This window comes from Sceloporus occidentalis, unplaced genomic scaffold, assembly GCF_023333645.1.
Source record: "Sceloporus occidentalis isolate IW3139 unplaced genomic scaffold, rSceOcc1.0.p SCAF_363, whole genome shotgun sequence".
NCBI lineage: Eukaryota > Metazoa > Chordata > Lepidosauria > Squamata > Phrynosomatidae > Sceloporus > Sceloporus occidentalis.
In genome coordinates, this window is record NW_028317343.1 from 179 (window position 1) to 60,099 (window position 59,921).

Genomic DNA, 59,921 nt, shown 5'->3' on the forward strand with positions numbered 1-59,921 from the left:
CTAGCTATATGAATGTAATAAAAAGACAAAATTAAGACCAATTAAGAACACAATTACGAAATCAATTAATTAAATTAGAGTATAGCTGAGGGGGGACGGAAATAAAACAAAATGTCAAAGTTACCAAAAGGCAGAATTTCAAAACATATTTCACGTCCAGCCCCGAGCACCTGCTGCAATTATGCCAAACTTGCCACAATATATCAGTTTGTAATGACAAGATTAAAGTTACGCAATGAATATAAATATATCATTATACACTTCATTAAAAAAATCTTAATAAAGCTGGTAAATATCTAACATGATATACATTAATTATTAATACAGACCAGAGAAGAAACGTATCGAAATAAATATTATATTAGTCAGATACATCATGCACTGAGTTAACCCCTAAGGTGCACGGGGTAGATAAATGAAAGATCCTATATAAGTCATGCCGATTACCACGTTCTATAATGCTGCCTCCCCTTAATTATCTGCAAATTCTCGCAATACCAAAGAAGGAAAAGTAACACAAATCACCCCCATTGCAGTGAAAAAAAAATGTCTACCAATGCGGGGGGGGAGTAACAGCCTTATCCCCAAGACTAGTAATAGCTTCCAAAATCCGTGAATCTAATTTGCCAGGTGGAGCAACCCACATGCTGGAGATTACATTCTCGACAAGTCATTAAATATCATCCAAAATAAACAATATACGGCTTAAAAGGGTTCTTGTTCCTGGAATATGAAACAACCTCGGCAATAAATTATAGAGATTAGCATACAAGGGCGCAAACCGCACCCCCGCTGTCGTACTGAGGGACTGCAAATATCCCCCTCAAAAAGAAAATAATTATGAGTTACCAAAAATTCAATATCTACAACAAAAAAATAAATCACTCGCTGAATCCTTATAAATTGGCTGCGCAGGATTCTCGCTGTAAATGAACTCTCCAGATTAAATGAACTCTCCAGATTAACCCCCTAAATCCAGAATAACTGAAAGTCCCCGTAAAGAGGCTTTAGCGGGTTAAACGAGAGCTTCTTATATATTGAGGGATCTGGAAGTTGCCTCAAGGCCTCCTTAATGTCATTTTGTCTGCTCATAACCAGCATGGCTCCCTTCTTGTCGGTACCCCGTATCACCAACTCCGTGTTACTCCTTAACCCCTCGACAGCCTCCAGCTCCTCGTTACTGAGGTTATCGGGTGTCCTAGTAATGTTTCCGGCCAATGAAACAAAATCATCCTCTACTAACTCTACAAAAGTATCCATGACCCGACTCAACTATTAACCGGGTAAAATAAGGAGTGATTGTTGTGACCTCCAACACACAAAGGTCTACAGCATTGTTAATGAGAGGGGGGAGTCACCCTGGCCCCACTCACGGATTCCAAGCAAATCATTAATTCCTGAGCTTCCTGATTGGGGAGGAATCACAGATCCACACAAACATTAGTGAGTTCTCAGAAGATCCTCCGTCTCCTTCTCAGCTAATATACTGCAGGCTTTGCCTATTATGACACACCCACGCTGGATGATGTAAAGTGGGTGTGGCTCTAACATGCCTTATATGGGAAACCTGCTTCTCTAACTCTGTTCCGGTTGTATGAGGCAAAGTGGGTGTGGCTTGGTGCAGTTCTAACAAGCCTTATATGGGAACAAAACAGCTTAGGGGCCCCCACCATAAGTCTTCTGTGACACAGCCGCCCAGGAGCCCTCACCATCGGGAAAAAAAATAAAAAGGGGGAGTAAAAGATCTGAAGTGTCTGTATTTTACGCCGGGATCCTCAGCCAGACTGTGGCAAACGTCCCACGTGTCCCAGTGTGTGAGATACAATGTCCCATCCAGGCGTGGACCGGCTACCCGGTTGATGGTGGCCGCTACGCCCTCAGTCTGCCACTGCAGCAGAACATCGGACCCTGCAAAAAACTTGTAAATTGTATGAAGCGCTGCGTAAATTGCTGGCGCCATATAAACAGAAGATAATAATAATATAAGAGCGTAATAATACCTTCTCTCGGGGTAGGAGGCATCTTCCCTCCCATCAGCACCTCCTCACACAGCTCGAGGCAATGAGGTCCCACAGAGTTAAGTATAGCTTTATGGGGAGAGAAGAATCTCTCGACAGCTCCTCCATCGTAATGCGGTTTGTCACATTTATGTCTTTAGCTGTAGGGTCTGATGACTTAGACAACTAAGCTTTTTTTTTTTTATTGGCAAATGGTAAAAAAAAACTATTTTATTAGCATATTTTCATCAGGCTATATATGCAGTGTATTCGGTTTATGTGATTATATTATATATGTTTTTTCTCACATGTTGTCCATGAGATAAAAAAAACAAATACTTCTTAGAATCTTTTGGGCCGTATTAAGAGCGTCATGGACCCGGTGCTGAGGATTTTTGGGCTATTTTATGGAAATAAATAAAATAGACAGAATCTTGGCTGCTTGGCATCCAGGGCTGCCGGGGCGTTGGGTTCCCTCCTGGCTGCACTGTATTCTGAGGGGGGGTAGAACGTGCACACCGTATATCCTCTAGATTGTAAGCTCCCGTGCACAGGGCCCTCATCCCCTGTTGTTTCTGTACGCCATCTTGTTCTGTCCTGTCTACCCCCTTTGTACAGAGCTATGGAATCTGATGGCGCTATATAACTAATAATCGCCAAAAATAAAAAGTGGAAAAGTAACAAAATTGTCATTCAAAGATGCCAAAGAACACAATAAGGGGGGGGGCTATGAAAACCTTTCATATTCCCTGTAATACCTCACACTCCTCATGGTATGTGTGACAGGGAATGCGCTCGGCACTGTCACCCCGTACCTCACACTCCTCATGGTATGTGTGACAGGGAATGCGCTCGGCACTGTCACCCCGTACCTCACACTCCTCATGGTATGTGTGACAGGGAATGCGCTCGGCACTGTCACCCCGTACCTCACACTCCTCATGGTATGTGTGACAGGGAATGCGCTCGGCACTGTCACGGTCACCCCGTACCTCACATTCCTCATGGCACATGATACATGTAACCGGGAATGTGCTCTGCGCTGGTGCCCTGTACCTCACACCCCTCTTGGTACGTGTGTGCAGGAATGCGCTCAGCTTCTCTGATACGAGAATACCCATGAGGAGCGAAAGCAAGAGTCCTGCGATAAGCGCATTTCAAGCATCATGTATAAACTACAAGTCCCGGTGATCTTTGCGCGTGGTGGGCGGGGCTCCTGTCACTGTGCCCAGGATGATTTGACAGTGTCATTTAGAGGGCGTCTGTGCTCCGCGCGCGGTGGGAGAGACCATCTCGTCACGTGAATAGGGGGTTGACTTGGTGGCCTTGAATGGGCGGAGCTAGCTGTCAGTGTGCCGGCTTGTAATTGTCCAGTTGGTTGGTTGGTTGGTTGTCTGGCTGAGTGGCTGGCTGGCTGCGCTTGGAGAGAAGCATGGCGCTGGCTCTGCTCACCGATCTCTATCAGTTCACTATGGCATACGGGTACTGGAGGAGCGGGCGGCACCGGGACACGGCGCAGTTCGAGCTCTTCTTCCGGGAGGCTCCATTTCGCGGGGGCTTCGCGTTGTTTTTCGGACTGGAAGAGAGTGTGAGGTTCCTGCGAGAATTCAAGTTCTCTCAAGATGGTGAGTAGGGGAAGTGGGTGAGTGTGAGTATGGGTGAGTGTGAGTAGGGGGAGGGTTGAGTGTGAGGAAAGGTGAGTAGGGGAGGGGTGGATGTGATCAGGGGAGAGTCAGAATATGGAGTAAGAAGTGGTGAGTGTGAGTAGGGGGAGGGGTGAGTGAGCAGTGAAGTTCCCCAGATAGTTGCAGGGATCTCCCCTGCGGGATGCATCATTCATTGGGGTCCCTGTTAATCCAGAAGCTTCTCCCCTCGGTGGGGCATCTGGGAGCAGAAATCTCACTGTCTCCAGATGGGACATTAAATTCATGCTGTTTCGGGGGCGCCCAGAGCTGAAGGTCTCGCTTACAAATTTCTGAGCTTCCACTCAGGGCTGTATGTGTTTGAAAAGCAGACACTTGAGGCTATTTATTAACGATCTCCCTGACGCTTGTCATGCATTCAGTTCCCAACCGACCTCTTCTAAAGAGACAGCGTGATGCGTAAGCCTGCGGGGTTTGCGCTCTTTAGTCCTGCCGTATTTTAGAGCGTCGGGGAGCTCTCCCAGCCGCTCCGCGGAGATCTGATCGCAGTCCCCTCCCCCCTCCCATCGAGGAGAGCCCGCAGGGGACAGGTGGTTGGATGTGGTGGCATTTTGCCCCTGTGCGCTGTGTGGACCATAACGCTGATCTGGGGCACGGCCGCGCAGCGAGCGTTTAACTCCCCGCTGTGTGCGTCTCTCGGCAGATATTACATACCTGGAGTCCGTCCTTCCCAGCACGGTGGAGAAGGACTTCCTGGATTTTTTGCAGACGGTGGACGCTTCGGAAGTCACGGTGTCCTCTCTCCCGGAGGGTTCGGTGGTGTTTGCCAGGGTACGTGTACTGAATCAACTTATAGGTATCTATACAAACCTTAGATCGGGGGTCTGGGGTGATCGCTATGGGGGGGCTCTGAAGGCCGTGCAGGACTAGTGAGTGATCTCTGGACGCATAGTAAAAGAATTACGTTTACTTCGGGGATATTGCCCCAGTTCGGGCTCTTTTTGTCCTGCTGGAGGCAAGTTGTCGGCTTGTCCGCCCCGTCTCGTAGCGTTTAGTTTTACCCCAAAGAGGTTACAATTTCCTTTCTTTAGTAAGAAAGCAGCTTTAGGGAAGGGGATTCTTTGCCGAGATTGTTTATGGCATTGCAGGGGTTAATATATATATTAACAAGCTTGTGAGGCTTAAATATCAGTGAATGCTGTGCTCCTATGGAACATCAGCATTAAAAGAGTGGTGGGGGGGGGGGACAGCACTGACCAGAAAGTCAAGGGTGCTTCCAGGTCAATTGCTGTGAGTTAGGTATCTGCAGCAGTTCAACCTGCTGCACAACCAATCAAAAGTGGGCTAAAGATGATCGGATCACTCCTATTGGCCAGGAGTGATTATGAAAGCCCTGGATGACCCCTGGCGCTATTGGGGCGCAACTCCCAGCCAATCACATCTTAAAAAAAATCTTGTTTAGTAACAGCGATTTGCGGCATTCACATTTAACCCTGTAAGTGCCAAAATAAGTGAAAATACCAGGCATATGAGGTGTTTCCAAAGAAAGGACAAATACCTAAATACACTTGGAGTCCCCCCCCCCCCCATTTGTGCTGTGTATATATAGTTTTTATAGGTGAAACTGTGGAAATTTTGCTTTTTTTTTTTAATTTTCAATACTAGATGGTGATTCTTATGCGGTTTATAATTATTTAAAAAAAAAGCCATATTTGTGCTTAAAGAAAATATTTTGTGCGGGTGAAATAAATGAGTTGGTGGGCAATCACGGTTATAAAAAGACAAAAAACTGCTCTGGTCATTTAGCACAAACATGGTAAAACACACAAAAAAAAACGGTCCTGAAGGGGTTAATGTACTGGAATGTTAATTTTCCTCCCCCCCCCCTCTTCAGGAGCCATTGATGAAGGTCAGAGGTCCGCTGCTGGTGGTGCAGCTTCTAGAAACCACATTACTCTGCTTGGTGAATTACGCCAGGTGAGCGACCCTTCCGTAGACTTCCCGCTTTCCTTTAAACTTCCTGCTTGATAAAAAAAATATATTTAAATTCAAAGGAGGGCCAAAAAATATAGAAAAACATATTTGGCACAAAAAGGTATTTAAATGATTTTGATAACCGTAAGCGGGGACATCACTAAGTTCTCTGATCTGATCGGCTTTATTGCCTTTTTTTCTCCCAGTCTCGTTGGAACGAACGCCGCTCGCTTCCGCCTGGCGGCCAGTCCGGATAAGAAGCTGGTGGAGATGGGCCTGCGCCGGGCACAAGGTCGTGACGGAGGTCTCTCGGCATCGAAATATTCCTACATGGGGGGTGAGTGCGACCACGCGGTATCCGTATCCCCCCCTTGTTTCTTCACTTCTGTTAAATAAAGATGTCCCTTCCGTGGCGGGCATTTTTATAAAGCCGGCGGGTTCCGAGGACGAGCTGCTTTGTGGGGTGCTGAGCATGTCCCCTTGGAGTGCTTGCGATCAGGTGTGCTCATTGCTTGTCTTTGCTTTGTCCGCTTTCCCTTATGTTCTCCCTTTCTCAGGGTTTGACTGCACCAGTAATGTTCTAGCTGGGAAGCTCTTTGGGGTCCCCGTGGCCGGCTCGGTTGCCCACTCCTTTGTGTCGTCCTTTTCCTGTACCGATGATGTGAAATGTCGGGTAAAAAACGCAAATTTACCATTTTCCTTGATTTCGGGATGGTGGGGGGAGGGGGATCTATATATTATATATTTCGGCGGTGCTGACAAGCGACAGGTCGGTGATATCTCTCTATCCGGCAGACTCTGAGACCCGCAAACAAACAGGAAGCTGAGGTGGACTTCCTGTCGCTCTCGCGGTCCTGGCTGGGGAAAGTCTGTCGGACCCTTAAGATTCCCCAGGAAGAAACCAACGTCGGCGAGCTGTCGGCCTTTGTCTCGTACGCCATCGCCTACCCTCTGAACTTCCTGACGGTGGTGGACACTTACAGCGTGTTGATGTAAGAGGTGAATGTGACCGAGGGGAGGACAAATACTGTGTTTAGAGGACGAGGAACCAGGGGTGTCATGGAGGACCAGTCCCACCACCGATCACTCTAATCAGAATGACGTTAAGGGTACATTGCGTTTATAGACGGCCTCTTGATTTCTAACCGTGGGGTTACGATGTCCCCATGCTGACCTCAAACATTAGTTATGTCCTTGTGGGCGCTGTTTGTGTCTTTTCTTTATGATTATTACACCATATTCCATTTGAGCCGAGTTTCGATTGTCTCGTTTCCTGCCTTTTTGGGTAGTCCGTCTCCTGTTAATAAGCGTTTTACCTGCGTTGCTACTCCTCGGCAGGAGCGGTGTGCCGAACTTCTGCGCCGTGGCGTTGGCTTTGCACGAGTTGGGCTACCATCCCATAGGAGTGCGGCTGGATAGCGGGGACCTCGCCAGCCAGTCTGTGAAAATCCGCAAAATATTCCAAGTCTGTGCCAAACAGTGAGTCCCTGTGATGAGCCGGGTGGTTAGTGGTCAGTTTACCCAATTGGAGAAAAGATCTGAACGCCACATCCCTACTGGGGGGTCATCTGATGCCCCCTGTATTCCCTGCGTGCCAGAGATTGTGAGCCTCCTTATTCATTTTAAGGCTGCGTCGCACTGTTTGGGGTACGACTCTCATATGCCACCTTCGAGAAGCCCTGATGATGATGATGCTGGGAATAGTAGTCACCAGACCACCATAGGTTTCTTTGTAGGGCGTTGGGGTGGAGCTCACAATGTGCTGAGAGTCATCTAGTGGGACCGGGGGAGACATTTTGTCTAAAATCTCACTCTGTCATCTCATTCAACAGATTTGAAATTCCTGACTTTGAAAATCTGTCCATCGTCGTCAGCAACAATATCAGTGAGGAGAGCTTGAAGCATCTGACCCAAAACGTGAGTGTGGGGGGGGGGGCAGAATGGCTATTAGTGGTCAGACGGACCGTGTCGTAGGATTCTGTGATCTGGTGGTCTTATGATAGGTGGTGGTCCATACGTTGGACGTCTGGTCACTTTGTGCACATTCTTTCCAAAGTCTGATGATGCTGATGGGTAAGGCAGCGGGGCATTTGGGTTAATTAAGTGGGGACTGTCTGTAAAGTCCAGCGCCTGCGGATGTTTATTAGGTACGGCTCCAGATCTTACGCTTAGTCTCTGTAGTCGCGTGATGTCACGGAGCCTTCACTTTGGTGACATTTGGGAGGATTGTGGTGCAGCCCGTGCTGCTGTAGAGCTGAAAACATTGATGGAACCTGGGTTCTAGGTTCAGGGGATATGTTCGGCCCTCATCATGATGAGTTGTCAAGGACAAGGCATGCTGAATGTGGCCCCGAGGACCATATGATTGATCTCTTCCTCCCTTGCCCAGTCCGGTGTATGCTTCTCATTGTCTTCCTTTTTCTCTGCAGACCAACGAGATTAACATGGTGGGTGTGGGGACGCACCTGGTTACCTGCACGCTCCAGCCGTCCCTGGGCTGTGTCTACAAGGTGAGCTTCCGGGAATTTTAACAGCTGGACAAGGAGAGAAGACCGCAGACACCTCGGGGTGGGGGTCCCTGGAACATTTCACTCTGAAACCCCCCTGCTCTCCTTTAAACCCTTGGTTTAGTGGATAAGCCCCTAGTCCTCTCACTGCTGTAGCGTGCGTCCCACCTTGAACTTCTCTCTATGCAGCTGGTCCAGGTGAACGACACCCCCTGCATGAAAATGAGTGAAGACGAAGACAAAATGACCATTCCAGGGAGCAAGATCGTCTACCGGCTCTATGACGGCGCAGGTTGGGGAAACTTTCACTAATGTTTTTTTTTGTGGAGAAGCTGTTTCATGTTCCATGGAGACTATAACACTTTATGCACTCCACGGAACGTTATTTGCCAGGAAAACCACTAGTGTCAAAAATGTTTAGCTTTTCGTGTATCACTCTTTTACCCAATGGCTTATAAATGTTTCTAGTGCGTAAGTGACAGATACGAACACCCGTTATCTCGTAATCCTAATTTAGAGGGCTCTGGCTTTTTCGTTTCCATCACTTCTCGTCCTTTTGGCTCCAGGTCAGCCATTACTGGATCTGATGGCGCTAGAGGACGAGCCGCCTCCCGAGGCAGAGAAAGAAGTGAAAGTCTACAGACTGGGCAAAAACACAGAAACGGAGTGCGTGGCGCCCGTCCGGGTCGAGCGCCTTCACCACCTCGTCTTTAAAAACGGACAGGTCAGTGCCGCAGGTGTTTGCCCCATGCGGTTGATGCTCTGCATTGTACTTCCTGGCCGGTGTCGCCGACGTACGATGCTGCTGATGGCACGAGGGTCCGGGCGCTTACTGTGGGTGATGACGTAAGGGTGGAGCTTCGGTTATGATGCGTTGGCACAGAAGCGTGATGTAATGATTCAGAGATGATACACATCGAGTCTTGTGTTGCTTTTATTAAATATAATCTTCCCCTAATTCTCTGGAGCCCGAGACCCAGAAGGTCGCTTGTTTAACACAAGGCCTGTTGTACAGTGCAACGGAATATGGTGGTGCTATATAAAGCAATAATCTGGCTTTATAGGATTAGGCCGTGTCTAGCAGCCATAAATGATGCATTTCAGTAAAGAAATAGCTTTGGCTTTCACTGTAGGCGAACCGCCTGTCGGCTGCCAGCCTTCTATTAAAGCCCGTCGCCCTACAATGCCTGACAGACGCCGTTTCTTCCTCCTCACAGCTGCCCAATGGCCAGTCTCTACCAAGTATCCATGAAATCCGGTCACATGCGCAGAGGTCTCTGCACGCGCTTGGACAGGACCACCGCAAGCTGGAAAACCCCAGGCCCTACACGGTAAATACACAAAAGTTATGGGGTGAGTTAACGTACAGAGTAATCCCGGGAGCCACACGCATCACGTTGTCAGTAAAGCCCCCCCGTACGCAGCGGACACACGAGACGCCCGTGGTCCTAGTGCTCGTTAAATTATTGAGGGTCTTCTATTCCGGGACAAGCGAATGTATGCATTTAAAGAAATGTTACTCTTTAGCTCAAAGCGGAGTAATGTCACGTATTCTAATAGGCGTGGGCACTGTGGGTATTTGGGAGGGCCGATCATGCAGCGGACTCTTTATTAGTAGCAGTGTCGAGCTAAAAGCACCGAATTCCGTGTTCTTGTTTCCACGCAGGTTGCGATGACCGAAAAACTCCATTGTCTGCTAACAAGCCTCCGAAAGACAAATTTCCCCGGGTGAGGTTTCCTCGGCCGGGCTGACGCTGGGACGGCTGAAGAAGGCGGCGCTGGGGGTTGTGATAAGGCACCCGTCAGTGTTCCCTCTAAGCTGTGCGCTTGTGCTCGCGCACATAGCTTTTTAAGAGAGCGCACACGTCCAAAAGTTGTGCGCACAACAGTTTTTCCCCCAAAAAAGAAAAAAATAATATATTTTTTTAAACTTTATGCGGCGCGGATATTGTGCGCACAAAACTTTTGCTCTGTCAAAATTTTTGCACAAGAGAAATTTTCTGCGCACGCCAACTAAGAAAAATTAGATGGAACATTGGCACCCGTTATCCATAAAGAAAGCTACAGGCGGTGCGGTCACAGGGAGAGCGGGACCGTGCGAGGGCTGGGTATCAAAGAGAATTATTTCCTCTTCGGAGTTCTTGGTGTTGGGAATGGCAGCGTTAGGTGAGGACTTCTGATCTTTCTAGAAATACAGACAATAAACTGTAAAGATGCGGGTAATAGCTCCATTCCAGACAACAGGGAATTGCGGTGGGTAATATTTACGCTTAGAACCCCTTTTCTGTACTGCCCCCCCCCCTCCCCGGCTGTCGTTGGCAGCATTTCCTCTGTGTATAATACCCCAGCGCAGGGTCAGAATGGATGTTCTGCTCTGCGTTAGTGTTTTTAAAAGGCTTTTCTCCATGCTCCAGAAATCCTGTACATACCCAAGAAGGTGTTATATCACGTGTAAAATATGTCTTCCACTGGAGCGAGCGAATTAATGAATGGAGTGAGTTGATTATTAACAGCCCGAGATTCCAGCGCCGCCCCCCAACCCTGGCCGTAACGCAGCCAGTGCATATTCCCAATGGGCTGGATCTGCCACCTGATGCCCCTCTGCTGTTAATTTAATGAATTAAAACTAATAATTATAAACATTCTAATAATCTTAGAATCAGGCGTCCGAGCGGGACCTGCGCTGGGCGACCCCCACAGATGGGGAGATAAAGTCAGGTTAATGAGTAAAGACCGGATTGTGGAGGTAGATAATTAACTTACCAGCGTCTGCAGAAATAACCTGGACTCTTAAATCACACCAAACACCCCTTACCTCCGATGTTTGCCTGTCCCGCACAATCATTGCCCCTTAAAAATAGAAACATAGACCCAACCAGCAGATTGGCCCCTGTCTGGCCCGTCTGGTCTTCCTGTTTCTCCTGCTGTAGAGAGTCAAACCTTAATCAGTCTCGTCTTAGATTCAGGAGCCGTATGTCTATCCCATGCATGTTTAATACCATCACTGTATTACCCTCTACCGCCTCTGCTGGGAGGCTGCTCTATTCATCTATCCATAGGCCTGTCCCGTGCATGTTTATTCATGTCTTTGGATTAGTTATTTGCCTGGTACTTAAAGCTACACTCCAGTCATCGTATGCAGTTTAATGCATGTAGCAGCCGTGTGTCACATTAAAATCTGCATATATTGAATAGCAGCTGTCTGCATTACTGGAAATATATTCACCAGAACACATCTTCTGCACGATCCGCCGGCCAGTTGGTTTGTGCAGGAGTTCCAGGTTGTTTAAAGAGTCCTCTGGCGCACATGCGCAGAAGGTGTTCACTTCAGTGGGACTGTTGCCAAAAGTGCATGCAGAGCATGATGTGTCTAAAGGTCAATGTACTTTATTACAGCCTCCCAGCAGAAGTGGTAGAGGGTAATACAGTGAGGGTATTATACATGCATGGGATAGACACACGGCCCCTGAATCTAAGACGAGACCGACAGGACGGGCCGGATAGGGCCGATCTGCCAGAGGGTTCTATGCGCTATACGTTGCTCCTCTGTTGGGCTGCAGCGGGCTCTCGACGGGCCCTTTAACTTTCTCAGGAAAAGCTGAGCTTCTAATAATGAGGCAGATAACTTATGCATGAGAACGGCCTCCTCTTTACCCCCCTTCTTACCCAAACACCTCAAATTGTGGTATTAAATGCTTGAGAAACACCACCTACGCTGAAAATTATTTTATTTCACAAAATTCCAAATCCAGCCTAAAAAAAAAAGCCCAAAACACTAATAAAGAAAAACGCAATCATTTATTCTTCGCCAGGATTTACCCTTCAGTCCCACAGCCGCTGCATAAGAGGGGCTTTAAACCAGGGGCAATTCAGTTTTGGTACGAATAAGGTGAATGGGGGTAGGTGGAGTCTGATGTTTTCTCAACCGTGCCCCCATCAGCTGAACAGGGAGGAGCTAATCTGCATATTTAATGCTGCCATAGATGGCCAGGGAGGAGAAATGCTTCCTGCTGCTATCATCCAATCACTGCCATTGGGTGAGGGGAAGTGTTATTAATCCTGCAAATGTAATTGGTTATCACTGAACTTGGTACCTTGTGGGCGTTACACGAAGCCTCACCTTAATTCTAATAAACTCAGGAGCGGTTTTTAAGCGGGGAAGTCGTAGTTTTGTGGTTTTTGTTTCACAAAAAACATTTTCAGAAACTTTTAATAGATATTTTCTTTAAGTTACATCATCACCTGAAAAACATGCTTCGCAAACCCATAGCCAAGCTCTGCCGCTACCGTATTTTACCCATCATCAGGAGACGGTCAGGGATACGCGAACAGCGTGACTCCGTAACTCAAGCGTTTACTGTTATACCGTAAAATCCCTCCTTGAATGCAGGTGAGTCGGAGAGGTCGACCTATGATGGCTTCCATGAGGGCCGGTATCACAGCTATGCGCCTACGGCTGGCGAGCCGTCATACAGAACCCCAATGCTGGCTTATTATCGCTGCATAAGTGGAGGAGAATGTCCTGGGCTGCCCTAGGTTGGGTAAGCTTATGGCATCTTGCAATTGTACAACTCCCATGATGCTCAGGCATCCTCTGGAAAGGTATAAGGATTTGTTTTCCTGTTAACAGAATGATTAATGATGCCCCTGGGGGGGGTGAAGCTTCGGGAAACTGCTTGCTGAAAAATAACCTACAATAAGAAAAACTATTAAATAAAACCCAACGCCAGTGGCTGAGGAGGGAAAAGCCACTAACCACCGAGGTCTGACAGCCGCCATGTATATCATTGTGCGGGCAGCCAAGAAACGCGACGTCTCCCATCTGCCGAGGAGAGGTAAACGAAGCCCAAGGAAAAAAAAAACCAAAAACTAGATAAACATCAAAAACTAATAAACAGCTTTCATAACGTAAGCAGGCGAGGGTTATACCCACAGGGAGCGAGGGGCAGAATGGATACAGTCCCTCCACAGATGTAACGCGCTTCTTCCTGCCCCGACGGCTACAGCGGCTGCCGGTTACTCCTGGGGAGACTCAGCTCAGCGGCACCGCCCTGCACCTCCAAAAATATCAGGGGTTAGGGAAGGGGGGCAGGAAAAGCGTCCCCACTCCAGACGGAGTGAACGGGGGACACTTAATTCATAGATCCGCTTCCAGGAGGGCCAGGTTTATAAAACGCAATTAACTGCAGCGAAATTCTACACGGCGAACCTCCGACTGTCTCCGCTCAGCACAACCAAGCGGTTTAGCGTTTAGACGACAGGTGGCGGCCGTCACGGGATTCTCTGTAAACAAATTACTTCTCGCTCCTTGATGGTCCCCCAGGGGTTACCCCGCTGCCCCCTATATACACAAACACCACGTACGTTGCTTGCTTTATGGACTTTCGGTTATCCATCATTGGCGGCCTCCATCACGTCCCTTCTCGGCGCACGGCTTTCCTGGTACGTTTCGTTATTAAGAACACTTTGAATTTACGTCTGAAGCTGGACGCAGCGCTATAAACGCGACATTAATGTTACCTCTTTCCATATAACCGAGCGGGCGGTTAACACCCTCATTCAGCTGCCTGGGTCCTGGAGGTTTTTATGCTTTTCATATTCACTTTTTCCCATAATACTTGCCCTTATCAGGGGGCAAACTCCCCCCTGGGCACTTATATCACACTTAGAGACCCCGTCACATTCGACCCAACTATACAGGAACACTGAAGAAACCCCCCCAAAATAAATAGCCACGGACTCGCACACTCTGCACACTGCTTTTTATTTAACCGTTTCAGATGTTCTCTTAGATCTTATTGAAAGCAGCGATATCAACGCTCTGCACCTGTAAAGCAAGAAAGAGAAATTAAACAAACCGTTTACACAATATACACCCAAAATGACCCGTCTGCTGCGAACCCCGCAGCTCGGAGCGGCCCGTTACTTACATAGTCCTCGAACTTGGTGATCTCCTCTTCCAGAACGTCCGTTCCCACCTTGTCATCCTCCACCACGCACTGGATCTGCAGCTTCTTGATGCCGTAACCGACCGGCACCAGTTTAGAGGAACCCCAGACCAGGCCGTCCATCTGCACGGAGCGCACGCACTCCTCCAGCTTCGCCATGTCGGTCTCGTCATCCCAAGGCTTCACGTCCAGGAGGATGGAGGACTTGGCGATGAGGCCGGGCTTCTTAGACTTCTTCTCTGCATACTGACGCAGCCTCTCCTCCCGGATCCTCGCCGCTTCCGCATCTTCTTCCTCGTCGTCACTGCCAAACAGGTCGATATCGTCGTCCTCGTCTTCCTCCTCGTCTTTTTGAGGAGCGGTTTGTGGGGCAACGTTTTGTACGGGGGCTGCGGCCTGAGGGGGGTGAAAGTTCACAATTAACTAGGGGGTTCTACGATGGACTAAAGAATATATCGGTCTGTTCTCTGGACCTTTAAACCAGGCTTTTAATAATTCAGCCATCAAATATCCCGTCTAAGGTGCATTTTATGATAGTTTATGGAATAAGTGGGACTGCGGCACACAGGGGGCCGTCGTACCTTGCAGGCAGCGGGGGCCGAGGAAGCGGATTTCTCCAGCGTCGTCAGTCGGCTTTCCAGCTTGGAGATGGCGAGCTGCAGATCTTTCACAACTAGAAAGGAGAAAGACAACGGCTATGAATTTATGGCATTTCTTTCATTTCTGGGCAACAAGTGGTTAATTTCTCAGTATCAATACTGCGAACAATGATGCAATTAGCGACAATGTATTCAATTTAACAAATGCTAATCCGCTTAATATACATTACTGAAAAGTTTATCTATAAAGAGCTTATACAATAGGAAAGGAATGCCGCGTATGTGTTTGTTACCGGGTTCCGGCACACCGAATAATATGAATTTCATTTTTTATTATAATTATTTAATTATGTAATATCATGCCGATTGCAACCACAGCCTTACTAGAAAATATGGCACCAGAATAACCAAAAGCCATGACGATCAGCCCGACGCAGTCGCCGGCACAACCCGCCGAAATATATCATGATTAATGCACTCATGTTTAGGCGCCCGACGCACCTTTGTGGAGGTTCTGGTTCTCTTGCTCCAGGTTGGCGACCCGAGACAGGAGCTCGCCGTTGTCTCCGCCGGCCGGCGCCGCAGCCGCGCTCTGCGAAAAGGGTAACCGAGATCCTTAAAAACCTTTTATAAGACTTCGCGCGGGGAGAGGCAGCGCATGGGGAGAAACGGGAACCAAGCAAAGAAATCAACAGCTTCTCCGGAACGTCGCGCTTAACCCTTCCGTTAACCCCTTGAGTGCCAGACAGGGGGGTAAAATGACATCAGCACCCAACGGGTTAACCGGCCCAGAAAACCTGCTGCAGTTTCCGGACCAAGCTTTAGATTAAGAGAGAAAGCGTTGGGGTTAAGCGAGAGAAGCAGTCCAAAGCCACAGGAAGAAATAAAGGACTTATCCGCTTACCAGCGCTATAAGGAACGGAACACACAGAAGCCCCCGGTACCAGCAGAACGCAGACACTTTTACAGACGCCATTCCGGGTCTTATCTACCTCAACATGTACCGGCGACCGCCTCGGACACGCCGAGCACGGGGCCCATGCCAGATCCTGTTGGCTCGGATCCCCGGGCATCAATTTTGGGGCGGCGTGTAATCTAGCCCGGGCGATGAGAGACGGGGGTTTTCTTGGCTCGGGGAATATGCATCAAATACTTTCGCAACCAGAAGGGGCAAACAGAATAAATCCAACTCAAACAGAGATTAACTTGCCAACCAGCAGAGGGAACCGGCTCGGAGTCGCCAGCCAGAACCCCCCCGGCCGGCCAGGCTTTTTGGTAAAGCCCGAGACCGTTTCTCTTTTTTGTTACATTATTTGTCATCTCTCAGAATCAGACTTACAGTACTGGGCCCTGATTGGCTCTGGGGGAGGGAAGGCGGAGCATCTTTTGGACTATGCAGGACTGTCCTGAGCTGGAGGGGGAGAAACGTTGTTTGTTTAATGAAACGTCTGACAGGTACGGCAGAAACATGCGCATGAGATGCAGGACGAGGAGACAGTGCATGCACAGGGGCCGCAGCCAAAAAAAATGTACAGAAGACTGATCTGCTTTATAATGATACTAAGACCATCACAGACCAGAGGGAAAAACTAAAGACGACCCGGTGCTGGCGGCATTCACTAATCACAGGTAGGGGGCGCCATACAGTTTACAGGTGATAGAGGACTACGCAACAATCGGATGATCTGATTGGCCGACCCTGGGGACCGCTGCAGCTTTCCTACATGGTCAACCAAGTGGCTTATTGTTCCCAGGGCCAGTAGCTGCTTGAGTGGCAAATAATAAGTCTGTGGCACATAAAAAAAAAAAAAGGCCAGAAAGTATCAAATCTCAAGATTCTGATGAAATAAAGGGGGAAAGGTTGTGGTTAAGAGGAGGAATAAACTTAGAACGGGGAGAATGACTTGTTATGGAAGGTAGAGGGGCAATAATGGGAGAAGAGGTGACAGGCAAGGTGAAATTGTGCTACTACAGCAGGGTTTCGCCTAGGGGTCAGTTACCACCTCTGACGGTTAATCCCTAAACTAGCATGGCCTGTAAGGCGATTGGGTGTACGTGGCTCCGGAAGAGATAACCCGTATATAGTCTACAGAGAAAGCAATCAGTGAAACGGACTCATTCTGTAGAGAGTAGTACCTAGCAGATACATGGAGCAGACCACCAGCCAAGGCAGAAAAAGTATTGACTGTATAAGGGGGGGGGGGGGGGGGTTAGGAACCATAACATAAGCCTTGTAACAAAACCCACCGATATAAGGGATTCCATAAGAAGCCAGCAAATAATAGACTGACGGGGCAAGTGGGTCTTTAAAGCTGACAGTTCAGGGCATGATGAGACAGAGATCAGGACCTACATATAACGAGTATGACTATATATATATGCGCAGATTGATTTGCTCCCAGAATGCACTGGACTGCAGGGTGGCGATCGTCACAATTAGGCCTTGCTTGTCACTTGGGGGGGGGACACGCGCAGGCGGTGACGGGAACACACGGGTTAGGGGGAGGCAGGTGGGATCCCGCTGGCGAGCGCGCTCTGGTACTCACTCCGGCCAGCGATTTCTGGATATTCTCCCTGGCTCTGGCAATGTCTCTGAGGATTGTGCTCGCTCCATCATCCTGCGGGCCGTACAATAAAGAACCACACAGAAATTCACACGTTACCGGGGGGGGGAAAAGGAGGAACGCGGCAAAGACTGCAAAGGCTTGAAACGCAGCCTGCGGGGTAACCCGACGTAAAAAAGCAAACAGACAAGAGGAGCAAATAACAAAAATAAAAGACTAAACGGAAATGATTCTTGTATCGGTCCAAACCGGAAAATAACCTGCTGTGTCTGAATTACACGACAGATGTTATATATTGGGTACGGTTTGGCTTTTTTTGGGGCAATGCTAAAAGCACACAAGAAAAATCATGGAAGGCTTAAGATTTAGCGCCAAGGTGTGAAGAGCTATCGGAGTGCCGCAAAGACAGCGACCCCGGCAGCGAGACGGCAACAAAGATTTCATAACAGAGCCCGTGTGTTTAAAAGCCACGTCTAGGGACACAATACTAGCCTTTCCATAGGCACCAGGGCCGCTTTATAGACTGGCAGCCCCTCTCGGGCATTATTCTGATGCTCAAACGCAGCCGGGGACAGGCGGAGGACCCCGAAGAGGTTTAGATTAAATGCGCACGGCCAGGACTGTGAGAACGGGGCAAAACGCACTCGGTTTGGGGCTTACTACCCACGCGGGAGATGGGGAAAGTCCTTCTGCGATAAGAAATCATACAAAAAACATGCCATGGCGTGTGCGTTGGGGGGGGGGGGGGGAGGATGACACGCTGGTGGTCCGCAGCACACACATGACTGGGGGGGGGGGGCAGTTAGCTTATAAGCCGCAGAGCGCCCCGGTCCTTGCCCGCTTACCGTTTGCTGGCTGGAGGCTTCCGGCGCGGCTCTCTTGCTCAGCTGCTCGTAATACTGTCGCTCGGCGTCGTCGTACTTGTATTTGTCGAGCCAGACCTTTTCAGTGCTCAGGGATGAAGCTGCCATTTTCCTACAGACGAGAAAAACGCGTCCCGGTTACAGAAAGCAAAGCGTTTGATCTTTAAGAGCGGCGGTCTCGAAAGCCCCTCGGCCCGGCCTGGTTTAAATATCTGTCACTTTACATGAATTGTCCTCTGGGACAGACGGGGGGGGGTCAAAATAGTCACCTAGTAATGTAAAGTAAATGTGTTTTTGCCAACTAAACCCAAATATATATATATATATATTCAGTATTTACAATATTAAACCTAAATACAGACAGGGAGGGGAGTAGGGTTGATCAATCTAGCTTCTTAAGACCGTCACAATATTTGCATTTGACGGCATGCATCGTTTATTTGAGTTAGGAATTATTTTTTAGCTCCGCCCCCTGGCAGTTTCGACTGACGCCAGGAAGCATTCGCAGGTACACTTCTCGCACATGCTCAGTAGAGCTCCCAATTAAGTAAATGAAGTGGAAGCCAAATGACATGTAAGCATACATAAAGAGAGTTAATAGACAAAAATCAAACATATAAATAAATAAAAATAAGAGTTTAGACCGTAGCCGCAACACAAAAGATATTTGTATAGAATGGATGCCGTTACGGCAATTTCTTTACGATATCGCGGCCACAAACCACAGGATGCAAAGAAAACCCATGAGAGAGATTTGCCCTACTTTGCCGAGCAGGGGGCGGCGAGGCTCTTTGCCGGCTTCCGTGTCGTGGCGGCGGGCAGCTTCTTTGGTTTTGGGGCATGCTGTATATTCAGGGCTTGGATCTCGTAGAATCGCTCCTCAGCCCGGTCATACGCGGGTTTATTCAGCCACACATTCTCGCTGTCTTGGTGGAGGAAATAATACACCGGGCGGTTGAGGAGCCCGGTGCCCACCTCTGGGACGCGGGGGGTCGTCTCTCTTTTTAGGCTCGGCTGTGGAGCTTTCCCCGCAGATTTCCGGCTCTGTTTGTCTTTCTTGCTTTTTTTCCCTGAGTGGAAGTTCCAGTGGTTACTCGGCTCGTTCTTCGACACTGACTGCCGGGTGGCGAGATTTTCATAGAAGCTCCTCTCTGCCCGATCGTATGAGGATTTCTCCAGCCACGCCTCGGCCATCATGTCCCGCAGGACAGCCCAGTGCGGTTTGCCGTTCACGGTGGTCCCGGTAGTAACAGCAGGTGCCCCGGCACCCCCTACCACCAGCAGGTCCTGCGTGGCCGGTGTAGGGGTGGCGCTCACGTAGCCTTCATCCGATACTCTCTGCGGGGACCGGAGACCGGCGCTTTCTGGAGATACAAGCGGAAGGCTGAGGGCGCGCGGAGCCAGAGGTGACGTGAAGCGTAAAACAAACTGCCTCTCGGCATCGTCAAAGCTGGACTTGTTAATCCAAACGTTGTTATCTACATGATGGCAAGCAGTCACGCTGCTGTGGTTGCAGTTTCTCCGGGGTAAGCCTCCATGATTTGTAACGGTGCCCTCCGTGGCACCGTGGGTCTTTGCCTCCGGCGCCGATGGCTTCGTCACCATCGCTTTGGCCAGGTTGGCGGCGAGTGCGGCGTGGTAGGCACATTCGGCTTCCTCGTACACACGCTTCTCAAGCCACACATCATCAGCCATCAGCCCCGCCAGCGTGCAGTCCGCCTTCGCCATCTGGATTTTGTTTCTGGGGGACCTCTTTCGGCGCTTCTGCTTTTTCCCGTTAGCTTTCTTTTGATCGGCGTTTGGCGGGTTTTCACCGGACTCGCCCTGGTTTAATCCGCCGGCCGCTCCTTGCTCCTTAACAGCGGGTCCTGGCCGATTCTCATCGCTAGCCCTAGAAGACTCGTCACCCGTGAGTTTGTCGGCCCACGTGGACTCCACCGGGCTCTGGTGCTTTCTGGTCCTCATCTTCAAAGAATGGCAGGCAATAATAAAAAGAACAAGAGCTATAATGCAGTCAAAGACACGTTACACATACGGAGGTTTACATCCAAGAAGACTCAGTCCTGCAGAACTAAGGGCTTTATTCACTAAGCTAGCTGCTGATGAACATTCTCAACGCTCCAAGTCAAGGTGAGAACTTGCCAAGGCATTCGAGTTGAGTCCACATGCAAATCCAAAGTCTACATGTTATAACCTCAAAGAGGAGGCTAATTAAGCATAAAATGAAGGGTATCTCTGGCAACACCGCCTTAGCGATCCTTAAAATCTTGCTTTGGAAACTAACTCTGCTGTTCTCGGGCAGATAATTACTCAACGTACACTCAGTCTTCTTGGGTAAAACCACCACTCCTGCCAAGCCCCATCATGGCGGTGAAGGCATTAGTACATTAGTGAAGGCAGAAGATACGGGTCCCAAGTCTGTCGAGCATGGAGACGCTCCTCGGCCATGCAAGGCTTTGGGAACCCCACTGTGGCTGCCCGGCATGCTGGATGAACGATGGACCCTCTATATCAGAGGGAGCTAGCAGGCAGCTCTCAAACCATTCAGCTCCCATGACTCTCAGGCGGCCTTTGGGCTGTTTGAGAACCACCTGCCTGATGTCCGTGCTGTAAAGCGAGTCTAACAGTGGTGCTTGCGGGTGAATAATGGCGTGTGCATGATTTAGTAGACGATCACTAGCGTTGTTGGCAATAAATGAATCTGACGACAGAAGCATTTGGCTCGCCGTGACATCGTCCGAATCCAAGACTCATCCCCCGCGTATAAACCTTTACAGTTCTGCTGGAAGGCTCTTCTAGTCACAGAAGGGAAATTCTCAGGAAGCCGGGGGGTGTCTCGCTTACCCACCTACTAGTGACCCGGTATTACAGACCCCCTAATGCTGCTCGAGTACCAGTCATTAAAGGTCGTCACATTACATAACTGCTGGGTCCTGAACAAAGATAACCTACATTTATTGGAAGGTCGGTCCCTCCTCTATCACATCTAACAGCGTGTTAGAACGGTCTCCCAGCAGAAGTGGTAGAGGGTAATACCGCGAGGGTATTAAACATGCATGGGATAGACATCCGGCTCCTGAATCCTGTCCCTTTACTCTGCCAGAAGGGATTTATGAGGTCGTTGATGACAAAACACATCACCCGTACCTCCGCTGTACACAGGAGCCGAGGGCGATCCCGCGGTCACATCCCACCACTTAGGTGTCCTCACCCTGAAAGACAGCTTACGAGTTACTCAAGAGGATTGGGACACGTGTATGATGGAGGATGGGGACACGTGTATGATGGAGGATGGGGACACGTGTATGACATGCACACATGCGGGATGTACTGAGGCGGGAGAATGTGAGGGTATACTCACTGCGTACTCACCTCCTACATCAGCATTAAAGAGAGAAGGCAAGCGGGTTAGGGCAGTAAGACATTCAGAAAGCGCCCCCCCCCTAAACAGAGCGGGTTAGTGACGGACGCCGGACTTTGACGATAAAAACATCCACAGAGATAGAAGAAGCCGTTAAATTATCGTCAGGAAAGACTTGAAACAGAATCGGGGTTTAGGAAACATAGGAGGAAAATTACATTTTAAAGCACCGGTACGGCATTGCCATCAACGGCTGAAAAATCATAGATTATATATATCCATATATAGATATATACACATTATATATACGGATAGATATATATATATACAGCCCTCTCCGGCCGCTATACACGGAGATATTGTCGCTGTCGTTTATAATTTTGGACGGTAAATTATATTGACATCATTTGTCGGCAAGGAGGTGACAGAGCAACATTACCACAATAACACTTTATTACCTTTTATTGATATAGCGCCAACAATTTACGCAGCGCTGTACAATACATATATTCACGTTCCAGCGTAAGCGTTAACGTGAAAATGTATGAAAAGCGACGCATATAAACTTTGGAAGCCGGCGCCGCTTTTTAATGCGATTAAATCCCCGTTTATCTCTGCAAGAAGAGTATCCTGAAGCTACAAGCGCTGACGAAATACCAGCACTGTGCGCTTAAAAATATCTACATCCTGTGAAAATACACGAGCACCCACCTCACATTATACGTGTGTACATTATACAGCATATACAGTATCTGTAATATATATATGTGATATCTGTGTGTATATTTATCTGCATGCAATATGTATGTGATGTGCGCATGTATATTTACGTGTGTACACTACACTAGTGCATGTGTAAATTTTATATATACGGTGTGTGTGTATATATATCTGCAAGTGATGTATGTGTATACATTTATATATGTGTATACATTACATGTGTAAATTATATATGTGCATGTATATACATTTGTGCAAATTTTATACATATATATATGCATCTGATATGCATGTGTGTATATATATATATATATAGCTGCTTGCGTTATGTATGTGCATATATTTGTGTGTGCATTTATATATAGACATATAGATAGATATATAGATAAATATATAGATATATAGATAAATATATAGATAGATAGATATATAGATAGATATATAGATGTGTATGTATACGTTATTTGCAGTTTTCAGCAACAAAGGGATTTTCATTTTTAGGCCGAAGCCGGTGGCTCTGCCGGTTCTGCTCGGATGAATGAACGGTCAGTTTAGAAAACAAAGTTTTGTTGAAATTCGGTGTGAAGGGGGGACAGAGGATCGGTGCTCCGGCGACAGGGACTCCTAGGAGTGACGGCTGCTGTGTATGCTCTGCACCGTGAGCGCGGAACCCCTTCTGCTGATCTATACATACGTGTATAATATGACGTGCACCGAACGGTACCTGCATCGTGCTAAAAATCAACTGCCGCCATTAACATGTAATAATTATACCGACGGAAGCCCCGGCACACCGTGTGCCCCTAACCCTGTCACGTAATACCACCCGCTGGGGGAGGGGGGGCTCCGGCCCTGTCATTAAATACTCCGGGTTGACAGTTTTGCAGTCGCATCTCCGTCAAAGAAGCGCTAACCAAGTGATTAAGTAACCCCGCCGGGTAACCGAGACATGTCCCCAGACATCCCTGGCGTGGCGGTTCCGTAGCCCTCAAAACCCCAAAACTTAGAGCTCTGACAGGGAATGAAGGGCTGGTTTCCCCGAGCTCATAGCTGCCGGGAAAGCGGCCCAGATGGGCGCAGCAAGGCAGCGTCCCCATGCCCTGTGTGCTCCCGGCCAATTCTACCCCGGTAAGGAACTGCCCGTCTCCCCAAACCCGGTACTCACGCTGGGGTGGCTGCCGGCTACACGTTGTGTGGAGACAGAGGGAGGGGCTGGGCCACGTGACACGCACTACTTGCCGTGCGACCAGAGCGTACCAAAACAGAGCCGCAGCAGGGAGAGACGGGGCCGATTATTTAACTCCAGCGGGTATCCTCCTGAAGCTCACACATTGTTTGGCGCTGATTTAATATTCAGAAAACACATTATTTTTTTCTACGTTCAAATACATCAGTGTCACAATAAATTAACCTGTCAATGGAATGGTTTAGCCTTCAGGGTCAACGCGCATGCGCACAACTTTCATGACGATGAAGAAACCTAAGGCGCCAGAGCGCTGACTTGAAGAAGGACCTGACAGGGCACGCGCATGCGCAATGGGAGGATGACCTGGGGAGCCGAGTACGCATGTGCAGCACGGCCGGCCCTGGGTGCTCAGTGCGCATGATTGGTTTTCCGGCCCCTCCTAGACCGGGCACGGGTAGGAGGGGTTGGCGGTGGGAGTTGTTTTAGAAAGGAAACAAAAGCGATCACAGCTGTATATAAACACAGCTGGGTCTCCGGACCCTCCCCCGCAGATCCTGGCCCCCAGGGGCCTATTGAGGAAGTACATGGATGTTAAGGTGGCATAGCTCTGGGCAGGCCCTGTCACCACTGCCTCTCCCTCACAGATTTAATGATGAGGTGCCCCCTGGCACCATTTACTGGGACTTACAGACTGGGGGCCTGATGCTGTTTTTGCGGCCGGGGTATATGCCAACAGGAGCTGCGCGGGGCTGGTGAGCGATGTCCCAGCTGCCCACAACATGCCAGGCCGAGCAGGTGTTGGATGTACGCCGGCCATGGTGAAAATGGCATTTCGCAAGGCGTACTCCATTAAGGATAAGCTAGAAGCCATAGAACGAGTGAAGAACGGGGAGCGGCAGGCTAGCGTGTCGCGGGATTTTGGGGTGCCGGGCGGAACTCTGCGGGGCTGGCTGAAAGATGAGCAGAAACTGAGGTGGTTCCTGGACCAGCTCGGCGGGGAGGTGGGTACGCAGAGGAAAAAGATGCGCCTCGCCAACGAGGAGGAGATTGACAGGGCCGTGTACACCTGGTTCGTTGCGTTACGGCAACAGGGAATCCCTCTGTCTGGTCCCGTGATCCAGGCGCAGGCGGAAACCTTCGCCAAGCAGATCTACGGCGAGGAATGCACTTTCAAGGCAAGTCACGGCTGGTTTTGGCGCTGGCAGAAAAGACACGGCATATCTAGCCAGCGGATCTACGGCGAGTCGGAGGCGAGGGCAACAGAAATCGGCCCGATTGTAGTCTATCCTGAGCGGCCAAAAACGCCAACCGGTGATGGTGGCTATGGAGATGAACAGATATACAATGCCAACTTAACTGGACTGTACTGGAAGCTGTTGCCAGATCAGACCCGTCAGGTCACACTGGGCAAGCAGCCCGATGGATGCAAGAAGGTGAAGGATCGTGTCACCGTCTTATTGGCTGCCAACCTTACCGGTAACCATAAGTTGAAACCATTGGTTGTTGGGAAGCTGCAGGATCCGCCGAGACTTTGGCGCCACAATCAGGACAAGTTCCCGGCCGCCTACAGGCACAATAAGACCGGTTGGATGACCCCCGAGCTTCTGAGAGAGTGGTTTTTTGAGGAGTTTGCTCCTGGCGTGAAGCGTCACCTTAGGAGATATGGCCTTCAACAGAAAGCCGTGCTGCTCATCAACCAAAGCCCGACCAAACCAACCGACGATGAACTCCACACCCCGGACGGCAATATCAGGGTGGTGTTCCTGTCCAGAAGCACCAGGGGCAAGATCCCGTCTATGGACCAGGGGGTAATATCTTCCTTTAAGCAACTGTATAAACGGGAGCTTTTGAGGCTCCTGGTCTCCTGTGGTAGCTCTCCCTCGGAATTCGCGGATTCCTTCATGCTCCAGGACATGGTGTCCGTGGCTGGCCAGGCTTGGAACCTGATCCCGGCTGGAAGCATAGAGAAATGCTGGCTCTTCGGCCTCAGGGCTGCTTTTGAAACCGGTGCAAGCGCAGAGTCCGACGACGGCGAGGATTACAGCAGGGTGTTCAACGACCTGACTAACCTGGCGGCCCTGGCGTACAGACACGCGGCCCCCGAGGATGTTGCAGAGTGGGTGCATCTGGATGACTCCATCCCCGTTATGGATGAGCTCTCAGGGGACGGCTCCACAGACTCGGTTTCCGCGTTCCCTGCGCCGGGAGGCAGACCGGCAGACGGAGACGCCAGCGAAGATGCGAGGGCTGGAGATCCCGTCCCCTCTGCGGCTGAAGCGATTAAAGGTCTGGAGACGGCTCTGCGGTGGCTGGAATCTCAAGACCCTCAGAAGGTCGGCCCCCTTAAAATAGTGCAGATGCGTTCCTTGATCTCCACCGCACATCGACTCAAAGAGACTCCGGGCTGCCCGGGAACGTGCTGCGGGTACTAGGGGTGAGGGTACCTCCAATTAATGGCTTAACCCTTTGAATGCCAGGGCTTGTTTAGTTCACCATGTTTAGCCGTCAGAAGGAGCTGTTCACTTGGTGCGTTTATATTTGCACACGCGCAGACACGCGCTCTTTTTTTAAAGTAGGGTTGCGTAGGGTCTCTCATCTCAATAAACGTTTTTGGAATTTTTGCAGTGATTTCCTCACCAAACCAGTTCTTGGCGATATCGTAACCGATGAGGTTTGTGGCAAAGCCCTGAAATTCATTAAAAGCGTGAAATCCCTGGTTTAACTCTTTAAATACTCTTCCTCCAGGGAACGCCCCACCCACGTGAACGCCCTTTAATATAAAGCGTGGCCCGTCTCGGCACCTTTGTAATATTTCATTAGCCGTATCGGGGTGATATTTCCACAGGACTACTAGGTGGGATGTGAGTGTGAGAGGCCACTCAGACTCGGGGTAAATCACACTCCCCCCTGAGTTCTGTATCCCGGGACAGTCCCTTTTTAACCCCTTAACGACAATCCACGTACATGTACGGGCTGTCGTTAAATAGCTGCATCGCCACAAGTGAGACTGACCGTCGATCCGGCGGGGGGCTAAAACAGCTTAGGAAGCGATCGGAATCGCTTCCTAAGCATAAACTGTGTTGCTGACATGCCTCGATATCAAGACATTCAGCAACACAACCCCCCTACCCCGATAGCCTTGTGATCGCTCCGAAGAGCAACCACATGTGCCATCCTGTAAATGACGTTGCCGTCATTCACAGGATGGCATTAACAATAGAAAATGAGTTCACATTTTGTTTAAACAAAAAATAAAAAAAAAATATGGTAACGTAAAAATCCCCAGTCACCAAAAAAAAAAAAAGTTTTTAATAAGTAAGTCCTACAATTCTTTATCTTCACAATAATTCCCACATGGAAAGAGTTAAAATATTGGCATTACAAATGCCCATAGGGTGTCTAGTATTAAAAAAATTTATGATTTGAGGGGTAAATTGAATTGGCCGGGTTCAAAGATGTCCCAAATATGGGACATGGGGGCAGTAGGATCAGATGTCTAAATGGCAAAAAAATACACACCCCACAAAGGTGGCCTTTTACCTCCAAAATAACTCAACAAACCCATGCATGGGGGGTATCACTGCGCTCAGATGTTACTGAACACATATTGGGGTGTTGCTTGACATGGACTTATACCAGGAGCGATAAATATATACCTGAAGTACAACGTGTGTGAAAAAAATTTACTACCATAAAGTTTCACAAAGGCTGGTGGTAAAATCAGTGCATGGAAAGGGTTAAAATACCAGCATTTCAAATACCCTGGGGTGTCTAGTTTTTTAAAATATATGATTTGATGGGGTAAATTGCATTGGCCGGCTTCAAAGATACCCGAAATGGCACATGGGGGAAAGAATGACCAGATTTGGAAAAAATGGTTTTGAAATAGCAAAACGCTACCTGTACTTATTGCCCCAAAACATAAAAACATTGGGTATTTCTAAACTCAAGACAAATAGTAGAATCTTTTTAGCAGGTTTTTCATTAGTTTTTGCAGATGAGTAAAAGTTTTTTGTTTAAAAAGTGAGAAAAAGTAATTTTTTTAACAAAAAATACCCATATTTTGTCATTTTTTAATAGTAAATTAGATGATATGATAAAATTAATGGTATCTAAAGAAAGCCCTGTTTGTCCTGAAACAAAACCAATTGAAAATTGAAAATTCAATTCATTTCAATCGCATCTTAAAAACGCTTCAAACCAGAAATGTAGGTGCTGCCGGCAGATGGGCCACAGTCAGTATTGCACAGGATCATTTACATTTCAAACGCTCATTGCTCACATGGACCAGTTTTTCTTTCCCATCCCCCCACTGACATATATGTGTATATAATAAGCACTGTGCATTTATTCGGGGGGGGGGGATTTTTAGGGTCCCCCGATATCGCTGGAGTTCAGATATCCGTGCTTAATCTTCCTTTGTACATATCTAAATAGCAGCGCGGTGCCTTCGCCAATAGGCGAATCTATAGGGGGTAGTGTCTGCTGTGCTTTATGACTGGCTTATATAATTACAATAAGACTAAAGAATTCCCTGTCCCAAAACAAACGTAAATCAGGAGGGAACCGTCATTAGAAAAGGAGAGGCCATGCTGGTCCCAAGATCATTTTTATTTCAGAAGAGCTATTAACTCGTGCCCTGCCAGACTGCGTAGTGCAAGGGCAGCCCTAAGAGGGGCTGATGAACACATCCACAAGCGGGGTGGAATAAGACTGAAATAAATCCTTTAAAATGAGCTGCTGGGCTGTAGATGTGTGAGTGTAGGGGGTCCTCTGTAGATGTGTGAGCATGGGGGGGGTCCTCTGTAGAGGTGTGAGTGTGGAGGGGTCCTCTGCGATTCTCTGGTCCGGAGTACTCTGCTTCGCCATGATGTCACCACCTCTAGCGTTTGCCCAGGTCTCTGGCTCTCTCAGTAGCAGCTTCCACGGCATTCATTACCGTGGCTCGCAGACCCCCCTTCTCAAGCTCGTGGAGGCCGTAGATGGTGGTCCCACCAGGAGTGCAGACATCCGAGCGTAGTTTAGCCGGGTGGTCTCCTGTCTGTAATATCATTTTCGCCGCTCCCTACAAAGAAAATATTTAAAGAGAAATCCACAAAGTGTCAGCCGAACCCCACGTCCAATAAAATCCAAAATCACCTATGGCACTCGGCCTATGGGTAACGGCCTCTTCTACCCCCTCACACAACAGCTGCGTAAACATCTGGGGCAGCTCCTGCGTGGCCTGGAGACAGTGGCCCGGGAATCCAATGGGGGGCAGCAGAGATTTCCATGCCGCCTGCCAGACCATGCATGATGTCATTGCGTGACACAAATATTCACTGCTATTTAAACTTATGAGCAGCCACCGGAGGAACAGACTTCCCTGGTTGCTTCCTCCAAATCGCCCCTTCCCTCTCATCACACTGAACGTACATCACACTGACAGCAGTGTATTATTTCATCAGCTGTGGCCATGGAGGGGCTGTGTTCGCCATACTTACCAGCAGAGTCTGTGCTGCGATCTGATTGGACAGCGTGCTGGGCATGCCCATCTTAACCGCGCCCTCTGCCAAGGCTTCCGCAAACATGTAAACCTGAGTAGAGGGGAAGACGTGGAGGACATACAGGAAGAAACGTGAAGCGGGTAACCATAGAGTGGAGGTCACTGGTGACCAGATAGGCCAAACGAGGAGAGGGACGGCTGAGCAACAGGAAGAGTGCTTAGCACATCTCCCTACTGGGATTAGCATGGAACGCCCAAGGGGAGTCCAAGGCCGGCGAATTGTTACTTACAAAGGCCACGCCGCTGCCACTCAGCCCCGTGTGGATGTCAAGGTAGGCCTCGGGGGTCTCCTCGCACAGACCGCAGCTTGATAGGAGGCTCTTCAGCAGATCCGCTTCCTCCTGCCCAGCCCAGCGACCGCGACAGATCATCACCGCCCCCTCCTGGACCATGCACGGCAAATTGGGCAACATTCGGAGAACCTTCGTCCCAGGAGGGAGAGACTGCAGACAGAGAGAGAGGACGCACGTTTACAGAAGACAGTCCAGAAAAGTCTCCGGTACCTTTCAGTGGCTGCAGAACAACAAGTACAGTCACGGGAGCTTTCAAGACCTTGGGGGTCCCTGAAAACATCTGAAGAAGAGACTTAAGAGGTCTTGAAAGATTACAGGACGGTACATCCTACTCTATGAGCGAGGGTCACTAAAAGGTATCAAAAATGATTGTCGACTTTGCTAAAAGCAATAATATCCATTGTTACGTCACGTGAGACAAAATACCCGTCCTGGAGCCTCCCGAGCATTGAGGTTTCGTAAGAATCCTGCGCTAAATAAGGAAGCAGCCGGAGCCGGCGCACCGTCACCAATAAAGGCACATCAGGCTATTTTTGGCCAGCGTTAAAAGAGTTTTGACGCCGTTCACGGCATTAATATTTATTATTGGTGTCTTATTCCGATCTCCATGGTCACTGGATCGAGAGAGCACAAAACACACATCATATGTACTGTAGTGTCCCGATTATAGGCCACACCCCTTTAGTTTGGTGCAAAATTACCATACTTTATAAAAAAAAAAAATCACATTAGTAGAAGAACAAAACAGTATTTTCTCATTCACGCTCTCGCACTCTCATTCACATTCTGTCAATGTCTCCCTACCTTCTCCGCTGACCGCTTCCGTGTCCCTGTCTCCTTTCCCGCTTCTTCTCTTGCCTCTTGTCTTATTTCTTCATCCGCTTCTCCCCGATATCAGCTCCACGAACCAGGCCTCCCTGAGTGCTTCTGCGAAAGGGGTGGGGCCTCTGCTCCCATGGCTCCGCCCTTTCGTGGAAGCGCTCTAAGAATCAAGATAAATGCCAACAGATTCGCGGAGAAAGAGAGGCGCAGAAACTCTTTTCTTTCTCTGCGAATCCGTCTGCTATATTGCGGCCTATTGGGGAACCTTTGTGGAGCACACCACGGGGACACCCTCTCCCCTGTTCCTCCAATTCGGGGAGAGGGTGTGGCTGGAGGCTCCGCCCTTTTGCGGAAGCGCACCAAGAGGCCTGGGTCAGGGAGCTGATACCAGGGAGACAAGAAAAGGCAAGAGAAGAAGCTGAGCTGCCGGAAAGGTGACGGGGAAGCTGTAGGCAGAGAAGGTAGAGAGACACCGAGAATATCTAAACCCAGATTATAATCGGGACAAGACGGAATCCCTTACAGCCATCGCAACCGGACGGCCACGTGGGACCTCCGGAGGAAAGTCCTGGGTTTATACACAAGGCTAGAAGAAAGTAGTTTCTGGACTCACGTCTTCCAGGGTCTGCACGGTGACGCCGGCTGCCATAGAAACGATGACATGATCAGAGGTCACCGCCGGCAAAATCTCCTTTACAACGCCGGGGAGAACGTGGGGCTTCGTAGCCAAAAACACCACGCTGGAGCCGGATAAGACGTCGCTGTTGGAGTGAGTTGTGTGACAGCCAAGATCCTGAAAATATAGGAGACTCAATCGGCAACTCCCTGTGTCACGTGACCCAGGAATTATGGGGGTCCCCGCGCTAATGGCTACATGTGCTAAGATATTAACTATCCCTGCGGTGTATCCCAGTATAAGGCAGGTCTGTTCACCCCAGTAACGGTGGTCTCAGCCCAGGAGGTACTGTGAGAGCATGAAACTGTGTGCGAGGAAGGGGTACGATGCCCCTCATTACCCCCCATAGCACCCCCGTGGGGCAAATCACAGCACATTCACTAAAAAACGCAGAAATGAGAAACAGAGCTAGTACAGTAGGCAGCTGACCGACATGTAAAGGGTTAAACTTTATGCCCTGATGCACTGGCCCTGGGTAAATAAACGGGTCGCTGGTGCCTGCAGCTCACACATACACAGCCAACACGTTACATACAGACCGCGGCCGCTCACCTGGAATGTTCTGAGGTTCCTGTCGGAGGGAGCGCTCACGGTGACGTCCTTGGGCTGGACCTTACCTTTAAACGACAGAACAGAGTAATGAGGGCCAGGCCGTGGAGAGAGCGCCCCCCCAGTTACCTGTCAGTAATACCCTCCCCAGTTACCTGTCAGTAATACCCCCCAATTACCTGTCAGTAATACCCCATCAGTTACCTGTCAGTAATACCCTCCCCAGTTACCTGTCAGTAATACCCCCCAATTACCTGTCAGTAATACCCCATCAGTTACCTGTCAGTAATACCCCCCAATTACCTGTCAGTAATACCCCCGTTACCTGTCAGTAATACCCCATCAGTTACCTGTCAGTAATACCCCTCAATTACCTGTCAGTAATACCCCGTTACCTGTCAGTAATACCCTCCCCAGTTACCTGATAGCAGTAACCCCCGCAGGACCCCCTGAGCCATGTTCCCGGCTCCGATACAGCCCACCCTGCAACCTGCATCCTCCGCCATGACAGCAGCACTACTCCTCTCCAGCAGCGAAAGGGTCGCCTAGCCACGTGGGGAAGTTGCCGGGAGTGGGCGGAGCTGAGACACAGCCAGGGCAGCTATTGGGGGAGACGGAGTGACGTTTTTGATGCGATCTTTTAAAAGGGTCTTTGGCACAACAAGTGCCGCTTGCAGTGTGAGTTGAGTGTCTGTCAGGCAAGAAAGGGGTTAACAGGATAACCGGTGCTTTAACCATTTGATCCCCAGAGAGTAGTCACTCCGTGTGGCTGGCGTGCAGTTTATGGCTCCGGTCCCGTATAGGGGATTTTATAATATATGGGGTATTAGGGTTGTTCTCCCGTTATTGCTCTTTAATTGCCTTTAACTTCCCGCCCTGCTGTTAATTGTTGGGCTGTATATATGCATATGGTATTGGTTGGTTATTGGGCTGTATGTATATGGTAGTTGTTGGGCTGTACAGATGTTTGTATAGGGTAGTTGTTGGACTGTATGTATATGATATAGGGTTGGGCTGTATTTATATATATATATATATATATATATATATAGTATAGGGTAGTTGTTGGGCTGTATACATATATGTATGTGTATGGTATAGGGTAGTTGCTGGGCTGTACATATGTTTGTATAGGGTAGTGTTGGGCTGTATACATATATGTATGTGTATGGTATAGGGTAGTTGCTGGGGTGTATGTGTATGGTATAGGGTAGTTGCTGGGCTGTACATATGTTTGTATAGGGTAGTGTTGGGCTGTATATATATATATATATATATATATATATATATATATTAGTTGCTGGGCTGTATGTATATGATATAGGGTAGTTGCTGGGCTGTATGTATATGTATATATATTATGATGTAGGGTAGTTGTTGGGCTGTATGTGTATATATAATGTATATGATATAGGGTAGTTGTTGGGCTGTATGTATATGTATATGATATAGGGTAGTTGCTGGGCTGTATGTATATATAATGTATATGATACAGGGTAGTTGCTGGGCTATATACACCTGGCGTGACGCGCTCCGTGTTCCTCCTACCCGGCTGTCTCTCAGGTGTGAAGATGTTCCCGAGCCGCGCTCTCCTGGTGGTCGTTGTTCTCACGTACCCAGGGTTCACCAGCGCGTTTTTTGGCTGGTTCGCGTGGAAGTCTCCACAGACTCGGTCCTCAGGAGCCGGTGCAGACCCCAGACGGGCCCCTGACCCCCGGTCTCTCCCCAGCGCGCCCTTTGAAATGACCACGTCGGACGACAAGTTCCTGGCCGAAGCCAAACACCTGGAGCTCTCCCCACTGGACGGCTGTCATTATAAGGTGGGACGGGGACTGTGACCTCTGTGGTGACCAAATGGCAGCTCCGAGGGTGCCCTCCGCCGCCCCCCCCCGGGCATGTGCCCCCTGCTGCACCCCCCCCCGGGCATGTGCCCCCTGCTGCACCCCCCCCCCCGGGCATGTGCCCCCTGCTGCACCCCCCCCCCGGGCATGTGCCCCCCGCTGCACCCCCTGGCTTTTTATTTGAATGCTGTTATCGGCAGGTGGTCAGCCAGCTCCAGGCGTCCTGTACGGAGATGTCAGAAGAGGAGATAGCAAAGCTGGGGGTGTCTCTTTTCAACTGCCAAGCAGAGGTGGAGGGCAGGCCCACTTACCCCTGCACCCCCGACATGGTAGGTATTATGAGTTACAGGAGCCGTACAGCCCGGGGTATACCTGGGAACATCAGCTCCTCGGAGCGCTCCCTTCTCGGATCTTTGAGGGCATTGAGATCGTTTAATTTATTATGATACAAAATAATTTCCTTTGTCCTCAAACAAGACGCTGGCAGAATGCACGTTGTCCATGGATCCCGACACCTGGAACGCCTATCACATCGTCAGCAACCGGGCCCGCTCTGTCTGCTACGCCGCGCGCCAACTCCATTTCAGACGCCGGACGGAGCTTACGGTCAATACCCTGGTGTCCACCGCCATGAACCAGCTGGAAGCCATGAAAATGCTGAAGGTAATACTTCCATAGACTTATTGGGTGAAGGTGAGCGTCCTTTTGTGGTCCTTTTGTGGAATTGGCGATCTGTATTTGCCTTCGCAGGATGGACAAGAGGAACTGAAGGAGCTGACGGCCGAGTCCCTGCAAAAAGTGGTGAGCAGCCAGAACGAGCTGCTCAACCAGCAAGAGCAGCTCCAGAGCAGTCAGGAGACCATGGAGAAGTCAATCAACGGTAACCTGGAGATGCTAGCGGAGGAGAAGGCGCTCATAGCCAGCGGGCATCACTTGGTGGCCCAGCTCATCGAAGGCATCACTCGGAGGATGGGTAGGAGCTGCCTCTCGATAACCTGGAACCCGTTGTTTTGGCTTCAGTTTCGGGAATGAAATGGACGCCGGTCTGTTAATGTCTTCCAGAAAACGTGAGCAGTCAGCTGGTGGTACAAGACGCCGAGCTCCAGGAGGGACACAAAGCCATCCTAGCCGACCTCTCCGAGGTCCGGACTCGATCCCATGATGTTTACTCCAAGATTGGTAGGTTAACGGTTTTAACTTGTAGACCCAAAACTTTAGCTTTTTGGTCAAAAGCAAGGCTGGGGCAGAAATCTGGCCTCAGGGTTCTTTCACACAAAGTTGGGCTCCAGAGCTTACAGGGTGACTGCTCGGCTTTTATGTTGCAGAGTCGAACTTGGACCTCTTCCTGTCCTATCAGAACCGGACCGCGCTCTACTACGACGTGCTCATGGAGAAACTCAACAAGATGAATCGGAGCCTGGGCACGGTGCTCTACGCCATGGAGCACATGCACAGGAGCGTGGAGCAGCGTCTCGGGTACATCCAGGGCTTCGTTGATTGGGCAGGTACTGTGCTTCCTTGCGGTCTCTCCGTAGGGTTGTCCGTCTAGAGCGTTCCCCGCATACAAGCTTCGCTCTCTCCCTTTAGGTGGGAACATTAACGCCATCTACACGTGTGTCCTGCACGGGGCGTACTTCCTGCTCCTGGCGCTTCTCATGACCTTCCTGCAGACGCCGGGTTTCTCGCGGGCCGTTCTCCTCCTCCTCATCCTGTGCAACGCTCTGTCGGAGCTCAACCAGCAGACGTCGCTAAGCTTCAGGTCCCTGACTGCTTTGCTGGTGTGCACCGTGACCGGCAAGTACCCAGAGCAGGCCAACGCTGCTTCGTACCGGGGAACCTGTGGGCCCCGGCTAACCAGAGCCTACCTTTGTGGAAGCCACAGGTGGCCCCGCTGATGCTGTAGGACAACACCCTCCATTACAGGGGAAGTGGGTGGGGAGTGGGGCATATCAGGACCCCATGACCTGGAGGGTTTGGATCTCGAGTCTCCAGGAAACCTGGAGCGGTCCCAGGTACGGTGATCTTCACCCTACAGAGTCCATGTGTAAGGAGACTGGTGAGTGACCAGGGGGATAAGGCTTTTATTTCTCCCTTTAACCCTGCGTTTGCCTCGTCACAGCTCACTGGATGCTGGTGAATTTTCTTCGCTGCGTCAAGAAGGTGAGAAGCCGAAAGTCATGCGCCGCTCTGCCCCCGACTCATGCCGCATCGGCCATTGCTTCTGGGAAGGGGACAGACAAAGGCTTCATCTGCTCCACCCCGGAGAGGTGAGAATTGGTGAAAGCTGTCTGTCCTGCTGCATTTGGTTTTAGATTCCCCCCCCCCCCCCCCCCGGGGTATGTAGAAATCTGTAGGTTTCATGCTTAGCGGGCCGTGGGGTCTTTTTTTTTTTTTTTTTTTTTTTTTTTCTTTTTTCTTTTTTCCCCCCCTCATGGATCGGTGACCAGGCAATGCAGCCTTGCTGTGCTCAGGGTCCCTGTTCTATACACACTGAGACATAACCCATCTTTCTGTTCACAGGCCGTGTGAGGGAGCCGTACTGAAAGAGGAGTTGGGGAGGCTGCCGGATGGCAGCTACTTACTCGGTGAGAGGTTCAGATAACTGTTTTCGGGAGGTTGCGGGGAAAGCCGTGTCTCTGTATAGAGTAACAAACACAGGTGGGAGTAGAGTGCTGCTCTTGTGCATGGCGCTCGGAGACTGAACCCTTCTCTTTCCTGTCAGATGACTCGGTTCTGGAGGGGGATAGTTTGGTTAAAGAGGACTCGCTTGTGGCGTCCCCCGCTAACCTGGCGTGGAAGTCGCAGCGCGGATTGAAGACCCCCAGCCATTCCACCCCCGCTATGAAACTTCGTCGTCTCAGTATCTGCAATTCCGTCAGGGGCCACGAGACCCCCTCAAAGCAGGTGCCATTACCGTTGTCTCTTTCATTAAGCCTGTTCCGCCAGACTTTTTATTAGTCAGAGTATCTGGCTGGGTGACTAAGACTGAGCCATTCTATTGTTTCCCACAGGACTCGTGCAAATGGCGAGTATGCAGCATTATATTTTTTGTTCAACAAATACAACATTTTTGAGCTTTCTTTTAATCTGATAGTAGTGATACATTTTTGGGAGTCCCGGTAGCCACGGCTCTCCCTGTGATATTAACCCAATCTGAGGATATTAACCCTTTTTGTGGCTATTGCAGGATAAAGTTCCGCAGCGACACTTGGGAGCCGCGTTCGATGCGATGTCTGAATCGAGAAATTACAGCCCAAATAGTTCTTTGTCCAGCAACGTGTAAGTATCCGGCATCCGGAGCGAACGCCGCCGAGTCTCCGTTATTCACCGTAATGTCTGGATTAATCTGCAGAGCCGAGTGGCTTTTCTAGAAGCGTGGAATGGGGGGGGGCTCTGGGTCTTACATTTTAATGAGATCTTTGGGATTTTAAGTTCTGAATCTTCAGTGAAGTCTGGATCAGATCCGTGGTCTAGCAGCTGGGGGACAGAGACCCGGAATGTTACTAAATAGCGCTAGACGTGAGATCGGGGGCTCAGTTGATCAGTTCATGTTTTGGTCCAAATCAATTTAGAACATTTGTAGCCAAAATAACTGACTATTTAGTGTCAGACATGGAGTCTGGGGGGCAGATTCTAGGTTACCTACCCCCATAATCAGCCCCATCCCATCGTCTTAGATTCAGGAGCCCTATATCTATCCCATGCATGTTTAATCCCCTCGCTGTATTACCCTCTACCACTTCTGCTGGGAGGCTGTTCCACTTATCTACCACCCTCCCAGTAAAGTAAATCTGACTCTTCTAGTTTCAGATTATGCTTTAATAACTTTCCTCCTCCTTCAGAGGTTACAGGTCCTGGCTATTGAGTTGTATAATTCATGTTCTTCAGTCCTGGCCATAGGTGTCGCATGCTGACCATCGTTTCTTTACAACAGGTCCGTCTCTTCCATGTCGCCCCGGAATTTTTGCCAAGCCCTCACCCGAGCCGGTCAGCCGTGCCGGAACAAGGCCAGCGGAGGCCAGGAGTTCTGCCGCGTCCACGCATCCGGACAGACGTCCTACGCGGCAGGGGACTTCCCAAAACACTAGCGCAGGACCTGATCGACGCTCCTTAGTTCTGGGGACGGACGTTCCGCATTCCCGCTCTTTATCCGAAATGGCCGTTGGGATCCAGATCCGTTAAATGCTTCGGATCCGGTTTCGGCTATTAGATCGTCGGGAAGGAGACCTGGCCGGTTCACCTCTGGTATCGATACACAACGTGCCGCCTGCTGGAACCTTTATCTGTAACGGAGATGCTATTTTTATAACGTAACTAATGAATTTTACTTTCTGAATGTCAAACTGGTATTTATAATAAACATTTTAAGTTATTTTGTTACGCGTGTCTTGGGTGTGTATATAACGGCCCTACTGATCGTCTGAAATACCCCGGACCGAGGCATTACAGATCCGTACATAATCGGAGATACCAGCACTTACAAAGAAATACGACCCACGGCTCAGCTCGTCCCGCACTCGGTGGTCTCTGATTGCTACTTAGCAGTGATTTTGGGTGAACTGAAGCCCCCGCTATCAGAGGGTACGGCCCACCCGGTCTCACATGGTATTGGGATGAAACCCTGCACATAAGAGAAGGAACCTGGGTTGGGGCATTAGGTGGACATACAGGAGGCAAGTAACAAACACAGGGGGTCCTATCAAGAAATGGGAGGGCTGACAAATCCACATCAGGTGCCCCTTACATTGTGACTGGATCCGTTCTGTGTTCACTGGGTATCTCCATAGCTCCTGTTTGTAAATGTGTCCAGGATTGTTTGTCCTGGCTTCATTACTGTTCCCCTGGCTGTATGTTGTCAGCTTTGCTTGGATCCGGGGTAGGCCGACGTGTCGGTACTGGACCCCACAGTTGGGTAGTCTGTGTGTGAGGAAGCTGCCCCTGACAGACCGCACGTAGAAAGTGGGGATGCAGCACAATATCGATATAAAAAAAAACTGCCGAAAATAATCTAACTCCATCAAGGGGCAGGCTGGGGTGGGGGGCAATTGCTGCGTCCCTCTACTTTGCTCATACACACAGCATCTCTTATTACGCACAGGGGAAGCAGAAACCCAGCAGAGTCTCGTGAATTTACGTTGCATAACTCTGCTCTGTTCCTGCTTTCCCAGGGCAGGACAAGAAGTTGTTCGCACAGAGCGCGAGCAACACACAGGGAAGCAGCGGCCCCTGTGGAAGTCTGCAAGCAGCACCGGGAAATCTGCAGTTCAGGTAAGGGGGTGGGTGTGTGTGAATGAGTTTGTGAATGAGTAAATGAATGAACATGTGCAAGGGGACATGGCACAGGGAGGCTGTAAGTGATGTAAAACCCCATCTTGCAGGGCAGCCACTTTTGGTTTCGGTCAAATGCATCCCGAATTTTCATTTCAGTGCATCTGTAGTATAAATCAACCTCTTGGATTTAGTAAGCAATGAAAGGTAATGATAAATACTACAATACAGTAACGTTATATTTTTGGTGTGCAGCCGCTACTATTAGATGTCTAACTAAATGGTTAGATATGTGAGTCTTACTTTACGGGGATAGTTCCCCCTGACGGTAATCCCCCGCCCCGTGTAGGGACATATAGATCCGAGGGACATGTCCAAGACCCGAAACCGGGATTTTATCCAGTAGGGATAATTTGTCCCCACTGCAGGTGAAGAGGATGCGGGATCATGTCCGGTAGGATCTGTCAGGCCATCATATATTCAAGGGGGGGACTGTTATGGAACCAGAATATATCAGCAAGAAACGCTTATTGCTTTAATGAATATAAGCTGGCCTCGACCAATATAAAGGGTTACACCTCACGCAGATACGTGGGAGACGCAAGCAGCAGTGTATTCAGTTATCTATATTTTACTAACCGCGAGCGCCATCCGGCTATATCTAGTTGCAGGAAAGCATCTAACATTTGTTTCTAACGTTTTGCTGCCTATTTCCGCATAGCTTCAGGATTAACCAATTAATAAGCTTTACGTAACCTGACGTCTCTCTTTCCGGACACTGTATAATCTATAATATAAACGAAATAAAGCAGAGTGATTTTGGACCTGACCCAGAGTGTGTCGTGTGTCTTATTTCTCTCTCCGTGCACGTACATTTATATTCACATAATTCGGAGCAGTTCAACAATTGAAGAAATGTTTTGGATGCTTTCCAATAAAGCCTAGGTAAGTGGAACAGCCTCCCAGCAGAAGTGGTAGAGGGTAATACAGTGAGCGGATTAAACATGCATGGGATAGACATACGGCTCCGGAATCTAAGACGAGACCAACGACTGATTAAGGTTTGAGTCGTTACAGCAGGAGAAACGGGCGATTTTTACGAGGGTTCCGCATTCAGCCATACAGTAAAAAGCAACAGACTCCTGGTCATTGCGAAGTCACCCGGCCCATCTCAGGTTTTATTTATTTAACAAAAGTTACTTCTAACAAAATCACAAAAGTTGGGGGGAAAAAAAAATCAAATTTCCACAAGATTTATAAAACAGCTGAGAAAAACTAGTCCTGGAGCGTGAGCAGCAAAGCGAAATCTATACCTTTCATTCTGTACAGACCCCAAACGTAGTAAAAATAAATACACCCCGCTATCTTGAATCGGTTCCATATTATTTTAAAGAGACCTCAGATCATGCGCAGACGCACAGCCCTATAAACGTATCCCAAGTGTATTGATTACAGACCCCTCCGGAGACAGCGTAGATAACGGTAAATATTCTGAATTCATTTTTAATAAAAAGACCCCGCTTTAGTCTCCAGCAAACTCTGCCGTGACGGGCATCTCCCACGTCTGCCACCAACCCGGAAGCCGAGCTTCTACGGTCTCAGGGCTTTGTTTTGGCTCCACGGCGTCCGTCCGCGGCTCTCACTTCCTCGCTTGGCCATAATTGGCGTTAAACCAATCGCAAGTCTCCTGGACGGCTGAAAACAACCCAAAAAAAACCAAAACCCATAATTACATAGAAAAGAAATGAACGGCATGAAACGTCCCAGACCCCGGAGCGCTGCTTGGACCCCACGGCGGCTTCCTCCGTAACCGTCATTTTATGCCTTCTTTTTTTAGTTCCTATGGCAATAAGGAGTTCCCGGAACAATTATAAAACGAGGAAAACAGGGATAAAACACTGCGACCGGTGAATATCCGAAGTTTTTGCTATGCGGTGCTCCATTATGGATCCTGACCAGGGGCCTGGGTGCTAAAGTTGCGCTGGGGGCCCCCAAGTTCACAGCTGGTCTGTGCCATCGTTACCCCCAAACAACTTGTCTGTGCCCCCCCCCCCCCTCGCGGGGTCACGTGACGTTAGATACGCTCCTGTCTCCTCGTGCCGGTGCAGGCCAGGTGAGAAGGGCCCTTTCTAAACTACTTGGAAACGGTGCATGGAGACAGAAACAAGGGGTCGCCTAGAGGCACGGGCCCCCCGCCGCAGCCGCGACCCCCTGCAGTTACGACGCTGGGATATAACACGCTGACAGAGGAAACGCCGCTAGGCCCTTAAGGCTCCTCCGGGCCGTCTTACCCTGACTGAAGGGGGTGAAGCGGAAGTCGGGGAGGTATTTCCGCAGCTTGGCGTTACTCGCCGTCTTCTTGTACTGCCCGTCGGATTTTGTGCTGTCAAACTGGAGGCGAAGGGAGGTTAAGAAACATAGGAAGTTCGAGCTTCAGGAGGATAGGAGTTAGAGTCCGGGAAAAAAAATGAACCCCTTGAGTACCAAAGCAATAGCTTCCCGTAATGAATATACCAAAAGTACGGACGCCTCCTTTGCAGGGCTCATTAAATCACATAGAAATTACTTGTTTTAAAAAAACATTCCTGCTTGTGCACAGGTAGGTTTACCTGGTGGGAACTTTGGGAATGGATGCGATTTGATACTTTATTCTGATTTACGTTACAGAGACTGCATCAGTCCAGAGGGGCAAATCAGGGAAAGGATACAATTACTTCACCCTTGAAGTCCATGGCAGCGACGATGCTTTCGGCGGCCTTCTTAATGGATACTTCGTCTTCTTCACCAACTGCGACGAGACACAAAAAGGAGTCAGTCAATAAAACAAAGAAAGGAGGTGAGCGGGTAGAACACAAACATTACCAGGAAAGCGAGGCAGGGGCTTTAACCGGCCAGGATATCACGGGTATTGTTATATTACGGGATTATTGTTCTTGTTTATCTATAGATCTGGGAGATAATCCGTACATCTCCTGGCGTGGCACATACACACGTGAACACGTTAAGTTACAGACGGAATAATGTTGATTAGCAATATCCCGTTAATCAGACCGCCCCAGCGTTACAGAGTCACGGTTATCCGTTATTACTGAGCGAGTTCCGCCGTCTCTCACCGGACAGGATGATAGGATCCACCTCGTCGTATTCCCGTAAAACCCAGATAAAGAGCCGGGCGAGATCCTGCGAGAGAAAGAAGCAGATATCACGATATCAACGGGGAGGCGCTTACCCGCTAAACACGATTTACAAGGTCCCGTTCACTGCCCCCCCCCCCCCCCCCCCCCCTTACCAGAATAACTTCCCATCACAAGCTGCCAGTCCTGCCGGGACGACTTACCAGAGAATAGATGAACTGCCTCCGGGGCTTCCCCGTTCCCCAAATGGACAGAGGTGCGCCATTAACTGGAACCAAAAACACACAAAAATAGACGATATGTGAAGAATGACCAAACTATCCCATAAAAACCTAAAAAAAATTTAAATAAATAAAAACCCCTTTTAATCCACGTTTCCGGAACGCGTGGATACAGTTCTAGCAATCCGTCCTCAGGATCTCCTCTTATAAGAACAGGAGGCTCTTCTATCACCACGTATGGATGGGTTAAGCTCGCAGCGGTTGGCCCCATCTGGGCATCACAGGGTGGCCCAAGCGTCCCAAGACCAAGAGGCCACCAGGATCTATCATTTGGCACCGCACTGCCCAATCTAGGGGGTACTTAACAGAAAGCCAGGAACCCCTTTATATATTACCAGCTCCTCTCAACACCTAAGGCTCTTATTACGTCTGCACGGCGGCCCCCGAGATGTAAACAGCACAGATCCTCACGTTTGGCCAGGTAGACCTTGTGAATGAGTCCAGGCAGGACGTGGCCGTCCTCAATGTTGAAGTTATCGTGAGGGCCGAATACGTTGGTGGGTATGACGGAGGTGAAGCTGCAGCCGTGCTGCTCGTGGTAGGCCCTGGAACGAGAGAGACGATCAGGAAGCGGCTTCTCCTACCTACATCACGGGCTCTTATTTCCCTGGAGATCCTAAAATGTTGGGGGAGGCGCGCGGTGGACGGGGGAGGCGCGCGGTGGACGGGGGAGGCGCGCGGTGGACGGGGGAGCCCCACCTCGCCGTCCACCCACCGCGACTAAACAATGACTGGAGAGCAGCCTGTCCTTCAGAGATTCATAATCCATTGACCACCGCACTCCGTCCGCTACCAGACACCATTCCTATTACAATGACAGAGGTCCCGATGTGTCCCCATCGGATTATCTGCAGGGGCCGCACTTCCTACAAGCGGAGATGATGCCCACCCCGCATCCAAATTCAGGCTTCAGTTTAATTATATGCAGAACATATAATATATATATATATATATATATATATATATATATATATATGGCACCAACATTTGTCTAGTGTTCATCTGGAATCACGGATCCTTAAGACCACCTAAGGCAGGGGCGTCCAAGCTGCGGCCCTCCAGCTGCTGCAGGACTACATCTCCCATAATGCTCTTTCAGCTAAGGGGCTGGCTGAGGAGGATGGGAGATGTAGTCGTGCAGCAGCTGGAGAGCCGCAGGTTGGACGCCCCTGGTGTCGCCATTTAGAGCCGACGTACCTGTTCTGCACGTCAATCATTCTCTTTGCGTAGGAATATCCAAAGTTTGAGCTGTGCGGAGCGCCGTCATGAATCTGAAATCCACAGAAATGGAAAAACAAATACTTAAGGCGTAAGAAACGAAACCACGGCGCTTTTTTCACTCGCGTTTGCCCGGGAAAGCGCGATGGCGGCCGGGCTCGCCCATGAAGCTGACGGCTGCCAGCCTTCTAACTGCATTCCCCCGCGTGCAGCGTAATATATCGTGCGGGTAACGCTCGGCGCGTGGGCTTCTTACCATCGTCTCATCGATGGGATAGGTGGTCTTGTCTGGGAAGATGCAGGTGGACAGGCAGGAGACCACCTTGCGAACGCCCGTTTCGTACGCCGAGTGCAGGACGTTGTCGTTGATGTGGAGGTTGTTCCTCTGGAAGGCAGAACAGCAGAGGAGGCAGCGGCTTAACACGCGAACATCCCAAACACGCAAGGTCACATAGATGCTACACGGACAGCGCCCGCAGCTGACACGCATCCGAAGCGCCTCTTACCAGGAAATCCAGGTTATATTTCATGTTCCGGAAGAGTCCGCCGACCATGGCCGCCAGGTGGATAACGTGCGTGGGTCTGTGTTTGTCAAAAAGCGCTCTGGTGGCAGCTGCATCCCTGCGGCGGGAGAAATAAAACGCGGTGACCCCGACCCGAGCATCAGAAGACCCCCAAATATACAGCGCGTGTCGGCGACATCACAGAAAACGGACGATACCCGCCAATGAATACTAATTCCATCCATGGTTTGGGGTTCTCCTGCCCCCAACTCACGTTAGGTCAGCATCTTTGGAGGCCACGAAGATCCATTCCTCATCCGGCCGGCCCTCTCCATCCACCACGACCTTCTCGATGGCTTTTCCAACGAGACCGGCCCCTCCGGTGACGAGGATCCGTTTAGGTTTCGCTTCCCCCGGGGCAGACATGGCAGAACAACCTTAACACAGAACGTACAGCGCTACGGAATGCGATGGCGCTATATAAAGCAATAAATAATAATAATAATAATGTGACGATCACCCGGCGCAGTGATTTATCTATACATTATACAGGGGGCCGGTCGCTGATTTATCTATACATTATACAGGGGCCGGTGACTGATTTATCTATACATTATAAAGGGGCCGGCTCGCTGATTTATCTATACATTATACAGGGGCCGGCTCGCTGATTTATCTATACATTATACAGGGGCCGGTCGCTGATTTATCTATACATTATACAGGGGGCCGGTCACTGATTTATCTATACATTATACAGGGGCCGGCTCGCTGATTTATCTATACATTATACAGGGGCCGGCACGCTGATTTATCTATACATTATACAGGGGCCGGCACGCTGATTTATCTATACATTATACAGGGGGCCGGTCACTTATTTATCTATACATTATACAGGGGGCCGGTCACTGATTTATCTATACATTATACAGGGGCCGGTCACTGATTTTTCTATACATTATACAGGGGCTGTCACGCTGATTTATCTATACATTATACAGGGGCCGGTCACCGATTTATCTATACATTATACAGGTGGCCGGCTTGCTGATTTATCTATACATTATACAGGGGTTGGTCACTGCTTTATCTATACATTATACAGGGGGCCGGTCACTGATTTATCTATACATTATACAGGGGGCCGGTCACTGATTTATCTATACATTATACAGGTGGCCGGCTTGCTGATTTATCTATACATTATACAGGGGTTGGTCACTGCTTTATCTATACATTATACAGGGGGCCGGTCACTGATTTATCTATACATTATACAGGGGGGCCGGTCACTGATTTATCTATACATTATACAGGGGTTGGTCACTGCTTTATCTATACATTATACAGGGGGCCGGTCACTGATTTATCTATACATTATACAGGGGGCCGGTCACTGATTTATCTATACATTATACAGGGGGGCCGGTCACTGATTTATCTATACATTATAAAAGGGCCGGCTCAATTACATCTCCATACATAATACAGGGTTTGTCACAGATTTGCCTATATATTATGTATAAATGCTGTTTCTATAGCTAGGCCGGGGCCTGTGTTGTACTCCTGCCCCTGAGCTGTATAGTGTATATATATCCATTCAGCCAAACGCTCCCAAACATAGCAGACTCCAGCCTGAAATAGAACAGTCCAGAGAATAATTTTACCCTCACAGGATCACAGCCCGGAGGAGCCTCTGCCCCGTTAAATCTCCAGGACCGCAACTGCCCCTTCCATTGTCACCCCCATCATCACAACGAGTGTCTCTTCCCCTGAGTGTCACCCCATCATCCTATACACCGTCACCCACCTGTCACTCAGTGACTCTCTACCTCCTATATACTGGGTGTCACTCCCCCCTCTCCTCCGATATAAGGACTGTATCTCCCTATATACAGACTATCAGTCCCCTATGACTGAGTGACTGTCCCCTTCTATATACTGTCACCCACCTCCTCCTCCACACTGAGTGTCACTCACCCTTTCTATGTCTCTCCTGTCTTCCTATATAGTGACCCCCAATCACTCAGATACTCTCTCCCTCCTCCTGCACTGGCAGTCTCCATTACTCCTCTCCTCCTGTATAATGACTCTCTCCCCATATCCTTGCTGCCTCCTCTACTCCTTTCTAATGACTGTGAGTCCCTGTCACTCACTCTCCTCTTCCCAGGTCACAGCTGAGGGGCATTTGGTGACTCTATCCCTCCTCCTATGCTCAGAGAGGCAGTCTCACAGCCCCTGAGTACGGGCCCGGTGAGTGAGCTCTGAGTGTGGCCCCTATAAGTGCAGCTCAGTGCGGGGGGCGCTCCTCTTCAGCATTGACTCACCAGGCAGATCCTGCACGCAGCTCCGGCTCCGCTTCCGGATGTGAACGTGTCGCTATAGCAGAGCGCGGAGCACGCTGGGAACTGTAGTCCTGACTGGGAGGGCTCGCTTATACCGGATTACCCCGCCTCTATGAGGCGGAGACATGCTGTGAGTGACAGGCTCCTTACAGACATAAACACACCTCCCAGCGATCCAATCTGCCTGAGAGGGGAATGTTTTATTCAGGGGTGTGATTAAAGGCGTGGTGGGGCGTGGCTATTGTCTAACAGAGTGACGCATTTAACCCCTTAAGGACCGGGCTCATTTTTCGTTTTGTACCCTGTGGGACCGAGGCTGTTTTGACACTTTTGTGGTGCTTGTGTTCAGCTGTAATTTTCTCCTCACCCATTTAGTGAACCCACATAAGTTATATATTGTTTTTTTCAGGACAAGATGGGCTTTCTTCAGATACCATTATTTTGATCGTATCATCTTATTTACTATAAAAAAATTAAAAAAACATGGTGAAAAATTGAAAAAAAAACAAATTTTATGACTTTTATTTGAAAAATCTTTTACTCACCTAAAAAAGCAAGTAAAAAAACTAGCTAAATAGATTCTACTACTTGTCCTGAGTTTAGAAATACCCAATGTTTTTATGTTTTTTTGCTGTTTTTTATAAGTTATTGGGCAATAAGTACAAGCAGCGTTTTATGATTTCCAAATCTTTTTTAACCCCTTAACGTCCATTGCCGGGTCAGGCACGTCATGCAAAACGGTCACTTAACGACCTATGACGTGCCTGACACGTCATCAGACTTAAACAAGCTTAGAAAGTGATCAATGATCACTTTCTAAGCTTAAACGGTGTTGCTGTAATGCCTCGATGTCGAGGCATTCAGCAACACCGAGATCGGCATGATGGGCCATGTCTGGCCCCTCCCCGGGGCGTCAACAGCCGCCATACATTGTATGGCGGCGGACGCCCGTTTTAAAAGCGTTTAGGAGGCGATCAACGATCACCTCCTAAACTTCAATGGTGTCGCTGGAATGCCTCGATCAGGAGGCATCCAGCGACACCAAACACTTACCTCTTGATGGACTGTGACCGCTCCGGAGAGCGGTCACAGCCGCCGCTGCACGCAGTCTTCACCATCCGCAAGATGGCGGCGGCCCGGGAAAAAAAATAATAAAGTTGAAAAAGTTCGCTAGACGGTCTCCTGACCTTCTAGAGAACTCTGGCTCCGCTTGCTGGTTGAATACAGGTACTGCATTCAACCATACAAGTCAATGGAGGCCAGCTTTCTAATCACTATGTGATTAGTAAAATATTTAAAAAAAAGTAAAAAAATTAAAAAAAAAAAAAGCTTAAAAAAAACATGGTAACATTTAAAAATTATTATGCTTTAGAGGAACTATCCAGTTCCAGCAAAATGTAAAAAAAAAGTCCAAAAGGAGTAAAATAAATAAAATTAAAAAATAAAGTTTATTATTATGAGCAAGTGCTAAAATTAGCGCTGTATCTTCCCAAAAATCCTGACGTGGAAAAATTTAAATAAAAGCATTTCAAATACCCAAGGGGTGTCTAATTTAAAAAAATGAATGGTTTGATGGGGTAAATTGGAGTGGCCGGGCTCAAAGATAGGGCATAGGCACAGACTGACCGAAATGGGGGGAAAAAAAAGCGCACTTCCAAAATGTGGCATTTTAACCTCAAACACCAGACAAACCCATACATGTGGGGTATGACTGAACTCGGGAGATGTTCCTGAACACATATTAGGGTGTTGTTTGATAGTGACGTATACCTGGAGCTATAAATTTATACCCAAAATACAATTTGTGTGGAAAAAAAAAATACTACCACAAAGTGTGGCAAAGGCTGGTGGTAGAATCTGATGCATGGAAAGGGTTAAATACTACCATTTTAAGTACCTTGGGGTGTCTAGTTTTCAAAAATATATGGTTTTATGAGGTAAATTGTAGTGGCCAGGCTCAAAGATAGGGCATAGGCACAGACTGACCAAAAAAGGGGAAAAAAAGCGCACTTCCCAAATGTGGCCTTTTAACCCCAAACAGCAGTCAAACCCATGCATGGGTGGTATCACTGTACTCGAGAGATGTTATTGAACACATATTAGGGTGTTGTTTGATAGTGACGTATACCTGGAGCTATAAATGTATACCCAAAGTACAATTTGTGTAAAAAAAAATACCAAAAAAATACTAACACAAAGTGTGGCAAAGGCTGGTGGTAGAATCTCATGCATGGAAAGGGTTAAAATACTAGCATTTGAAATACCTTGGGGTGTCTAGTTTTCAAAAATATATGATTTGATGGGGTAAATTGCATTGGCCGGCTTCAAAGATACCCGAAATGGCACATGGGGGGAAGAATTACCAGATTTGGAAAAAATGGTTTTGAAATAGCAAAACGCTACCTGTACTTAATGCTCCATAACGTGCAGAAAAAAGCAAAAAAACATAAAAACATTGGGTATTTCTAAACTCAGGACAAATAGTAGAATATATTTAGTAGGGTTTTTCATTAGCTTTTTTGGATGAGTAAAAGATTTTTGGGGTAAAAGTCAGAAAATGTGTTTTTTTTTTACATTTTTCATCATATTTTATTACTTTTTTTATGGGAAATTAGATAATATGATTAAAACAATGGTATCTGAAGAAAGCCCTTCTTGTCCTGAAAAAAACAACATATAATTTGTGTGGGTTCACTAAATGAGTGAAGAGAAAATTACATCTAAACACGAACACCGCAAAAGTATTAAAACAGCCTCGGTCCCAATGGTACAAAAGGTAAAACACAGCCTGGTCCTTAAGGGGTTAACAAATCTGGTCATTCTGCCTCCATCTCCTCTTCGGAACATCTTTGAAGCCGGTTAACTCAATTTAACCCATTCAAACCATATATTTTTGAAAACTAGACACCCCAGGGTATTCCAAATGCTGTTATTTTAACCCTTTCCATGCACCAATTATACAACTACACTTTGTCAAACTTTGTAATAGTAATTTTTTTTATTTTTTTTTCACACAAATTGTACTTTAGTTATAGATATACAGGTCCTGGTATATGCCACTGTCAAACAACACCACAATATGTGTTCAGGAACATCTCCTGAGTGCAGTGATACCCGACATGCATGGGTTTGTCGGGTTGTTTCAGATTTAAAATGCCACATTTGGGAAGTGCGCTTTTTTTCTCCATTTTGGTCAGTCTGTACCTATGCCCTATCTTTGAGCTAGGCCACTCCAATTTACCCCATCAGCCATTTTTTTTATATATTAGACACCCCTTGGGTATTTGAAGTGCTTTTTTTTAACTCTTTGTTGAGATTTTTGAGAAATTTTATGCACTTGCTCAAAATAATAAACTTTATTTTTTAATTTAATTTTATTTTTTTAATACTTTTTTTATATTTTTTTTTACACATTTTTCAGGTACTGGATGGTTCATCTAGTGACATCACTGCATAATAATTTTTAAATGTTAGCACATTTTTTTTTAATTTTTTTTTCCATTTTTTATTTATTTTTATTTTTTTTGAATATTTTACTAATCACATAGTGATTAGAAAGCTGGGCTCCATTGACTTGCATGGTTGAATGCAGTACCTGTATTCAACCAGCAAGTGGAGCCAGTTCTCTAGAGGGTCTGGAGACCCTCTAGCGAACTTTTTCGTCTTTATTGTTTTATTTCCCGGGCCGCCGCCATCTTGCTTGATGGCGAAGATCACCGGCAGCGGCGGCTGTGACCGCTCTCCGGAGCGGTCACAGCCCACCCAGAGGTAAGTGTTTGGTGTCGCTGGATGCCTCCTGATCGAGGCATTCCAGCGACACCATTTAAGTTTAGGAGGCGATCGTTGATCGCCTCCTAAACGCTTTTAAAACGGGCGTCCGCCGCCATACAATGTATGGCGGCTGTTGACGCCTCCGGGAGGGGCCAGACATGGCCCCCGATGCCGATCTCGGCCTTGCTGAATGCCTCGACATCGAGGCATTACAGTAACGCCGTTTAAGCGAAGAAAGTGATCGTTGATCACTTTCTAAGCTTATTTTACTTTTTGACGGTTCAGGACCGTCAAAGGTCATTTAGTGACCTTCATGTCATGACGGTCCTGAACCGGCAAAGGTCGCGAAGGGGTTAAGAGAAGAATGACGTTGTTTACAATGTATTAACCCATTTCCTGCTGTTTCTATACACATTATTGTGGCTTTTAGGGCAGTAGACCCTGTGAATGGCATTTCTGTCTCCTGTGCAGCCGTGGGGCGTATAATGATCTATCCGTGTGGTATTTACAAACCACACGTGAAGCGGCTGCGGGTGACAGAGAACACGCCTTGGAAAGTTAAAGTGCAATTTATGAGAGAAGCTCTGCAAACGAGAACATGCGTGACACGGACCACAATGAGGCGTGTGAGGGCTGATAACATAATTTCCAGTTTATCCAGCCTATACATACATGTGACACGTGTCGTAACACATGTTCCTATACCTGTATATATGTGGCTATATATATATATATGTGTGTCGTGGTGAAGGTGATGAGGTATGACGGTGACGCTGGAAGTATTTATTATAGGCCGTTCCTTACTAGTAATATTTCTAGATTGTAAGCTCCTGTGCGCAGGGTCCTCCTCATCTGTTGTCTCTGTAAGTTAAATTGTTATGTTATATACTGCCTGTTATGTCCTCTCTACACATTGTACAGCGCTACGGTATTTGATGGCGCTATATAACACAATAAATAATAATAATATTGCATGTGGGCTGCTTCCTGTTTCCGGGGCGGTAATTTATTCCCAGTCCGGCTCTGATTATGTTCTCTTTCAAACATCCACGTTAAGAGAAACCGTATTAAAAGGTGATTATTTCTGAAGATGGGCACCATAACTTGTGATAGAGCCACCTGTGTGCAAGCAGGGGTTCCAGTATCTGTTTGGAGCAGCTTCCCACTGTGAATCTGCCCATTTACCCTAAAAATCTGCCTCTTCAGCAGGCACTGTGCCCCATGGGACACAATAGCTTCCCCCTCCCCCACAGAGATGGATGGGGGTCCCGTAGAAAAGCCCCCGGCAGACGATCTCAGTAGCCACGAGTTTTGCTGTAAGAATCTTGAGTGGGATGATGTTGGACCTGCGCGGCAGAGATGCGACCTGCCCGGGCCGAGCGTCACGGTGACACTTTGTACAGGCTACAGTAAAATATGGGTCCCAAAGAGAGACTGCCTGTCCAGCACAGGGACACCTGGCAGGTATAATCATGCATTCCAGGGCGCTCTCTGGTCCCGGGACGTTGTGGGGAGAAAAGACTCTTGCTCTCCTGGGCAGTCATGGACGTGCGCGCCCCACACAGGGCATGATTTTCTTAATACTCTTCCAGTAAGGCAGGGGCACGTTGGCTTTAGTGGGTGTGTCAGGGTGTGGCTGTGGGAGGAGCATAGAGTTATTTAAGGAGCTGATCGTTTGGGTCGCGGCTGGATCGCTTGCTGTGTTCGTGATGATTGTTGGGGTAATGTTGCTGCAGCGACACAAAGCTGGATTAACACTCTACGGGCCCCTGAGTACTGATTGGGGCCCCCTCCCAATCGCTTTACAGGGGCCCTGCTCCCAGAATCTGCTTGGGTGGTCCGCCGGGGCCCCTTACACATATAATAACGGGGCCAGCTTCTCAGCAACCATCTAAAACACATATTAACCCTTCAAAAGCAGGGGGACTTGTATACCTGACATCGCAGGAAACACAACTTTAAAGGGAAATGGGCGGGGAGTGGGCGTGTCAGGACCTCGCGACCCGGAGGTGTGAACCCGGAGAAGCGGCACTTCTCCAGGAGAGTTCCCAGGTATGATGACATCATGGACTTGGGGACCTGAAGCCCCTCACCCATGCATTAACCCTTTAAGCGGTAAGGTGTAGGTATCATGATTAACCTTTTTAACAGCTTAAAGGGGTTATTTGTTTTGCATCCCGCAGACTTACGGGTTAATTAATTCCCATAAAGTTATGGATTTGGGGCCGACACATTATAACCAGCCGGCAGTGCAACAATAAATACCCCTAGTGTGTAATTAACCTCTTCAATGCTGGAGTGCAGTGCTCATACGTGTAGAGTAGTTAACCTCTTCAGTGCCGGAGCACAGGATGTTTGTGTGTTCAGTTGCTAGGTGCTAATCTTCCATTGGCAAACGTTCGTTTGTGTATTTAACCTCCGGAAGTTCGTATGACGGCAACTATGTGCCAAACCGGTGCGGGGGGTGAGCGGCATGTTGTGAAGCGAGACCCAAAACAGCTGGGGCTTCACATGATTTCCCTCTCTGTCTCTCGGTCACGTCTCGAGCTGCCCATCATGAGCTTAATGATGCCTTTTCACATTCTGTTTCTGAAAGGAGACCACCTGGGGGCGCTGCTCTAGAGAAGGGGAGGAATAACATGGTATCTAACCACAAAAATAATGCCCGCCGACGGCACAATTCTTTTTGAAGCAGCGGTTACACAGAGCAGATCCTAGGCTTTTAATATTCCCGTCGTAATCCGGTCTCAGTGCAGCGAAGGCTGCAGCGCTGCCACTTGCTTCCCCAGAGAAGCGCGGGACCTGGTTACGGATGAAAGCTGACGAGCCGCCGGGAATGGAAGCGAGTCTAATCCTCGCTGGGCTCCCACCATCCGAAAGTCACAGGGGTCACATAAAACCCCTTTTATACAAAACCCATTGTAGATAATGTGCTGGGAAGCGTTCGCCTTAGGTGGTCCCAAATCCCACTCCAGGTTTGGACTTTGTTAGAGATTATTACACAGTAATTACCTTTTATTTATTAAGCACCAACAAATTACACAACGCTGCACAATTTAAAAGGCGGGGTTAAAACACATACACAATAAACATACACTAACACACATATAATAAATATACGCTAACACACATATAATAAATATACACTAACACACATATAATAAATATACGCTAACACACATATAATAAATATACACTAACACACATATAATAAATATACATTAACACACAGATAATAAATATACATTAACACACATATAATAAACATACATTAACACACATATAATAAATATACATTAACACATATAATAAATATACATTAACAAATACATAATAAACATACATTAACACACAGATAATAAATATACATTAACACACATATAATAAATATACATTAACACACATATAATAAATATACATTAACACATACATAATAAACATACATTAACACGCATATAATAAATATACATTAACACAATATAATAAATATACACTAACACACATATAATAAATATACATTAACACACAGATAATAAATATACACTAACACACATATAATAAATATACATTAACACACACATAATAAACATACATTAACACAATATAATAAATATACATTAACACACATAATAAACATACATTAACACAATATAATAAATATACACCAACACACATATAATAAATATTCGTTAACACACATATAATAAACATACATTAACACACATATAATAAACATTCATTAACACACATATAATAAATATACACTACCATACACATAAAATAAACACTAACACACATATAATAAATATACACTAACACACTATAATAAACATACATTAACACACATATAATAAACATACATTAACACACATATAATAAATATACATTAACACATACATAATAAACATACATTAACACATACATAATAAACATACATTAACGCACATATAATAAACATACATTAACGCACATATAATAAACATACATTAACACATACAGACACATCAGGAGTTGAGTGATTAACCCCTTAAGGACCGAGCTGTTTTTTATTTTTTCGTGACAATGGCTGCTTTCACATTTCCGTGGTCTTTGTATTTTATTTTCTTCTTTCTCATTTACTGAACTCACACAAGATATATATGGGGGGGGGAGTGCAAGAGGGGCTTTCTTTATTATTTTTATCATAAGTATAAAATATGGTTAGGGGCGTAAAACCAAACCACCCTTAGTGATGTACACCAGGGGACGCCAAAAACGTCACCTCTTCCTTGGCCTTTATCCCGGTCGCTGGAGTTATCAGGGTTTGCCCTAGACCTCGGGTCTCAGCGTTTTACCCTAATCTCAGGGTCTCGGGGTGAATGGGGCAGACTATCAGCGTTTTTACCCCAGTCTTGTAGCCAAATCCCTTATAATTCTTCTCTAGTTAAATTATATCTTAGCATCAGATTGGTGTTTCTCCCTGCTTTATCACAGCTGGAATCCCTGCTTGAGTACAGGGGACTTCATTTAGAATATTTTTTTCCATAAAGACCATTATTTGAGTCACTGCAAAAAAAATCTGGTATATGTGCGTTAAATTGAGGAGACCCTCTGATCCCCCTGATTGGCCAGCACGCCTGTAAAATAAATGGTGGGCTGTGTTGTTGCGTGACAGACCTCCATTACAGCTCCCACGTACACATACATGTATACCGCCGTACTGCACTGACTCCGCACATACATGTATACCGCCGTACTGCACTGACTCCGCACATACATGTATACCACCGTACTGTACTGACTCCGCGCATACATGTATACCGTCGTACTGCACTGACTCCGCACATACATGTATACCGCCGTACTGCACTGACTCCACACATACATGTATACCGTCGTACTGCACTGACTCCGCGCATACATGTATACCGTCGTACTGCACTGACTCCGCACATACATGTATACCGCCGTACTGTACTGACTCCGCAGATACATGTATACCGCCGTACTGTACTGACTCCGCAGATACATGTATACTGCTGTACGGCACTGACTCCGCACATACATGTATACCGCCGTACTGCACTGACTCCGCACATACATGTATACCACCGTACTGCACTGACTCCGCACATACATGTATACCACCGTACTGCACTGACTCCGCGCATACATGTATACCGTCGTACTGCACTGACTCCGCACATACATGTATACCGCCGTACTGCACTGACTCCGCACATACATGTATACTGCTGTACGGCACTGACTCCGCACATACATGTATACTGCTGTACGGCACTGACTCCGCACATACATGTATACCGCCGTACTGCACTGACTCCGCACATACATGTATACCGCCGTACTGCACTGACTCCGCGCATACATGTATACCACCGTACTGCACTGACTCCGCACATACATGTATACCGCTGTACGGCGCTGACTCCGCACATACATGTATACCGCCGTACTGCACTGACTCCGCACATACATGTATACCGCTGTACGGCGCTGACTCCGCACATACATGTATACCGCCGTACTGCACTGACTCCGCACATACATGTATACCGCCGTACTGCACTGACTCCGCACATACATGTATACCGCCGTACTGCACTGACTCCGCACATACATGTATACCGCTGTACGGCGCTGACTCCGCACATACATGTATACCGCCGTACTGCACTGACTCCGCACATACATGTATACCGCCGTACTGCACTGACTCCGCACATACATGTATACCGCTGTACGGCGCTGACTCCGCACATACATGTATACCGCCGTACTGCACTGACTCCGCACATACATGTATACCGCCGTACTGCACTGACTCCGCACATACATGTACACCGCCGTACTGCACTGACTCCACACATACATGTATACCGTCGTACTGCACTGACTCCGCGCATACAGGTATACCGCCGTACTGCACTGACTCCGCACATACATGTATACCGCCGTACTGCACTGACTCCGCACATACATGTATACCGCCGTACTGCACTGACTCCGCACATCCATGTATACCGCCGTACTGCACTGACTCCGCACATACATGTATACCGCTGTACGGCGCTGACTCCGCACATACATGTATACCGCCGTACTGCACTGACTCCGCACATACATGTATACCGTCGTACTGCACTGACTCCGCGCATACATGTATACTGCTGTACGCCACTGACTCCGCACATACATGTATACCGCCGCACAGAGCCGTTTGTACTTTGGCCTTTGTAGACGTTCCACATCCTCCCAGAGAATTCCTCGCAGAGCGCGGCCGACCGAGGGAGGTTTTTATTCATCTCATTACAGTCTGAGGACAATGAGAGCCGTGAAAGAGCCTTTTCTTCCCTCCACAAAGGGCCCGGCTACGTGGGGTGAAGCGGGGAGAGGCCTCGGCTGTCATTGTAATCCGCCGGCCGTCGGCTCGTCCATTCCACGCATTCCTCTGCTCTGATGCAGCGACACTCATTCTGCCCCCAGATCACAACCCGGCCCCCACCGGCCCCCGGAGACTCAGATTAAAGGGGTGATTCTCTCAGGACACCAAATCCGCCGGAGGAATGCAGGGCTTGGGGGTCAGCGGGGCGGATTGTATTAAACTGCAGCTCTGACACCAGAACCTCCATCCGGCCCCCGTCTGGTCGCCCGTTTCTCCTGCTGTAACGACTCAAACCTTAATCAGCCGTCGGTCTCGTCTTAGATTCAGGAGCCGTCTGTCTATCCCATGCATGTTTAATACCCTCGCTGTATAATACTCTACCACCTCTGCTGGGAGGCTGTTTCTACCATAAGTAGTGATTGATGCAGTAATGACTGCACACACCAGCGAGTTACAATAGGGTTTGGCCCAACATATCTCAGGCTCGCCCGGTTGTTCTACCGGCCGGTGCAGAAATAGTGTATCCATTTATTGGTGTGCCACGTCTGAGAACCCGGAGCCGCCGCTCAGAAGCAGCCAGCGATAATTATTAACAATTATTACTAAATCCTTAGGATTCACTGATTCCGGCTTTAACAGCCGTCATTATCCTCTGCGAGCCAAACTCTGTTAATCCAGGATAATGGGCCGGGGGGAGAGTCACGCGTGGCCCCCGCCGTTGCCCAGGGTCGGGAATGGATGGATAAATGGGTGGATATTCCGTCCAGAGATTTCACGCGGGGGCTCCCTGTGAATCACACGCTATTTAACATGCAAATTTCCGCGATACACGCCCGGCAGAGGCGTCTGATTGGCCCAAATGTATTCTGCAGCCTGACCCCAATCATACAGCCAGAGCCATTAAATAACTGCCTTCAGCGCAAAAAAGGACGAGGAGCCCCGGAAGGGACGGTGTGGCCCCCACAGAGCCCCGATCTCAACATCATCAGGTCTATTCGGGAATACCCGGAGAGAGAGAGAAGCAACTGAAGATGCGTTCCCACACTGAAGTAGCCTCTACCATTTCTGCTGGGAGACCTCCCTTTCAGTAAGGAAGTAAAACTCTTCTGGCCCCTATACATGCTGCACTCACATATATGAGCAGGAAGTCTCGCGGTACTGTAGGGTGTTAATGGGGCGGTGTTGCTGTGGGTGGTGTTACTGGGGCGGTGTTGCTGTGGGTGGTGTTACTGGGGCGGTGTTGCTGTGGGTGGTGTTACTGGGGCGGTGTTGCTGTGGGTGGTGTTGCTGTGGATGGGGTTGCTGGGGCGGTGTTGCTGTGGGTGGTGTTACTAGGGCGGTGTTGCTGTGGGTGGTGTTACTGGGGCGGTGTTGCTGTGGATGGGGTTGCTGGGGCGGTGTTGCTGTGGGTGGTGTTACTGGGGCGGTGTTGCTGTGGGTGGTGTTACTGGGGCGGTGTTGCTGTGGGTGGTGTTACTGGGGCGGTGTTGCTGTGGGTGGTGTTACTGGGGCGGTGTTGCTGTGGGTGGTGTTACTGGGGCGGTGTTGCTGTGGATGGGGTTGCTGGGGCGGTGTTGCTGTGGGTGGTGTTACTAGGGCGGTGTTGCTGTGGGTGGTGTTACTGGGGCGGTGTTGCTGTGGGTGGTGTTACTGGGGCGGTGTTGCTGTGGATGGGGTTGCTGGGGCGGTGTTGCTGTGGGTGGTGTTACTAGGGCGGTGTTGCTGTGGGTGGTGTTACTGGGGCGGTGTTGCTGTGGGTGGTGTTACTGGGGCGGTGTTGCTGTGGGTGGTGTTACTGGGGCGGTGTTGCTGTGGGTGGTGTTACTGGGGCGGTGTTGCTGTGGATGGTGTTACTGGGGCGGTGTTGCTGGACGGTGTTGTGTGCGCATGCCCCGCCCCCGCAAGCTGAAGACGCTGCTGTAGGGTGGCAGCCAGCAGGTAAGCGAACAATCAGGCTTTGGTCCAGAGGTGATAAGTGAGGCCACGGACTGCTTGCTGAAGGAGGAAGCGGGGCGTCTGAGCGCGCGGACTGTCAGCGGAACGCGCTAATTGCTGGGAATAAATAAGATCCACGCTTTTATTTTTAGCTCCGCTTCTATTCTCTGGCTGATCAGAGCGGCGGTCTAATCCAGGCTCAGCGAGACGCGGAAAGCGGAGGAAGCCGACCACAATCACAAACGTTATATATATATCTATCTCCGGGTTATTTAACCCTTAATATCCCGACGAGGGTCCTTGTGGCACGGTGTTGGGCCCCTGATAGCGCACAGGTTTAGGGCCCCAGTGGGCCGATGCCTCCGGTTTGGGTGTCTGCGGACGGCAATCCTTCTGATATAATGCCACAGATGACCTCCTCCTCGTTGTGGACGACGATACCACGGGCCTTGGCTGTTACCCCCTCGCCTCCCCCGGGGCAGTGCACATGCTCACTCCAATGGGGGATGATATTGACCATGGGGGTTGCCAATAATTCTTGCCACCTCAGCACCAGCTCTGTAATGCGGACGGCGGGACTTACTGTCACAGCTTCTAGCCTGCAAAACTTACCTTATTATACGATGTCTGATTTTTATTTTACTAAGAGGGTAGTAGAGCAGTGGAACAGCCTCCCAACAGAGGTGGTAGAGGGTAATACAGTGGAGGATTAAACATGCATGGGATAGACATACGGCTCCTGAATCTAAGACGAGACCAACCACTGATTAAGGTTTGAGTCGTTACAGCAGGAGAAACGGGTGACTGGACGGGGGCCGTTCACTTTTAGAGCTACGGGGCATTTTTATTTGGGGTAATGGGGCATTTGTAGGAGGCCCCAGGGTATGAATATGTACCATATGTTTGAGGCCTCAGCTATACAGTGACCTAGTGACTAGACTCCATCATACATCCCGAGTGTCCTGTTGCAAGCGTTTGGGGGGCAGTTGAGACCCGAGGATATACCCCGGACCGGCCCATGGAGGCATGAAACCTCCCTGAAGCACAGCTTGGTGGTCTCCTTGCCACGGATTGAAGCCAAGTGCCTCGGTTATAGTGCCGCTTCCCAGCCTCCTGCTTCATTAGGTGACAGAGAGGGGACTGGTTCTGCTCCAACCACCTCTAACTGTGCTCCCTAACAAGGGGCATGTATCTGCATAACTACTTCCTGTTACCAAACACTGCAACTTTATTAAATCCCAAACGCTCTTGGGTGTTTTTACAATTCCATGAATAGAGACTCAGGATTAACCCTTCGTATTAATCATAAAAGTGAAAACACCCAAGCAGTAAGAATAAAGCAACCCCGTTACTCCGCGAGAACTCGTTAATACCACGCCGATAAATATACTCACTACCAATTGTACAGCGCCGCGGAATCTGATGGCGCTATATAAATCAATAATAACAACACACTGTACAGCGCTGCGGAAAATGTATGCGCTATATAAATAATAATAACACACATTGTACAGCGCTGCGGAGTATGACGGCGATATATAAATAATAATAACACACATTGTACAGCGCTGCAGAGTATGATGGCGATAAATAAATAATAACACACATTGTACAGCGCTGCGGAGTATGACGGCGATATATAAATAATAACACATTGTACAGCGCTGTGCAATATGATGGCGATATAATAATAATAATAACACACATTGTACAGCGCTGCGGAGTATGACGGCGATATATAAATAATAAGAACACACATTGTACAGCGCTGCGGAATATGATGGCGATATATAAATAATAATAACACATTGTACAGCGCTGCAGAATATAATGGCGATAAATAAATAATAAGAACACATTGTACAGCGCTGCGGAGTATGACGGCGATATATAAATAATAAGAACACATTGTACAGCGCTGCAGAATATGATGGCGATATATAAATAATAATAACACACATTGTACAGCGCTGCAGAATATGATGGCGAT

The 59,921-nt window shown here is 48.5% G+C and overlaps 7 protein-coding genes across 7 annotated transcripts; 3 read left to right on the plus strand and 4 right to left on the minus strand.

Annotated features, from left to right (window-relative positions):
* Positions 1-3,468: 3,468 nt before the first annotated feature.
* On the plus strand, positions 3,469-9,853 carry LOC149273605 (nicotinate phosphoribosyltransferase-like). Its single transcript, XM_089506090.1, has 13 exons — positions 3,469-3,622; positions 4,344-4,471; positions 5,535-5,617; positions 5,821-5,951; positions 6,172-6,287; positions 6,410-6,606; positions 6,953-7,093; positions 7,447-7,531; positions 8,044-8,124; positions 8,311-8,413; positions 8,688-8,854; positions 9,354-9,452; positions 9,788-9,853. Exons 1-13 carry the CDS (start codon positions 3,469-3,471, stop codon positions 9,851-9,853), a joined length of 1,551 nt encoding a protein of 516 aa, XP_089362216.1.
* Positions 9,854-13,909: 4,056 nt separating this feature from the next.
* Positions 13,910-23,365, minus strand: LOC149273606 (elongation factor 1-delta-like). Its single transcript, XM_089506086.1, has 8 exons — positions 23,342-23,365; positions 18,078-18,207; positions 17,215-17,286; positions 16,008-16,079; positions 15,170-15,260; positions 14,636-14,742; positions 14,052-14,492; positions 13,910-13,948 (listed from the first exon to the last, which is right to left on the minus strand). The coding sequence occupies exons 2-8, from the start codon at positions 18,201-18,203 to the stop codon at positions 13,910-13,912; spliced, it is 948 nt and encodes a 315-aa protein (XP_089362212.1). The 5' UTR covers positions 18,204-18,207; positions 23,342-23,365.
* Positions 18,855-20,060, minus strand: LOC149273607 (uncharacterized). The gene has a single exon (XM_089506092.1). It carries the CDS (start codon positions 20,058-20,060, stop codon positions 18,855-18,857), a length of 1,206 nt encoding a protein of 401 aa, XP_089362218.1.
* Positions 23,366-24,186: 821 nt separating the features above from the next.
* On the plus strand, positions 24,187-25,794 carry TIGD5 (tigger transposable element derived 5). The gene has a single exon (XM_089506093.1). The coding sequence runs from the start codon at positions 24,187-24,189 to the stop codon at positions 25,792-25,794; it is 1,608 nt and encodes a 535-aa protein (XP_089362219.1).
* A 2,450-nt stretch (positions 25,795-28,244) lies between these two features.
* On the minus strand, positions 28,245-31,753 carry LOC149273609 (pyrroline-5-carboxylate reductase 3-like). Its single transcript, XM_089506094.1, has 6 exons — positions 31,669-31,753; positions 31,251-31,315; positions 30,636-30,815; positions 29,138-29,350; positions 28,846-28,938; positions 28,245-28,427 (listed from the first exon to the last, which is right to left on the minus strand). Exons 1-6 carry the CDS (start codon positions 31,751-31,753, stop codon positions 28,245-28,247), a joined length of 819 nt encoding a protein of 272 aa, XP_089362220.1.
* Positions 31,754-32,818: 1,065 nt separating this feature from the next.
* Positions 32,819-37,176, plus strand: LOC149273610 (protein brambleberry-like). Its single transcript, XM_089506095.1, has 12 exons — positions 32,819-33,067; positions 33,289-33,417; positions 33,566-33,751; positions 33,839-34,061; positions 34,151-34,267; positions 34,414-34,593; positions 34,676-34,927; positions 35,208-35,355; positions 35,609-35,673; positions 35,811-35,992; positions 36,276-36,367; positions 37,023-37,176. The coding sequence occupies exons 1-12, from the start codon at positions 32,819-32,821 to the stop codon at positions 37,174-37,176; spliced, it is 1,977 nt and encodes a 658-aa protein (XP_089362221.1).
* A 2,819-nt stretch (positions 37,177-39,995) lies between these two features.
* LOC149273611 (GDP-L-fucose synthase-like) lies at positions 39,996-43,918 on the minus strand. The gene is made up of 10 exons (XM_089506085.1): positions 43,767-43,918; positions 43,496-43,610; positions 43,246-43,374; positions 42,969-43,042; positions 42,183-42,316; positions 41,694-41,758; positions 41,470-41,536; positions 41,065-41,144; positions 40,648-40,747; positions 39,996-40,051 (listed from the first exon to the last, which is right to left on the minus strand). Exons 1-10 carry the CDS (start codon positions 43,916-43,918, stop codon positions 39,996-39,998), a joined length of 972 nt encoding a protein of 323 aa, XP_089362211.1.
* Between the last annotated feature and the right edge of the window lie 16,003 nt (positions 43,919-59,921).

Excerpts from the sequence above, each read along its gene's own strand:
- LOC149273610 (XM_089506095.1), top strand. The coding sequence starts at position 32,819 with ATGTTCCCGAGCCGCGCTCTCCTGGTGGTCGTTGTTCTCACGTACCCA. Across the intron at positions 33,068-33,288 it reads TGGACGGCTGTCATTATAAG|GTGGTCAGCCAGCTCCAGGC; the intron begins GTGGGACGGGGA and ends TGTTATCGGCAG. Across the intron at positions 34,928-35,207 it reads TGCTTCGTACCGGGGAACCT|CTCACTGGATGCTGGTGAAT; the intron begins GTGGGCCCCGGC and ends GCCTCGTCACAG.
- LOC149273609 (XM_089506094.1), bottom strand. The coding sequence starts at position 31,753 with ATGGCGGAGGATGCAGGTTGCAGGGTGGGCTGTATCGGAGCCGGGAAC. Across the intron at positions 31,316-31,668 it reads GCGGGGGTTACTGCTATCAG|GTAAGGTCCAGCCCAAGGAC; the intron begins GTAACTGGGGAG and ends TGTCGTTTAAAG. Across the intron at positions 28,428-28,845 it reads TCGCAGCACAGACTCTGCTG|GGAGCGGCGAAAATGATATT; the intron begins GTAAGTATGGCG and ends TTTTCTTTGTAG.
- TIGD5 (XM_089506093.1), top strand. The coding sequence starts at position 24,187 with ATGGCATTTCGCAAGGCGTACTCCATTAAGGATAAGCTAGAAGCCATA.
- LOC149273605 (XM_089506090.1), top strand. The coding sequence starts at position 3,469 with ATGGCATACGGGTACTGGAGGAGCGGGCGGCACCGGGACACGGCGCAG. Across the intron at positions 7,532-8,043 it reads TGAAGCATCTGACCCAAAAC|ACCAACGAGATTAACATGGT; the intron begins GTGAGTGTGGGG and ends TTTTCTCTGCAG. Across the intron at positions 8,855-9,353 it reads AAAACGGACAGGTCAGTGCC|TCTCTACCAAGTATCCATGA; the intron begins GCAGGTGTTTGC and ends CCCAATGGCCAG.
- LOC149273611 (XM_089506085.1), bottom strand. The coding sequence starts at position 43,918 with ATGTCTGCCCCGGGGGAAGCGAAACCTAAACGGATCCTCGTCACCGGA. Across the intron at positions 41,759-42,182 it reads CAAGGTCTACCTGGCCAAAC|TTAATGGCGCACCTCTGTCC; the intron begins GTGAGGATCTGT and ends TTTTGGTTCCAG. Across the intron at positions 40,052-40,647 it reads CTTCACCCCCTTCAGTCAGG|CCGTCCAGGAGACTTGCGAT; the intron begins GTAAGACGGCCC and ends GGTTGTTTTCAG.
- LOC149273607 (XM_089506092.1), bottom strand. The coding sequence starts at position 20,060 with ATGAGGACCAGAAAGCACCAGAGCCCGGTGGAGTCCACGTGGGCCGAC.
- LOC149273606 (XM_089506086.1), bottom strand. The coding sequence starts at position 18,203 with ATGGCAGCTTCATCCCTGAGCACTGAAAAGGTCTGGCTCGACAAATAC. Across the intron at positions 14,743-15,169 it reads GAACCAGAACCTCCACAAAG|TTGTGAAAGATCTGCAGCTC; the intron begins GTGCGTCGGGCG and ends TCTCCTTTCTAG. Across the intron at positions 14,493-14,635 it reads GCAAGGTACGACGGCCCCCT|TTAATTGTGAACTTTCACCC; the intron begins GTGTGCCGCAGT and ends AGAACCCCCTAG.